At 56.9% G+C, this 68,841-nt stretch overlaps 2 protein-coding genes and 1 long non-coding RNA gene across 4 annotated transcripts; all 3 read right to left on the bottom strand.

Annotated features, from left to right (window-relative positions):
• Positions 1-17,210: 17,210 nt before the first annotated feature.
• On the bottom strand, positions 17,211-20,398 carry LOC109318476. The gene is made up of 2 exons (XR_002103259.1): positions 17,525-20,398; positions 17,211-17,437 (listed from the first exon to the last, which is right to left on the bottom strand). It is a non-coding gene; the product is annotated as an uncharacterized LOC109318476 (long non-coding RNA).
• Positions 20,399-21,296: 898 nt separating this feature from the next.
• On the bottom strand, positions 21,297-23,342 carry SMIM12 (small integral membrane protein 12). Its single transcript, XM_019547769.1, has 2 exons — positions 22,947-23,342; positions 21,297-21,657 (listed from the first exon to the last, which is right to left on the bottom strand). The coding sequence occupies exon 1, from the start codon at positions 23,270-23,272 to the stop codon at positions 22,994-22,996; it is 279 nt and encodes a 92-aa protein (XP_019403314.1). The 5' UTR covers positions 23,273-23,342; the 3' UTR covers positions 21,297-21,657; positions 22,947-22,993.
• A 2,448-nt stretch (positions 23,343-25,790) lies between these two features.
• On the bottom strand, positions 25,791-68,066 carry DLGAP3 (DLG associated protein 3). Of its 2 annotated transcripts, none has more exons than XM_019547762.1 (11): positions 67,978-68,066; positions 47,945-49,001; positions 42,415-42,620; positions 40,588-40,702; positions 38,458-38,692; positions 37,285-37,625; positions 36,626-36,711; positions 34,058-34,482; positions 32,971-33,062; positions 32,266-32,409; positions 25,791-30,324 (listed from the first exon to the last, which is right to left on the bottom strand). In XM_019547762.1, exons 2-11 carry the CDS (start codon positions 48,941-48,943, stop codon positions 30,106-30,108), a joined length of 2,862 nt encoding a protein of 953 aa, XP_019403307.1. In that variant the 5' UTR covers positions 48,944-49,001; positions 67,978-68,066; the 3' UTR covers positions 25,791-30,105. The 2 variants fall into 2 exon arrangements, with proteins under 2 accessions (XP_019403307.1, XP_019403308.1); XM_019547763.1 differs by having other exon boundaries at positions 40,588-40,654.
• Between the last annotated feature and the right edge of the window lie 775 nt (positions 68,067-68,841).

Here is a 68,841-nt window from a genome sequence, read left to right as displayed (position 1 = left end):
GGGTGGAGCAGCAAGGCACAGGTGTTCACAGCTGAGAGGTCTGCACTGCAACAGCATTAAAGTCACTTCACCCTCTGGAGGCAGGGGAAGAAGGAATTGGATGTCTCCTCTTCCACACAGGTCCTCTCCTGCTGTAGCAAAATGTCACCATGGAGGGGGAAGAACAAACCTGTTGTTCCTGTTCTTAAAGCTCAGGCTACAGTAAGCTGTCCCTGGTATCCCAAAGCTGTGAAACCACAAGGATGTGACCCAACATCCTTCTTTCTGTTTGTTCGTGTCACTGGTTTTCTGGGGGACTTTTGTTCATTCCAGAGACCAACCAAAGCACTGCAGATGCCTGTCCCAGCATAACCAAAGTACACGGACTCTGCTGTGAGCGGGTGGCAGACCGGAGTTGCTCTCCAGGATTTTGGTTTCCTTTGTATTTCTCTCTTGGCAGACTTCCAACTTGCATCTCGTCAAATAAAATGGTGACCCAAATACCTTGTGCTTTACAGACTGGTTCCTTGTCCCCTGCCCCAAGTCCCAATTTGTATCTAGTTGCGTGGTTCTGGGAGCCGGCATCCCTTGGCAAGAAGGTTTAAAGGGCTTTGCTCAAGACAAGTTAAGCCAGAACCAGTGTGGTTTTTAAAATCAAGTGTTCCTATAAAAATTGGCTTGGGAGGGATTCAAAATGACCTGTAGTCTAAGTGTTTGGGGTGTCTTTTTGTTGTTTTTGTTTTTTCCTCCCTTGCTCCAGACAGGATGGTTTCTGCTTTCACAAATCTGAGATGGGTGTTTGTTATAATTGCCACTTAAACTCCTGAGATGCATCCTTGCCTCGCTCTACGTCAGGGCTTCCCAACCTCTTCCTCAGCGTGACCCTATTTAAACACTGGGAGCTTTTTGCATCCCAAGATGCTGTAGATGAGATCAATGAGGAAGGATGCATCAAATTCCTGCTTTCATGTTTCGCGTTCCTTTTGTTTCTTGTTCTCATCCTTGTCCATTAGCTTTATTGCTAGAGCTTGAGGCAAAACTTTTATTTATTTTTTAGAGAAAAGCATCCATATTGGATGTCTCCATCAGGTAAAATGTATGCCAGCCAGCCAGTATCAAGAGTGATTTTTACATCCCCTTCCTATAACATACAAGTGCCTCGTGTCAAAGCTGCAGCTGCCACGCGTGGGGAAATAACTGCCATGCATGAGAGTTGCGTGTCTATAAATGGGAAGGGTGTTCATCATAACTGGCTGATGCTGTCAAGTGTCTTTTGGGACCCCATTTTTTTTATCATTGCAAATAGAGGAGCTGAGTACATGGGGCCCTGGTTCCCCTTGGGCTGTCACCTGAAATGCATAAAACTTTCCACATGTCCATGTTTTGGCACTGCCCCCTGCTCCCCACTGCAAAAATAAGTCTGTGCCTATGGTTGCAACCCCCAAGGGGGTCACAACCCCAAGATTAGGAACAGCTGTTCTAGGTGATCTGTTCCAGTGTAGCATGGCAGCCTCGCTGGCTCTCACATCCCGGTTGCATGACTGAGCTACGTGGCTGTGCCAGGGTCTTTTCTGCCCACTCAGGACAGAGGGGAAGGAAGTCTGACCTAATCCCATTGAGTGCCCTGAGTTACAGTCAGAGCATTAATGATCTTGTGCTGGTTGCTGATGTCATTCATGATATGATCTTCACCTTTTGGACTTTTCTTTCTTGTTTGACTTGCCCAGTGCATAGGCCACCCAAAAATAAACTCCTTTGGTGCTCTAGAGCCATGGTAGCGTGCTTGAGCAATCTCTCTGCAGCCCTTATTCATCGGGGCAGTCTCGTTATACAGCCCTGAGTCGCACAGCCTCCATCCTTGCACAGTAGTGACTGTCCCTGATGTTGTACTACTTGAAGCAGATGTGGGATCTTAGAAATGAAGCAAAATTTCTCTAGGAAAAGGGTGCTGGGATTGTCCAGCTGTTGACTTCCCTCTGCATGCAGGCTAGCCTTACATCTTCCTAATAAACTGCCTGCCTCTCACATAGGGAATATGGGCTTGGAGATGGCGATAAAGGACCATGCGGGCCATAGACCTAGTTGCTGCTACATAATAGGTGGAAATGAGCTCCTGATAAGCTGAAACTCCTATATTGTTTACTGTTCCTATAACCAGAAAGCTTAAAATACTCCAGCAAAGCACGTTCCCTTCCCTAACGCTGTTGCATTCTTAAAAATAACTCTTGGAGTAGACAAAAACGCGCCCCCTCCCAGCTGTGTGAATGGGCCCAGTATCGCTGCAATCAGCTGTGGAAGGAAAGAGATGGAGGGAGGAACATGTAGAGAGCTTTTGGGTTTAACCCTTCAGATTCGGATGCATTTCCCAGTTCCTCCCCTCCTCCAGCCCCCGGTCCTTCTGTCCCAGCAGTTGGATATTGGCCACCCTCTTGTACAGCAGCACAAGTGTGGGGGGCTCTGCAGGCCAGGAATACCCTGAGCAGCGTGGAAAGCAGGGGGCTGGCATGAGAAATCAGGGTGGCTCTTCATTGAATCGCTCTGCCAATGTGGGGTGAGCAGCTGTGAGCTGCAGTCCCCCTCCCTGCACAGCCATGCTGGCATTTCAGGGCTGGGGTAGTAGCAGAAAGCCCTTTTCTTGGGGCTCTGTTGTTACAGGTGGAAGAGAACGGGCTGGTTTTTCAAAGGGCCACCTATACTGAGCAGCTCTGCCTTGACCCTGCTGCTTCCTCCCTTTCATCCTCACAGCCCCGTGCCCCCTCGGCCATAGCAGAGTGCTGTGCAGAGCTGGTGTGAGCCCCTGGCTAGGCCTTGCCCTGGGAACCTATGCCCACCATAGTGCCCAGAGGGAGGCAGGCATCTCTTGTGTGAGGTGGAAAACTAGTGCTTTCTGATGCCGTCAGGACAGAGCACCTCTGTGCTTCGGTTCCCATAGACCCAAGTTGTTGGGGTTTTTTAAATATATCTATATCTATCTATCCATATATACACACACACACACGCACACACACATATACCTTCTGGTCACCGCTCATTACCTACTTAACCGACCAGGGAACACCCTCGCACCCATCACAATATACACACCCGCAGAATTGCGCTGCCACACACCCATCTGCAAGGTTTCATCTTCCTCCAACCCTGTCTTTTAGTCTGATCCCCGAATACGGAGTTTAAAACTCAGTTTATTCACGGTTGCTTTTGCCGGAGGACTTGCTGCTGCGGTCGCTGCTGCTGTCCTCGTTGCTGTCTTCTGATCCGGTTGTCTTCCTGTAGCTCCGAGTGCTGGAGCACCAGGCGTTGGCAGAGGGAGGCTACACCAGGCTTGGTGGCTTCGGTGTTTCTGCCTTCCCCACAAAAGGGCAGCTGGTCTCACGGTTCCTGCACGGAGCTGAGAGCAGCGGTCAGGTCCCAGCTCTGCGGCAGACTCCCTGGGACTGCTGGGGTAGGTGTCGAATCCCCCCGTGCCTCCGTTCCCCAAGCGTCCGCGCCTTCTCCCACCCTCCTCTCTGGTCCCTCGAGGCTGCCCCTTCTCTGGGGTAACGACCCCTCGCTGTGGTTGTACAGAGCCTGGCCTGAAGCATCCCTGCTGTCAGCTGCTGTAGCAGGGCAAAGCCCCTGGGCGCCCGTGGAGAGTAGATGGGACTGGAGCCAGACTCTGCAGCCTCAGCAGGGCACCAGCCCTCACTAGGTGCTTTCTTAAACCACCTCAGCAGTGTCATGAGAGGAGTCGGGTCATGCTGACAGGAGAGGAAATGCTCGAGTGAAAGGTAACAATGCAGGCCCCTCCGCCCGCCGGGGCCCTTGGCAGCCCTGCTGCTTAGTCTGCGCTTTATTATTTGGGTTGCTCGGTGTTTTTGCTCCTGGAACTAATATTTTCATTGGCAGGGCCAGAGCATCACGCTCTGCCCCGGCCCGCCAGCCAGCAAGGTGGAAAACAAGACAGCAAAGAGCCCCTTGCCTGGAACCTGCAGACGTCCCTGTCCCGACCTGCGCGCTCCCTGGGCCGCGGCTGCAATAATAACGGCCTCAGCAGTGCTATTGTTTGTCTGTTATGACAAGGCTGCCCTGCGCTGCCCCAGGCATGGCCAGGGGCTTGCACAGCTGGAGGAAGCAGCCTTCATTGCACTCCAAGAACAACACACAGGAGTTAATTCGCGCAGCGGACTGTTTCCAGGGGTTGGGTCGGGAGCCAAGGAGGCAATGAGGGCTCTGGCCCTTTTCGGCTGGTGTCACATGCGTGTGTGTTTTCCTAGAAGGAGGGTGGGTGGCTCCTGTGCAAATAAAAGTTTTCAGCTGATAAGGTGATGGGAAAGAAATCACTCACTATTCCCCTTCACACGGGCCAGGTTGCAGAGGGTGGGGGAGAATCTGCCAGTGAAGCACGGCGTGGGTCTGAGTCAGCAGGCAGGCTTCCCAGAGAAGGTGGTGGCCGAGAGGCAGGACTGCTGCTGGGCATCCATGGAAGCAGGCAGGGGTGGGCAGCACTGTCTCAAGTCATATAGCAGATGCAGGTAGCGGTAAGGTGAGCAGCAATCCCCACAGGGATCTAAGAGACCAAGGGCAATAGGGAAACAGAGGAACTGCGGGGGAGAAGAACCCACTGACTCACCAAGTAAATCCAGGAGAGATGCACACAATAGGTCTGGCCTGCGCTGGTCTTTCAGAGCCAGGTCCCCTGCACGTGGAAACCTGACCCCAGGTCCCTGTTGCAGCACGCTGCATGCTAAAGCGTTCCTTTAGTAGAGAAGGCTGAATATGTAGCCTGTTGGAGAGAGCAGACAGGTGAGAAGTCCTTGGTTTGAGGCCCAGCTGGAGGGCTGGTTCTGCTCTTAGCCAGTGAGGAGATCCCAGGAGGCAGGGACCAGATCCAGGTCTCCCTCCCCTGACCCATGCCCTAAACATTATGCTACAGAGGCACTTCACGTGACAGCTCCTGCTGGCCTCAGGGCTCTTGTATTTAGAGCTGGTCCGGAGTCAAGCTTTAACCATCTTTGTTGCCTTGCCTATAGCCTGCCGCTTAGGGCACTGTGCTAGGAAGCAGGCCGGACAGGTGCAAAGCCCTTTGGGTGAAAAGCAGCTGGCTTCTTGAGCCTGTGCCGTGGTCCCTCAGAAACTAGACAAAAAGAGGAGCTCCTTTTGCAGGCTCAGTTTCAAGTGGTGAATCCCCGTTCCACCATCACCTGCCCACAAGCCTGAGTTGGTGACCACGTCTGAAGGAGTGGTGGGCTTCCAGACATGTGCCCCCTTCCATCTTTCCTATTTGCTGGTGTCAACACCATTCACCTGCTGCCTGTTATGAATCCCAGCCCCAGGGGCCCATGTTTAACCTCTGAAGTCCAGGGAAGCAGTCCAGTAAGCCCCTCGCTTGGGCTTTGGGAGCTGGTCAGTGCCCTTTGAGGCATGGGAGGGCATGCCTATACCCCGTTTGGGGATGAGACCTCCAGCCCTGCCTTTGGCCTGGCCTGGCAATGATCTCAAAGGACTTCCCCCTACCTCTACCACTATGACAAGAGCCTGGCCTTGCAGAGAACATCCAAGCCAAGTGTCCACGGGCCAGTTGCTGCCCTCCCCTGAGCAGAAGCTGCTGATGGCTGGTCTGACATTGGCAGTCAGAAAAGTGCACAGCAGCCTTGCTTGAGGGGCAACTCCTAATCAACCTCTAAAGCTCCAAACTGGACTCAGGTGGTGTGTAGGCCCCTAAGGCCCTCCAGGTAATATCAGTTAGGACCTCATATGTGTGTATGGAAATCAGAGCAGGGCCCGCAATGGTCTGATGCACTGCACTGCTGGGGCACAAGTGCCTTATGGCCACTCTACGTGGAAGGATTGCAGGGAAGGTTGCAGCCGGAAACCGGGCTATGCCACGCTGCTGGCCACCAAGGAAGGCATATTTGACTATAAGACACCTCCATTTCCAGCCTGTTCTCTGCTGGTGGCTCTCCACTGGCCCCTATTCCTTCACACCTGACTTTTACTGGTTTCTGTTGCCACGTGACACAAGATCACATAGAAATACCTGTGAGGTGACAGCCACAGCACAGTCTTCTGAGATCAGATTCCCGAAGGGAGCCCAGCCAAGATGAAGTGGGGGTGGTCTACCTTTTTCCAAGCACTTGGAGAAAAGTCAAGGCCAACCTCCCCCCACTACTGCACCTCAGCTTCCCCATCACATAGCTGGCGATGCTAGCTAACAAAGCAACTGGAGATCCTCCAGCCCCAGCCAGTGAACCTGTTTGTGCTGCCAAACACCGTTACACTGATGTTGAGAAAAAGCCACATCTGACCGTTCACTACTTAGAGCTCAGACCCTCATGGCTGCTATAATTATAATTAAACACAGTAACTGCCACATTAACAGTAATCCCATGACCCTTCTCGAGGGGGTGTGGATCAAACAATGAATCATGTTCAAAAGGCACATCCTATGCAGAAAAAAGATGCTGGCCTCGAATCCACAGAGCATCCCCCCCAGCGCTTACTTTGCAAGCAAAGTTTGGACTCATGAACAATCACAGGCTTTCTCCCCATTACAGCTGGTGAGTTTTGTTTCCCTTCTGAGCCCTTCTGCAAGCTAGATTGTCCCTGTTCCTGAGTTTTCAGCAGTGATAAGGCAAGCCTTTGTGCGATAGCCTGGGGTGGGCCACTGGAATGAGTTCCTCCCCTAGACTGTCCATTCTTTTCTGCGATCAGGAAATGGGCTTCTTGATAACACCACCCAGAAAATACCAAACAAAGCATGTGGTGCAGGATAAGCACTGTCAGAAATTCCCTCTGGGATGCCACGGGCCCAGGTCGGCCACTCCAGCTCAGCCGCCACCTCCAGACAACCAGCCCATGCCCTCGGCGGGGAGGCAGCAGTGGTGGAAGAGCCGTGGCAGAGTGGCTGGGATGGAGCAGAAATTGGGCAGGAGTCTATGTCCATCTCTGCTTCAAACCTTCTCTGTGACCGTAAGCAAAGCATGACCCCACTTGGTTTCTCCATCTGTAACTACCGGGCATTTAGCCGTCTCCGCAGCTTTTCCCAAGCTGAGGGAGGGCACTTTGTGGCTCAAAGATTGTTGGACGTCCCTGTCAGTTCGTCCAATAAAAGAGATTATCCAACAAACCCTGCTGCTCTCCTGTTCCCTGGGCCATCACAGGGACAACGCCACCACGGCCCATCTGTAAAGCCAATCTAATAACACCTGTCTCTTTCACAGGGCTTACAGAGTATGCTGGATGACTGTCTGTGCTGCACTGAACTCACTGCCAAGGCTCCTTGGGATGAAGAAGCAATGGTCACAAACTGACAGAGAGCAGATTTAGGCTAGATATCAGGAAAAAACTTCTTCACGGCAAGGATGCCCAAAATTTAGAATGGGCTTCCAAGGGAGGTGGTGCTCTGCCCTGCCCTGGGGGTCTTTAAGAGAAAGCTGGACAGGCTCTTTCCTGCCTAGGCAGGGGGTCAGACTCGGTGATGTGTTGAGGTCCCTTCCGACCTCAGCATCTATGAAGATGGCTTTATGCCATCCCAGTCACAGGCCAGAGCAGCTTCAGTAGACCAAGTGGCTTGTCTAAAGCCAACCCTTGGATGGGAGCCCTTGGAGAGCAGCTTTACAGCTGGCTTCTACAGCTCCTGCTACAGGCAACTGCTGCCCTGCCTGGAAGCCAGGTAAGAAGCTCCCTTTTGCACCATTGTTGTGCTTTCACCTGCCGAAAGGGTCAGGGGAGGGATGAGGGTCTCCCCCTTCGAGGGGGTTGTACTGTACTCTTTGGCTAACCCTCATGGCAAGCGCCTTGGTCAGGGGTTGTCATTATTGTACCTAGCACACTGGGACTGAGTTGGAGGTGCCTCCCAGAGCTGCCCTAGTACGGCCCACTATTGCAATGCACCCGTGAATTCAATGACTGGAGGCAAACCCCATGCATAGATGCCCGGCAGGTCCGCATGTCGTTCAGGCATTCCCTGCAAATTCCCAGCTCTCCCACTGCCTTCAGACACATCAGGCTCCTTACCCTAAGACCCCTACATGGAGGTAATGGTACAACTTTTCTCCCACGCTTTTTCTACCTTATTCGGGTTGCAAGCTCTGCGGGGCAAGGACGTGCTTTCTCTTACCACAGCACCTGGCACCACAGTCTAGCTGAGGTTGCCTTCTTTCAGGGACCGCCACCCATGTCCCTACGGGAGGGTCCTGGAGCAGGATGGCTGTGATCACTTCCCCAGTATGGGGTGGACTTGCTGGGGAAGCTGAAGGGAGAATTGCTGCAGGGTGTGAAAGGAAGGCTCCCTAAGCCCTCGCTAGCCCTTCAAGTCTTGACTCCTTCTGCGAGCCCCCCAGTAGAGTCCTACAGGACCCTGCTTCATCCCTAGCAAAGTATTTTCCCTATAGGCTTCTCCGCCTGCCCACAGCTCATTTCTAACGGTGATCTCGGGTGCAATAGCATTCCCCATGCCACAGCTGCCCTCCCCGCCCGTCTTTGCTATCCGGACCCGCTCTGAGGCTGCTATTTCCTATGCTCCCCCTATTGCTCCCTGCAGCACAGCAATGCGACTTTATTTTTTGCCAGCTAAATAAACAGATAAGCAAGGATATTTCAGTGCCAGCGGGTCCTGGACTGTACAGTGGCTCCCAGGCTCTGGGACAAATGGCCACAAGGGGATTAGAAAGAGCTGAGAGGACTGGAGGGAGGAAAAAGAAATGCACAGATTTTTTTTAAACCAGCGCAGCGGGAGCTTGAGGAACTCTAGGACAGGATGGCCTGATGGGAACAGAAACACTTGTCTGCTCGGTGCAGGAGACAACGGCTTGCAGAGGCTGCTGGGAACGGATGGGCTTCTACCCAGAGGGGTCAGCAGTCAGTGGGGCTGGGGTTCACAAAGTAACCCACGGCTCTGCAGCTGCATGCACACACACTTGCGTATGTGAATATGAGAGTGGGCGAGCAAGGAGAATGAGAGAACGTGTGTGTGAGAGACAGAGAGTGTGCGCAAGCATGTTTGCAGTTGCAGATGTGGGACTATGAGAGACAATATGCGTGCGCATGCGTGTGTGTGTGTGTCAGAGAGAAACAGAGCATGTGCATATGTTTGCAGGTGCAGGTGTGCATAAGAGAGCCAATGTGTGCATGCCTGTGTACGTGTGTTTCTGTATATGAGACAGAGGCAGAGAAAGAAAATGCGTGTGTTTGAGAAAGAAAATGCGTGTGTTTGCAGTTGCAGGTGTGTGAATATGAGAGACAATGTGCACATGTGTGTCTGTGTGCATATGTGTCAGAGAGAGAGAGTGCGTGTTTGTGGGTGCGGGTGCATGCATATGAGAGACAATGTGTGTGTGCATGCATGTGTGTGTAAATGCCTCAAGAGTATCCATTTCCCTGGGGTAGGGGGTGTAGGTGTGTGTGTCTGTCTATAGATCTTAAGTATATGTGTAAGTGCCTCAGTGCCTATTTCCGTGTGCATGCGTGCATGCGCGTGTCTGTTTTGATGGGAGTGAGCACCTCATTAGAAGCATTTATTTCTTTCCTTCTGTGTGTCTTTGGGTGCCTGCAGGTGGCGGGGGGGGAAGGGGGCACCCAAGGGACACAGCCCCTCTCGCTGTCTCCAAGGCATATCCCTCACCTGTGCGAGTGAGCTGACACCAGTCCCACTGCACCAGGATTGGGGCGGCAGCATGAACAAAGTGCCTTTGCAGAAGCAGGCAGGAGTCGGAGCTGTCAAGTTAAGGGCTGGCTCCGCTGCACACCTCCCCGCCCCTCCCTTCCCCAGGCCTGGCAAGCTGGAGCCACAGGCTGACGGCAGCACTTCCTCTGCGGCTCTGGGGATGCTCTGGCCTGCCCTTTCTCAGAGGAAGAGCCCTCGAGCCTTGGCCTGGCTGGGCTCTGCTGCACACTGGGCCTCCAGCACAAGGGTGGGGGATTGGGGTGGGATTCCCTAAGGGATGCTCCAAAGGCCTGGCTCAGTGAGCTCCTGCCTAGGCAGTGCCCATGCTCTGAGACATAAGAGCCTCGTGGCTCAGTGTGTGGCTGCTGCATGCCAGCCCAAGTGCCCTCCAGTGAATCCCCAACCTAAGGTGGGTCCCTGGCATGGCTGGCTCTGTCCAGCCTGTAGGACCTGGCGCCCCATCGCTGTCCCCAGCCCTGCACCCAGCCGGACCTCAGCAGCAGCTCTGGTCCCAATGGGATGGGCCAAGGGGAGGTCTGGGTTTGCTCCCTGTCCTGCCCCTAAACCTTGGGAGGCAGGGGGCTGTGCTGCAGAGCCAAGGGCCTTTGATATACCTAGAGCCCAGGCCTGGCTGGCATATAAGTGAGTTGTGCACCTGCCTGTGGGAACCCCTCAGACCTCTCAGGGCCCGATCCTGCCCAGGTAGGTACTGCTCAGGCTCACAGATGTCAACCATGGGAGTGCAAGACCCCTTGTTGTCCCCAACCTTGCTGCTCCCATGCCATCAACCTGCTTGTCCCACTGCAGCCCACAGGCTGTGGGTGCAAGAGCCTTCTCCTCCACAGCCATTGACTGCTCAGAAAGTGCCCTACCACCCCCCCCTTCCCATCCCCTAGAGCTTGTTTTATTGGGACCCGGGGCACTCCCAAACTGCAATCATGGGGGGGAGCGGGCTGAGAAGCTCCTCTGAGCGTCAGCCCCACAATCCTGTGACCCTGCTATATATACCACTGGTGCCAGAGCAGCATCTGTCCCCGTGGATTCAGCTGGTCTCCTCACTGAGCCCAAAGGCAGGTAAGACCTGAAGGCACATGGAGCCAAGCCAGGAGCCTGGCAGAGCTTTGCCCGGTTGCCGGGCCATGGGAAGGACGAGAAGGGCCAGGGAGGGGAGGGAGGCCGGCAGGTAAGCCATGTCCCCAGCCCCTCCAACAGGCAGGGCCCTGTGGCTGGCAGGACACCAGCATGGTTATTTTTAGTCATTCCCGTTATAAGGAGCTTCCAAATCAGGTTACTCGCAGGAAAAACCCGGCTGGAATCTACAAGGAGCAGCCAAAGGAGGAGGGGAAGGTGGGGGGAGCAGGAGGCCTGGCCTGCCCCGCCACACTCGGCTTTGTTCAAGAACAATTGCCCTGGGCTGGAGCAGCACACGGCTCCCCGGAGCTACCGGACCCCCTGTACCAGCTCTGGGCTGGGCCAGATGTACCAAGCTGCCACCCTTGCAAAGGAGGGGATGCGGGTTCGGGACACAGCCTGGAAGTTGGCCGGAAAGGATAGCAGACACCCACAGGGTGCTCCATCAGCCTGGGAGCATGGGCTGCAAACACAGCACTGCAGGGTGCTCTTGCAAACAGGGCCCTGCGTAGGCCAGCTGCCCTGCCCCGAAGGAGGCACCAGTCCGCCAAGTCTTCCTGTCTGGCGGGCTCCCCAGGGCTATGCCGTCAGCGAGTGGCTTGTTTCCTTTTCCTCTATTGCCGTGACCCCTGCCGGGCTCGCCGCCCCAGGGCAGGTGGCATGACCCAGCAGGGGCAGGTAGCAGGCAGGGGGTAGGCCAGCCCCAACACTCACAATGGCCCCTGCAGTACCACGAGGCCCACTCAGACCTCATGCTGGAGCCCAGACCAGCCCTTCCCTAGAAATCCCAGCCTTGCCCACCTCCCACAAGCTGGTGGAGGGGGGAGGCTTTTACACCCTATTCCAACTAGGTGGTAAACTGAGGCACAGGAGGCTAGGACCCACACCCTGCTTGGACTCCATTCTGCTCTCTGAGCCAGGACTGAAAACCAGGACCCTGATCTCTCCCCTCCTCCCTCCAGACCTGAGCACCCAGCCCCCTGATCCCACCAACCAACCAACCCAGACCCTGAGCACCCCCCACCCACCCAGCCCCATCTCACCATGACGAGTCAAGCACCATTAACGTCACTCTGAGTCCCTGCCGCGTCCGCACACACAGGTCCTTGGAGGCCTCGGCTTGCCCTGTCTCTCTTGCTCCCCCTCCCCAGGTCCCAGTGGCCCCTCCAAGACGCCAGCACCTGCCCACGTGGAGACGGGACCCGGGCAAGCTGTGCCCACCCCACAGGCCTCCTATTGTGCTTGGAGCAATAACAAGCCCGCGTCACCGGAGCGGGATCCCAGGCACGATCGGCTCCCCTGCCAACAATTCAGAAGAGAGGAAAGCAAGCCCCAAACAATCCCTCCCCCCCAGCCCGCTCCCCACCGGCGGGGGGGTTATATATAGCGCTCTGCGCTAGCCCAGACAATGCCAGGGCCCTTCTCGGCCCATTGGGCTGGCCCGGCCCTCCTGACGAATGTGTGAGAACGCCGAGGCCGGAAGAAGTGGCTCAATAGCCTCTGCAACTTCCCGCATCCTGATATTGTCAGTCACCTCCAGACACTTCCTCAGAGCGAGGAATGCTTGGGGGGGCAGGGGATGGAGGCTCACAGCACCCCAAGGTATCACATCTGCCCCCAAAATCACCCCCTAGCCCCCCCAACAGCTCCATTATACTGAAGGCTGCAGATAGCAGGAAGGTAGCACAAGGCATTGCTGTGTAGGGCTCAGACAGGGGTGTCGGGACTGCTGACCTTGGGAGGGGAGCAGGGCTGGTTTGGACGAGGTAGTAAAAGGGAGTAGGAGTGGGTCAGCGAGAGCGGGGGGGGCGGGCATTAGGGCTCGTGGGAGCTCAGAGAGAAGCGATGCCCAAAATCAGATCAGAAGGAAGGAACCCAGTTCTGCTGGGGTCAGCCCCCAGCTCCGGGAAGGAGCATGCGAATAGAGCCAGGGGCCAGGACCCAGGACTCCTGGGTCCCAAACAAGTAACTCATCCCAGGCTAGGCACCTGTCTCCAGGTGCAGCTCTCTGCGAGGGAGAGAACTACCTGCCTCATGGATGCCACACGGCATCCATGCACGATCCCAGCCAGGTTGGCAGCAGGCTCCTCCCTGACCCCAAGACTTAAGAGAATGATCCCCGGGGTTGAAACGGATCCACACAGGGATGATACGGAGGAAACCGTGGGAGAGCGCAAGTGAAGGACACGGGCACCTGCCAGATACCTGCCACGAAGTGTTTGAAGATGCATCTTAAAACTCTCCTTGAATAAAAGCCCCAAGGTCTAGCTCCAGCCTCACCTACGCCCTGCCCAGCCTTGCTCCATCAGTTAGCAGAGGGTTGGGCTCCAGGGGTGTAGGAGGGCCCTACCCAGGCCAGACCCCACCCCAGAGTACCAAACATCTTAAATACGGCATCGCTCCTCTCCATGGCTGGGACAGAGGGGCAGCAAGATGCAGGCATGCCTGGGCCATGGGGACTGTAACAGGCAAAAGGGTCTTGCAGAGAAAGGGAAGGAGGAGGCTGGGAAAAGATTCCCACAAGCTCATGGCAAAGGGCAGATCAGAGCCTGGGAACCAGATACGCCTCCCCGCAGCTCAAAGGGAAGAGAGGCCGAGGAGCGAGCAGTTCCCCTGGGGACGTGTAGGACATGCTGCTTTGCTGCAGTTCCTTTGGCTTAGGTGCTGCCTGGGCCGTGGGCACTGGGGGTGCCTTGCACGGGGCCTGCAGCTCAGCAAAGGAGCCCGCCAAGCCACCAGCAGCTTGGGGGCATGAGTGGGTTTAGTGCCCAGGAAAGAGGCTGCACCCCGGCCATGCCTTGGGGTCTGTAGGGGAGTGGATGGAGCGGGGTATTGAGGCCCTGGCCCAACTCGCTGCCTACCGCAGAGCAGCAGCAGGGCTGATCTAATGCAGGTCCCTGGAACAGCCCCTCTGGTGAATCTTGTTCTTCCCCTGCACAATGGGCTGAGGCAGCACTAGAGACAAGGCCTTGGCCTGCTCCATCCCCAGCAGGTAGGCTGTCTGTGCTGGCGGACCCACCGGGGGCTACTTCCCAAGCACTTCCCAAGCCTGCTCAGCTGTGCAGTGCCCCAGCCAGAGAGACCAGAGCCCTGGGTGCAGGGGCAGGGGCAGGGACAACTGCAGGCCTGGCTGGAAAGAAAGGCTACGTGCTGCTTCTTCTGCCTGTTAGCAGCTCCTTTGCTGTGCAAAGCAATGCAGGCTGTTGTTCACACCAAGCCTGCATCTACCCAGAGCCCCAGGCTGCTCAGCACCACACTGCAGCCAGGCCCCTTGCCATCAGCTGCATCCTGCATGTGGGGAAGAGATCTCCAGTCCTATTGCTGGCCAGGGGCCTGGCTATGATCTCACAGGACTTCCCCCACCATATGTGTGCTATGACCAAAGCCTGGCCTTGCAGGGGTGCAGGCAACATCTGAGCCAGGTGTGCCCGGGCCAGCTGATGCCTTCATCTCAGCAACAGCTGCTGACAGTCAGGGAGAAAGGGGGCTGCGCCCAACCTAGCAGCAAAGAGCACATGGCTATAAGGAGCCCAGAGGCAGATGTCTGATGTCCCTGGTTGTCTCTGCAGAGGGATGAAGTGCCACTCCATCAGAGGAGGGGGCCTCGTATGCCCTGCTGGGACCAGGCTGCGTCACCCAGCACTATCAGCACCAGCTCCACTATTCACTCCCCTCCACCCTGCCTCCAAAAACAGCTGCCTGATCCAAGCACCCCCATCCAGCCACCTGCATCTGAGGCGTGTGGATTGAACGCTCAGCAGAAACAGCAAACTAGGGGCAATGAACAAAGTCCAGGAAGAGTGGGCATTTCTCAAGGGACTAATCCTACAGGCACAGAAAAGGACCATCCCGGTACTTATAAAAGGGGGCAAACAAGCAAAGAAACCCTCTTGCTGAAGCAGGGGAATCCAAGAGAGCCTGGAGGCAAAAAAAGATGCCTACAGGCTGTGGAAGCAGGGGGCTGCCACCAAGGAGAGTGCACCTGCTTGGCTCGAGCTTGCAGGGAAGCACTGAGGAAAGCCAATGTGGAAATGGAGCTTAGGCTGGCAGCAAAAGTTAAGGATAACAAAAAGTCATTAAGGAAGCAAAAAGAAGGCGCAGGGTAACTTAGGGCCCCTTCAGGATGAACTAGGGCAACTGGTAACAGATAGGATGGCCAAAGCGGAGCTTCTAAATGATTTCTTTGCATCTGTGTTCCTGGACACGAATACAAATACGCATCCCATTGGGACCTTAGGTGAGCCCAGTATAGATACCAACCCACCCAGTTTGTGCTGACCTAGTAAAGGGGCACCTGGAGGAGTTGAATGTATTTAAGTCAACAGGTCCTGATGATCTGCATCCTAGGGTACTTTGGGAATTGGCTGAGGTCATAGCGGAGCCGCTGGCACAACTGTTTGAGCACTCATGTTGCTCAGGACAGGTCCTGGAAGATTGGAAATGGGCCAGCGTGGTCCCTATTTTCAAGAAGGGGAGGAAGGAGGAACCGGGTAACTACAGGCTGGTTAGTCTCACCTCTATCCATGGCAAGACCTTTGAGAAAATTGTTAAGGATCACACCTGTGGGGGACCAACGGGTAAAATGATGCTAAGGGGCAATCAGCATGGGTTCATAGCAGGCAGATCCTGCCTGACTAACCTGGTTGCATTTTATGACCAGGTCACAAAATGCTTGGATGAAGGAATAGAGGTAGATGCTATTTACTTAGATTTTAATAAGGCTTTTGACACAGCGTCACACCCAATTCTTATAAATAAGCAGTTGCAATGTAGATTATTACACAGTCCAGTGGGTAGAAAATTGGGTCATAGGACGCACCCAGAGAGTGGTGGTGGACAGGTTGGTTTCTGCCTGGAGAACTGTAGGCAGCAGAGTCCCGCAAGGCCTGTCCTGGGACCTGTACTATTCACTATCTTCACTAGTGACTTGGACGAGGGAGTAGAAAGCACCCTGTCCAAGTTTTCTAACACCAAACTATGTGGGGAGGGACACAAACTAGACGGCAGGGATCGAATTCAGGCTGATTTGGACAGGTTGGGAAAATGGGCCAAACACAACAGGATGCAGTTTAACAAGGATAAGTGTCATGTGTTGCACCTGGGGAGGAAGAAACATCAACACTCCTACAGCCGGGGAGGCACTGCTCTAAGTAGCAACTGCGGACAGGGATCTTGGAGATGTCCAAAATGAACATGAGTCACCAGTGTAACGTGGTAGTAAGTAAAGCTACCCACACCCTTTCTTGCATAAGTAGGTGCATCATGAACAGGTGCAGGGAGGTGATGCTTCCCCTCTATGCGGCGTTGGTGAAGCCGCAGCTGGAGAGCTGCGTCCAGTTTTGGGCACCGCACTTCAGAAGGGATGTGGATGGCTTGGAGAGGGTTCAGAGGAGGGCCACTCATCTGGTTAAAGGCCTACAGAAAAAACCTTATGTGGACCGATCGGGAGACCTGAACCTCTTCAGCCTCCGCAAGAGGAGGTGGAGAGGTGATCTCATGCCCGCCTACAAACTCATCCATGGGAGGCAGCGAGAAATAGGGGATGCAGTGTTTACCAGGGCGCCCATCGACGTAACTAGAAATAATGGCCACAAACTGGAAGAAAGCAAATTCAGACTGGACATCAGGAAAAAATTCTTTACAATGAGGGTTGCTAAAATATGGACTATGCTTCTAAGGGAGATGGTGTTTTTCCCTTCCCCGGAGGTGTTTAAAAGGAGATTGGACACCTGGCTGAGGTCATCTGACCCCAGCACTCATTCCTGCCCAGGGCAGGGGGTCAGATTCAATGATCTAATAGGTCCCTTCCAACCCTACATCTACGAAACTATAGAAGTGCAAGCAGGTGCTTTAGCAAGGGGGCAGTTTCATGGCCAAGCACACGCCACATATACAGAGTGAAGGGCACTGGGTGTGGGGGCAGAAACAGGTTTGCCAACTGCCCCAATAAACAACCCCACAGGCTGCTACCGTCGGGGCCACCAGCCCCAGCTTACCCGCCTGCTGCTCTCGGCCACGGCACTGACCGAAGGGGAGTGAGGTGGGGCAAGTGACTGCCCCCAGCTGCACCTCAGGGCCTTGTCTTGGTGGCTTACTGAAACTGTAGTAAGCATTAGCATGCCACGTTAAAAGCCAGAACCCACTCTGTGCAGTCTTTCAGTAATTATTACTACAAATCTCCCAACCCACAAGCCTCACAGGGAGTTCTGCTAAGCCTGGACTCTGGCACCCAGGGTGGATGGAGGCCCGGGGAGCCAAGCCTGACAGAAGTGCTGGATCCTACGATCAGAGCCAGTTTGAGACTCTGGTGCAGTCCTAGGGCTGGGCCCAACAATCAGCAGCCCCAGACCTGGGATCACAAATTGCTCCTTTTATCTCTTTAGAGCAGTCAGATGATAGCAGAATGTGGGCTAGTTAATGCGACACTCCTCCCACAAAACGTCCTAACTTTGCCATATGAGCACACGTAGTACATTTTACTGCTTGAACACACAGACTCATGTCATAAGTGCACTTAACATGTGCAAAGTGTAACATCCGACAAAGCCTTCAGCTTTCCCCTCTGTAAGGCTGATGTAATTAGCCTGCCCTGCCTTTGTGGAAGTCCTGGAAAGACGCGCTGCAAAGTGGAGCCGAGCTCAGGGACTCCAGCAGACCCCTGCTGCTACAGCTGACCTACAGCACCTGTGGTGAGAGGAAGCCACTCGCGCATCTCAGTGGGGAACACGCTGCATCCCAGCCCCGGGCCTCGCAACCAGCCCAGCTGCTTACCCCACAGCTGCTGGCACTTCAGTTTGCCAGGGCAAGGTCCCAGGATCCTGTCCTCGGGTGCACTGAGACCTGGGACAAGGCAGGGGTCAGCACCAAGCCAGCACAGGCCCGCTGTGCCACTTGAGCCAGTTTCTCAGGCAGGCAGGTAGTGGACTTCGCCACAGGACTCAGCAGCAGCTCTGCAAAGCAAGCTGAAAAGGTTTGCTGTGGGTTACAGAGAAGAGGCCTCTCAAGCCTTATCAGCCCCAGCCCCAGCAACATGTGCAGGACAGCAGCCAGGCTGATAAATAATGCAGGCGGCTGCCATCAGAGGAGCAAAAAGCCCCTCACAGCCATTGCCTCCTTATGCCCATGTCTCTGATGCTCATGAAGGGACAAAGCTAGCCATTGCAGTAACATTTCAACCAGCCCAGGGGTGGCTGCACTTCAACAGCAACAGGACTTGATCCCAACAGCAACAGGAGATCCTTTCTGCGACGGGCTTCCCCCGAGAGACAGGGAAACTCCTACCACCAGAAGCTGGAAGGGAACCAGGCTGCAGCTCACACTCCCCTTTCCACCCCTGGTATTTCGGGCTGCTGCTTCAGGGCTGCCATGCAGATCTGAGGCCTCAGCCGTGGCCTCTGCTGCTGGAAACGTCCTCTGAAGCCCTTCCAAAAGGGCCTAGCAGCCTGGCCCAGCTGCCCTAACGGAGCAGTGTGATGACAGCATAACCGATTGTCCACATAGCAGCCCTGCAGTGGAGGAGGGAGGCAGGTGGAAAGGCAAGATCCAGCAAATGTAGAGCAAAAAAATCCAGCTCATTCGACCCCCATTTCCCTTTTTATTTCCCATTAGTCACTGCCCAGCGCTCACTTCCCCTCCCCCGAGTGGGTTCGCTGAATAATCTCCCCCAGACAATCCCCAATTGTTCAGGGCATTGTTGGGATTCAATGGGAGGAAGGGTGTTTTTGAAAGGGGAGCTCAGGAGAGTCATCTCTGTCACAGCCGTCCTGGGGCCAAGTCACTTCTCTACTCTGTGCCTCAGTTTCCCCATGTAACATGCAGGTGATACCTGCCTGGCCCACGAACCGCTTGAACAGATTGCTGCATTAACGCACGTGGGGTGCAGCCGAGGCAGAATGGCTGCACAGTGCCCCAAGAGCACCGCGCCGTTTGGTCCTGAACCGCACATGCAATCTGATCAGAGACGCTCAATGTTTGGATACGGGACTATAAGACTTCCCAGTACTGATCTATTGTTGAAGCTTCAGAGAAAGTCTGAGAAGCAACACAATGGCCCCTCTGCACAAATACTCAGGGGGTGACTGCAAGACAATGGGGGAAGAGGCCAATAGCGAGGATCCTGTCTCCAACAAGATGCAAGTCTGAGTAGCCAATGCTGGGAAACAACAGGCTCTCAGCAGTTTAGAGAACCCCTCGGTCTTCAGGAAACAGAGCGAACAAAAGGAGCCTGGGGTGCTGAAAGACGTTTTTTTCCTGCTTCAGGGTTTCGGGAGAAATGCTCTGAGGCTTACAGGAACCACCTCTGCTAGCCAGACGGCAGAGATCCCAGGGCAGAGGGTCTACAGCAGTGTTTAACCAACTGGGAGCTCCCTGCTTAAGGCAGTAAGATGCCCAAGGAGCTAAGCAGGCACGTAGTCTGTTTTAGGACAAGTGGTTCTCTGTAGTGCTTTGGTTGTCACGAATATAACTGCTACTGTAAGGAGGCGATTAGTCACTTGGTGTCACTGCCAGGGGACAAGGAAAGGGCACCCCCATCCCCTTCATCTCTTCAGGGGGCAGGACCACAGGGCCAGGGCATATGTCAATCCTGGAGCCCTGGTCTGAGAAGGAGCAGCCAGTGATGACAACTGCCTCTGGCCCCAAGTTGGGAGTCCCCCAGAGAGACTAGGACACAGGACCTGAGCCTCAGCAGGCACCAGTTAGCCTCATGCCCTCCATTTCAGCACAAGGAGAAGGCCCAAAGGCTGTAGATCAGGCCCCTTGCTGGGCTGGGCCCAGGGCAAACTGCTCCCATTAAAGACAAGCCTGGAGAGTTAGCTCCCCCACAGACCAGGGGATGGCAGGGGCCACGAGGCAACAGCAGAGAGAAGCCTGAGGAAACGCAGGGCCCAGCAAGGTGCCACGCAGCTCTGCCATGGCAGGCACCCCCATCATCTGAGGGCTTGAGCTGCTTACACAGGAGGTGCTGGCGGCGCAGCAGGGCACGAAGAGACGCGAGCCTTGCACCCACAAAAAGCTGCGGGTCCAAAGCCAGGAGCAGGATTTGCAGTCCCCGCTCTGTGCTACCAATGGCTTGCTGCACAACTATGGGTACATTACTGTTGCGCCCTGTGCCTCAGTCTCCCTTCCTCCATTAAAACCTGGGAGGGGGCAGGGGATGGGAGGGCTCATAAAGCACCCAGACTTGAGTGCTGAAGGCCAAAGCGCTATTACAGCCCCATGCGGGAGCAATGCACAAGCAAGTGCAGCAGATAAACACAGCCAGCGAGGGCTGCTAATAAAGCTGTCAAGCACAGGCTCCATGCTCTGGCTGGCTGCTCCCTCAGCCATTACCACAGAACATCTGTGGGAACCGGGGTGACCTCTCACCCCACGGCGCTCAAGGAAATGGGGCTGGCGCAAGGCAGAGCGCTGAACTGGCTGCTGACCTTGGGGCCTCACGTGCTGCGGGACAGCACGGCTGCCTCCAGCCAGGCGGGAGGATGGCCAGGCCAGCATTAAGGGAAGGCTCCAGGAGCAAGGAAACATTAGCAGCTGTACCACGGCCAGCTCGCAGCCCCTGGGGCATTCGGTGACTTGGTCTCAACAGCTATCAGAAGCCACAGTTCTGCCAGTCTGGACCCACGTGCAGCCGTTAGCAAGAGCAGGGTCATGTCCTACTACAGCTTATACCCCAAGCTGGTCAAGCAAAAGGAAGCTCATCCCAAACCCAGCCCATTCCCTTCCCTCTCTTGCAGCTCATGACCCATTTCTCCTCACCCCCAGCTCCCATCTGGTACTTTTCCTCTTGTAAAGACAAGAGGCCGGTGATGCACCCTCTTTCCCATGGATGAGGGAAACTGAGGCACTGAGAGGCAAAATGCCTGGCTAAGGTCAACCAGCAGGTCCATGGTGGAGCGGGGAAGTGAACCCAGGTCTGAATCCCAGCCCAAAGTCACGTGCTGGAGAAGAAGTCAAGGTCCAGAGAGACAGAGATAAGATAAGGCTGCAGCAGAGGAGCCTCCCCTCTGCCCACAACAGCCAGGCTCACGCGCAGATGTTTTAAGCCAAGTCCACAGCTGGTGCCAGCCCCCAGCACCCAAGGGAGGCCACACCAGATTCCACATCCTTTGCTGGGAGTGTCCTCAGAGGGCCAGATCCCCTCCTCCTCCTCCCAGGCAGATCGCATCATCGCAGCCCTTGACACTGAGAGCTTCCTCCCAGGACAGCTCGAGGCTCTCCCCTTTGGAGTGGCTGGTGCCAAGGCTTCTGCTCACAGCCAGCCTCCAGCAAGCACTTCAGGGAGTTCCTTCAAAACACCACAGCAAGCACATGCTTCAGACCCCAGAGGGTTGTAGTGCCAGCTGCGTTCTTAGGTTGAGCTTCGAGCAGACTCTGTGCCCCAGCCCACAAGCACCATCCACCGGGAAACAGTCCTGCCTCAGCCACCTCGCTGCTCCTCCAAATGGACCAGGCTCCAGGGAACAGCCTTCCCCAGCCATACGTCTACTGGAGAGCCACCCACACGTGCAGCCCTGTGCCTGATCCAAACACACACACACCGACCCATTTTCCACATGCATACCCTTTAATTTCAGCGGGAGATGCAGGCCTCAGCACTTCTGCCAACTAGGCCAGCAGTCAAGGCAGATCCTCCTGGGCAGAGAAACTGAGCGGCGTCTCTTCTGCTGGAGGAGTGAGATCCTTGAGTTGTGAGGCTGAATCCATGCGGTGTGGCTATTACAGGCCCTCTGCAAGGGCGATGGGGGTCCACCAGCCTTGGAGTAAAACGTCCCGTGTCCCAGCTGTTGAGCAGAGATTGTGCGCAGACCAGAAGGGAATGACCTCCCTCTCCAGACGCAGCTGCATTTCTGCATACAGGGAGCCTGGGGATGACAGGCAAAAGGCTCAAAGCCTCAATCCTGGACCTGGAAAAAAGGGAAGGCTGCAGTTCCTAGCTGTTGTGCAGAAAGGCAGCACTCTGTGCTTCTTCCTAAACCAGCCCTTTACTGCGGCCGCTGACCCCTCTCCTTCGGAAAAGGATGCCCCTCACCGCCACTTGATGGCAGCCCTGCCTCAGCATCCCCTGCAAGCGCCCTGGCAGGGCCAGAGGGTTGGTGCCTGGATTTCAAGCATTTGCACTCCCTGGATTTGGGTTCGACTGCTCCAAGCTACCCCAGGGGGGTCAGCTTGGCAGGGTAGGACCCCCCATCCCAATCATACAAAACAGCTTCCCTGCTGTTGGGAAGATGTTCCCCTCCCAGATAAGAAAGGGACGGAGAAAGGGCTGAGGCTGACCACTGTTCAAAGCAGCTGCTGGTTGTGGGGAGGGGGTGGGAAAAACAGTTCCTGGGAAAGCCCGATACCCAACTAGGCCACAATCTTCAGGGTATCCCCTCACAGCACCACGGCCTTCAGCCGAACAGCGAGGCCCAGACATGCTCAGGATGTTTGGGGCAAGACACAAGAAGAGCCCGAACCCCCAGGCCAGGCTTGCATGCAGCCATCCTCCCCTGAGCCACCCCAAAGCCCCGAGCCTGGTGACAACAAGCCCTGGAGGAGGGAGACAGCTGAGTCACGTTCCTCCGCCAAGGACATTCACTGGGGGCAGCGTCACTTCCAGGCCACCCCCACCCACTGCGCCCTTGACCGGGAGGACGAATTTAAGCCCGGCCCTTGCAGCCAGGCTCTCCGTGCAGCAACCCCTGGACCCACGGCCGGACGAAGCAGACACAGAGACCCACCGGGCCCTCCTCCCCCTCGCCGCGGTGTCTCGCAGGCCGACCCCCCGCCCAGTCGTTGCCTCCCACATGCAACACAGGAGACGTGGGTGGGAAGGGACCTCGGAAGCTCACATCTAGCGCACCCCCCTGCGCAGAGCAGGACCAGCCCCATCTACATCATCCCAGCCAAGGGCCTTGTTTAGGTGGGTCTTAAAAGCCTCCACAAAGAGAGATCCCACCGCCTCTCTGGGTCGCCTAAAAACTCGTCCTAATATCCAACAACGAGCCCATTGCTCCTTCCGTCACCTGCCGCCACTGAGAGCAGCCCTGCACCCTCCTCTTTCAAGCCCTGCAGGGAGCTGAAGGCTGCTATCGACCCCCCACCCCAAATCTTATCCCCTTCAGATTAAATAAGCGCAAGAGCCGTGTGCCCAGCGTCGCTCCTCCCCAGCCCGGGCGGGGGGGAGGGGGCAGGGCTATCCCCAGGCTCTCACAGGAGTTCAGTCCGGCTCGGCCCCTCCTGGCAGCGGCGCGGGCGGGCCTAGGCGCCCCCCGGGCGGTTGCGGTCGAGCACGGCGCGCGGGGCGAACTCGAGCCGGTCCTTGAGGCTGCGGACGCACGTGGGGTCGTGGGCCGGCATCTCGCGCAGCGCCCGCTCCTCCCGCCGCTCCGCGATGCTGCGCTCGTCGTCGGCGGCCGGCGGCTGCGGCCCGCGCAGCAGCTGCTCCACGTGGTAGCCCACGGCGCCCACCACGAGGGCCACGGGGAACGTCACGTAGGGCGCATAGGTGCGCAGCGTGGCCCACAGCAGCGGCCACATGGCGGCGGGCGGGGGGCACCCACGTGCGGCTCCGCACCCCCCGCGCTTCCGGGTGCGCCCCGCTGATTGGATTGGCCGCCGCCGCCGCCGAGGACACGCCGGGCAAGAGCGGCCGAAGCGGGCAGCGCCTCACGCCGCGCGCCCCCTGCCGGGCAGCGCGGGCGGCTCAGGCCTGGAGGGCCGTAGCGGCACGGCCTGGGGGCTCCAGGGGGGTGGGGCACGGGCAGGGATCCTGGTGCCCTAGGGTTCAAAAAGTCCCCAGTTTTCGGTTAAAATAAAGAGATTCTCTGAGGTTTAAATAAAACACCCAGAGAGAAAGAGAGAGTGTGTGTGTGTGTAAAAGCCCAAAAAGCTCCAATGAACATTTCCCCATGATTTAAATGAAACGCCACATATATATATATATTTGTGTGCATATATATGTATGTATACACACACACATATATATGTAGATAGATAGCTATTGTATATATATGTGAATGGATAATTTCTGAGGCAGCTAAGTCCCTCTCAGGGAGTTTTAACCACCTTTTGCCTTTGCTGCTAGTGTCCTCACTCACTCACTGGCAAGTTCCAGTGAGCGATATAAAGTAAATAAGAAGATGTATTTGCATGCTTAGTTGCATATTTTTTTAAGTGTACGACGGTTTTTCAGAAAATACAGTGATTTTGAGCTTCCAGTATGATAACTTCATATTTAAGACTTGGCAACGCTGGTGGTTAGTGCCCTGAGTGGGCCGGGCAGGACTTGAGGGGGCTTCAAATCTGATTTTCGCTGGGTTCAAAGCACATCAGATCTTCCATGCGATTCCAATAGATCTCAGCACGGATCTCAAAGAGGACAGATCTCAAATAGATCAGATAGATCTCAAAGAGACTGGATCCAACCTGCTGTGGCCTTCCTGAGCTCCCTGAGAAGAGCTCCAGTATATTCCCCATAGTCAAGAGGGGAGCGAAAGTGAGGACCTGGTGTTGCCCAGGTCATAGTGCTATCACCTCATTCATGAATGGCCTTATCCATGGTGGAGAAGTCGGGCTGGCAGGGACCTCCAGAGATCACAGCTAGCCCAACCCCTGCCCCAGGCAGGATCAGGCCTGTCCAAACCATCCTACACAATTTATCTTCTACACACTCTACATAAGATGACCGTGACACAACACAGATATAACCCGAACCTGCTGCAGGGAAAGCAAGGGGAACCACAGCAGCCCACGCCCTGCTTCTATAAAAGGTTGTCAAGAGACCCCAGGGTAGATGACCTTATTAATTCCAGTCTGAGTCTAGAAAGGTTGAGAAGCACTGCAATGGGCACTCTGGGGCATCAGCCCCTGCAGGGACACATGCACACAAGGGTGCCCCTACTCCGCTCCCTCTCTCTGTCTCTGATACCTGCTGAGATGCTTCCTTCTTCCTTCCCTCTGTGAGGGAGTCTGCAAAGCCTGACACCTCCATCCACTCCCCTTGGAATGGGATTTCCTACCCCTCTCCTTGCTCAGGGCGCAGGTGGAAATAAACCAGCCAAAAACGGCCTCCCTGGGGGGTGGGGAAGCCATCTGGACTGCTGCTAGTCGCAAGTTTGAGCCACACTGCGCTGGGGCTTGGCCCAAAGCAAAGCTGCAGAAGGCAGGCGGCTGGGAGAAGGACAGGCAGGCAGACACTGACTGCTCCAGGACAGGTCCTTGACTCCTTTTCTGGCCCTCCCAGTGCTGCTGAGGCGGTGGGAGCATCCCACACCAGCTCCTCTCCAGCCAGGTGCCAGTGCCAGGCTCAGTGCATCAAAGCTCTGCTCTGGGCAGCCTGGCAGCACTGCCTGCAAACAGCCAAGCACCCTAGGAGACAACACAGGGGGACTGTCCCTGCAGGGAGCTGACGTGAGGAGGGGTCTCCAGACGGGTCCAGAACCTTCCTCTGACTCCACTACTAGCAAAGACAGCTCTTTAGACGGCCCCATGCAGTCAGGGCTACTAGACAGCCCAGGGAGAGCTACCCAGTCAGGGTTAACGCCAGACCTTCAAAGGGCTGTAATCATGGAGATACCCCCACGCGAGGAATGTGCAGGCAAGAGCCAAGCCCCAGGCTACGCACACGCCTTGTTGCCCCTCATCCAGCTCTCCCCCTGGGGAGGTGGGTGAAGGGGAGGTGGGTATAAGCACCAGTTCTGTCGATCCCCTTGCACCCTGACCCGCAGGGCCACTGCCGCTCCAGACCTGTTCTCAGCCTTCCAACCCAGCTCGGCCCAGGGAGTGACTCGGACATGTTGGCAGGGCCCCACTTCCAGACTCAGCCAGAATATCCTGGGCCCAGCCCAGCTGCTTTGAGAAGCTGACTGGTAAGCACTGGATTCAACCCAGACCCCGACCTTGCAGTCCCCTCGGCCAGGAGAGGCACGGGTGATTCTGCACCTTCCCCGACATAGCCAACAGCTGCTTTGCTCCCGCCGGACTGCAACACGCCCCTGACCCCTGCCGTGCCCCGAAATCAGACGATCAATGAGACACAGGATGCAGAGCTCAAAGGTGAGAGTAGCGCCGGCTGCCTCCCCTGTTGACGAGGAGCCTCATGCCGGGCCTGGAGTAATCAAAGAGTCGTCTTTATTACATTACGGTTAAGTTTGTTACAATAAAAATGGAACCACATGGCACGGTCACTGTACAGTATTGTCGTATAGAACTGACAGGTGGAAGGGCTTCCTCTTCCAGGCACATTGCTAAGAACTAAGTTGGATGGAGGCAGGGAAGAGGTGAAGCGCTCTGTTGACTGCCTGTTGCTTTCCTGGCTGGGATCGTAACAGTGGCGTTGAAAGGGACTGGCTGCTGCACACAGAATTGGCTGCCTTGGCTCTCCCTGGCAGGTGGATCTTACGCCGAACTATTCGATAAACTTCTCCCTCGCCCGTCCCTGCAGTGACGTTAACTGAGTCGTTGGAGGCCACAATATGGCTCTTTAACAGCCAGACAGGTAGATAACAGCCCGCAGGGAGGTTTGAGCGCCAGACCCTTCTTTCTTGGCAGCATTACATGCACCCCCCCAACCCCCCCCCCACCCCTGGCTGGACAAGCCACTAGAGCCGCGATCGCCCCCACCTCTCTGCACGTCCCACCGGCGCCACATGCTGCATGGAGGTATCCCAGCGGGCCTCAGGCAGCAAGTCCTGTTGGACCGAAGTGCATTATTTGTGTTACAGTGGTTCCCCCCCCACCCCCCAGTAGTGCTAGGTGCTGCACACTCCTGAAAAGCCAGTTCCTGCCCCATGAACACCCAGCCTAGGTGACACTGCTGCTTCCCTTGCTGCAGGAGCCGGGGGCTTTTATCCCCTGCCGCTGCTGGCAGCAGGGCCCCTCCAGGATAGTTCGGCAGGAAGGAAGCTGGGGCTTGTATAATCAGGGGGGTGAGGAAAAGAGGGACAAAAGTCCCCCCCAAAATGTTTCACAGTGCAGGGAGCTCCCCAGTTTGAAGCAGGGGCGACATGAGAAGGCAGCACTGAGTTTTCCCCTGGAGCCCTCATTGTGGATGTAGCAGACCCGCTGTCCCAGGGCAGATCACCTCCTGCATGAGGGGGCCGGGGGGCACGATCGCTTCTCCCCCGCTGCAGAGCCAGCCTTGAAGGCGCTGCCTCTGATGGCACAGCCTGGGCCTCATGTGGGGTGGGAAGGGTCAGGGACGGGGACCGACGAGAAGCACCATGAGCAGGCTCCTGAGATCACTTTGATCTCCAGACCCAGCCTGCTACTGAGTCCCTCTGGGTTTGTGCCTTGTCTCCCACAAGCCTTCGCTTAGCAGGGCTGATCGGCCCGTACCCGCCCTGCGGAGAAGGTGCCCAGGCAGCCCTGGAGCCCTGCCCATGAGGAGGCCATGGTGCAAGGGCTGACCAAGCTCCCCCATGCTCTGCTCCTCCACCCTGGGCAGCGTGACACACTGCCTGGGGCAAGGGCATTGCTAGCAGAGCCCTGCAAGCTACCGCAGCAACTGTGCCAAGAGGGCCATCTCCTTTACGGCACCGCACATGAAAGTGCCACCTCTGCCAGGCCCTGGAGGATGGGGCCCGTCCATGCTGCCCACATCCACCCCTCATGAGCAGGCTTTCACCTGGGCAAGAGCAGACCCTTGCCTCAAGCCTGTCTCCTGTGATGGGGAGCTGAGAGGTTACAGCCCCTTGGCTCAGGACAGTGCTGTTACCCAGAGCCATTAAGGGAGCAGGTACGAGTGCTGTATAAATGCCCACAGCCATGATCAGTGGGCTGAACCCACCAGGGGCCTGTGTGCTCCACTGTCCTTCCCCAAAGCCCCTTATTTAGATTGGCAAAAGGCAGGAGCCAGGTGCTACTGGTTCAGGATGGCAGCATTTCCCCCACCATACAGCCCGGCATGGAGAACCACAGCCAGGCAGGTTGCAGGCCTGCAGACGGGATGCTTCTGCCACAGCAACCTCCAGCACCCTCTGCCATGGCCTTGCTTTCCCGCGTCATGCTCCCAGGGACCGAGAGGGGAAGGCGGGGACCAAGAGTCACTGCCTACAGGCATTATGACCCGGTAGAGCCTGGAGGTCCAAGCCTGCAAGCCTTCCCCGGTCTTACTCAAGCAGAGCTGAGTGAGGTCCTGGGGATTGACTGCTGGGCTCGGTGTGTGCCAACGCAGCGGTCGGTAGAGGGCATCATTGCACTGCTCGGTAAGGCATGTGGCTGGCAACAAGGGTCCCTGCCTGGGGAGCTGGGGGAGCTGGGGTAAGCCCCCGGAGTAGGAGCGAGCAGGTGAAACGTGAGCTCCGCGGCGGACGGGCAGAGCGAAGTGGAGGCACTGGCCATGCCAGCAGGCCGGGCAGCCCACCAGTGGCTGTGCAGGGGTGATCCTGAGGGAAGGAGGGCAAGAAACTGGGCTTGGCTGGAGTTCAAACTGCTCCCTCCCAGGGCATGGCAAATAGTCCCTGTGGGTTGCAGTCAGTTCAAGGCTTCATTCAATGCTGGGCACCCAGGGCCCAGCAAGCTCAGCACCATCACAGCCTGGCTGGATGAGCCCTCCCACGTGCCTTGAAATGAGGAGCATGAGGATCACGTGTGTGGCCAAGAGGTGGTGCCCACAGGACTGGGAGATTTTGTCAGGCCCTGCTCCACCTTGCTACCTCCCCAGGCTTCTCCCCACTCGGTGCTGGGGGAAGGACAGGGCACACCGGACCCCTGAGGTTGAAAACCCTGGGAACAGATTCACTCTCACAGGCACCCATCGAGCACCCCCTCTGCCTTGCAAACAGGCCAGTCCTGCTTCCAGCCCCATCACCATCAAGGGCTTTCCCCCGGTCCCCTTCTGTGCAGCTGGCAGGTCAGGGGGACCGGCCCACGCTCTGCAACAACGGCCCACCACAGCTACAGGACCCAGCTCAGGCAGCGCACCTTCCCGTGGTTTGGCAATGGCACGCTCGCCCCTCTCTCCCCCCGCCCAGCCCCTGGGTGCGGACAGGCCCTGACCCCTGCAGGAGACAGGCCACAGCCAGCACTCAGTAACCCCGGGCTGCTCCCCTGGAAAGTCTGGCCTGGATCTATGGAAAGTCTAAAGTGAAGCGCTAAAAACAGCAGGAGAAACCCAGAACCAAAACCAACCTCAGAGGCATCAGCTTCTGGCAGCCATGCCCAGACTCTCCTCCTCCTCCTCCTCTCCTCTCCATAGAGTTGTCTTTGGAGGGGAGGGGGCATTGTCTTCTCCCTCCTCCCAAACCTTGCCCTCCTGAGAAAATCTAGTCAAGCCAGCGACCAGAGGAGATCAAAGACGTGTGGAACATAAAGTGACTAGTTAAGTTTGACCTTCTCCTTGCCTCCTGCAGCCAGCGGGCACATCCCAGCTGCAGTCCTGGTCGCCGTTTTCACAGGAAGAGAAAGAAAGAAAGAAAGCAAGAAAGAAAGAAGAAAAAGGAAGGAAGGAAGAAGAGCCTATTCCTAGTGATGAAAGATGTGAGAAGAAAGCAGGGGGCTGGTTTTCTGCTGTCTCGGATTTCCTGCTGATCTGATTCCAGTCTCACCAGCAGGAACACAGCGGCGGTTGTGTGTCTGCTTTGTTTTATTCCTTGGATTATATTTATATATGTATATGGGGCAACGAGCCCTCCCCGAGGTGTCCAAGCGAGAGGCAGGGGTGGGAACAAACCGGGGCTGCCCCTTGTGCTCGCCACGTCCTGGCGCCTCCCGCCAGCCTGAGAAGCTGGCCCGCTGGCCCGCAGGGAAGGGTGGCTTTGGCACAGGCTCCGGTGTGGCATGGAGCACAGCGGCGCTTCCCTTGCAAGACGCTGCATTTGCACTGAGTTAAGGTTGAGGCTGTGGGGAAGAGGATGCTGGCGGCACCTGCCCACAGCTGCCCCATCTTGGGGGCGGGGGGGCCCTTCTTTTCCTTTAATGGAAAAAGTGGGACAAGAAGGGGCTGTGAGGAAGGGGCTGGTGCGGAGTGGGGTGGTAAGCTCTGAAAGGAGGCGACAGGCCTCCCAAGAGAGGATGGACAGAAGGGAACTGGCTGGAGAGAGGGCAGAAGGGAAGTGAGAGGAGGAAGAGCTCCAAAGAGGCCCCAAGGAAGGCAGAGGAGGTTTCAGGGGGCAAGGGAGGAAGGAAAGGCCTGCCCTGCGCGGGGAGGCTGGGAGAGGCATGCGGGCAGGTGGAGGGAATGGGACAGGACCAGGGGTGTGTTCATTCGCCGTCGGATCCATGAATCGTATAAGACAGAGACTAGAGAAGCTGTGAGTGGGCCGGGAGCTGCCCCGAGGGGGCGGGGGGACCCCCCACGGCCCGGGCCCTGGCGATCACAGTGAGCTATGGACTCTCTCTGTACAGTCCAGGTAGAAAAGCCAGGGCTCCCTTCACAGCCTGGTCTGGGCCTCCGGGATGTAGATCTCGATACTGTCTGCGCTCTCCGTGGCCGAGTTCTGGCGGAAGGAGGCGGCTCGTTTGGCTGCCAGGAGCCTCTTCCTGGCTTCCTGCCTCTGCCGGTCCACGGAGTCCAGGGAGCGCTCCTTCACCGGGTGCACCTTGGAGCGCGGGGGCTTCTTTGGTATGGGGGGAGGGACCTTCTTCTCCTCCTGCACAGACAAAGAGAGAGGTTAGAAACATTCAGGGCGACAGCAGGAAGGGCCTGCCGCTGAGGCGGGTCATCTGGACCAAGGAAAAGAGTGGCTGGGACTGCATGGGGAAGCTGGGTGTGCTCACCTATTCGCATGCGCTCGTGTCCATGCGCAGAAGACTGTGTGATTTAGTTGGGGATGGTCCTGCTTTGAGCAGGGGGTTGGCTCGATGACCTCCTGAGGGCCCTTCCAACCCTCATTTTCTATGACTCTATGACCGCACACATGTGCACACATCTGTGAGTGCACATTCATATGAGCATGTCTCTATGTGCATGGGTGAGCTCAGCTAAATGTGGATGCTTGCACATCTGTACACCTTAGCCTGCACACATCATATGCACAAGCCTCTGCATAGGCAGGTGAGCTCAGCTAGACATAGAGGCACACTTGCACATCTGGACATTGGGCATACACACACCTCCCAAGGCTGGTGGCACCCAGACAGGTGTGTGCATGTCTGCACACACAGCTGTGAGCTCACACACTGCAGAAGAGTCTATAGAGAGAACATGGGGCAGGTCCTGTGCCAGCTCACACCCATCACTGATCACTCCCACAGGGTTGATAGTAGCTGGGGTCTAGCCCGGCACCTGCCGCACCTGACTGAAATGCTCTGCTCTTGCACCAAGCACTAGGGCCGCCTTGCCCACCCAAGACAGGGATGGCAATGAAGCTCGACCTTGAGAGCATTCCCCTGGGGAATGCATCAGCCTGGAGGGCAGCAGAACCACGAGGGGTTGAGGTAAGTGGATTTTACTCTGCCGGGGCCTGCACACAGGGCAAGCATCTCTGCGGGTGTGTGCCTGCCCCTTTGGAGATAACAGCAAGCAGGAGACACTCTGCAGAGCCACTTAAAACACAGCGGAGAGAAGAGGCCTCTTCCTTCGGGTTCTTTCTTCCTTAAGCATTCACAACAATGCCCCTCGGTTGTGCCCAGCATATCTCAGCGGTCGCAGCTCCAGAGCAGACGCGTGCAGGGAGAGAGCAGCCGGCAGCCACGATCACAAATCTCTCCACGCACCCACGGTCTCCCCTTTCATGCTCATGAAATGCAAGAGATGCGCTCTAGGGCGGGACATGCATAAGAGCAGCTTCCAGCTGAGCACTGCAGTGCTCCGTCTCAGGCTGCCAAGGGGGAGGCACTTTGCAGAACAGCTCCTCCGGGGCTGCGCCAGCTCCGGCTGCAGGCAGGGCTCGGGGCAGGCAGGCATGGTCTCTCCCTCTCTCACTCGCCATCTGGCTCTGCCCTAAGCCTGGATAGCCACACCAGATCCCAGCACCCAACCCCCCTCCAAAACAAATGTATTGGGAGGTGGAAGGAGGGAGGAGTTTGATCTCTGCTGAGACCTACACCCACATCCAAGGCTCATCACAGCCTGGCCCCTTCTCCCTGTAGGGCAGCAGAGACCTCTGCAAAGCCCCTGCAGAGTTTACACCCACTCACCACTGCACTGGATCTGCAATAGTCAGAGCTCACCCGCCTGAATATGGAAACAGCTGAGATGTCCTAGGACCACATGGTTCCCCTCAGCTCCGCACGGGTTCCAGCCAGACCCACTTCTGTTGGGGATGGGATAGGAGCTGACCCTCTTTCCCTGTTGGGGATGGGAGCTGACCCTCTTTCCCTGCTGCTCTGCATTTGCTGGATCCAACACACATTGGAGACTGGAGGCAAAGGTGGGCAGGCCCTCTAAACCCAACTGGGCAGATTCAGTTCCCTCCTCTTCTCTCCCAGCAAACCTTCCGGCCTTCTGCCAAGAGAGGAAGGAACCAGCCTCCACCAGTCCTCTGTGTCCTCCGTAAACAGGTCGTGGCAATGTGAAAGAACAGCCCTGGACCCCCCAGCTGCACCCGGCCAACCCCAGCCGACAGGCACTTACAGCCCTGTCTCCCTACCTTGGCCTCAATGATCTTCCACCCGTTGGCCTTGAGCTGCAGAAGTTCTGCAAACTTCATGCTGACGTCCTCAATGGAGAGCTGCAGGAGGTCCCAGAATCCAGCCAGGTCTTGGAAGGTGGGCACAGGGAACGCGTTAGGGTCCTTGCAGAAGGGGAGAAAGGGGATGCATCACTAGACAGGCAGATTATTTCCACACATCCCAGAGGACACAGAAGGCTCACAGACTTTCCATCACTTTGCTGCCCAAGGCAAGCTGCTAAGCACTAGCGCTGGGCTGTCTGACCTTTACCGACTGCATTAAAACGTGCCCCTTTGGCTCCCTGTGGCTGACATAAAATGCTTCAAGCAAACCAGGCCGGGTCTTTACTCTAGAGTCCAAAGCAGTCACCAGCATGGGGAAGCATTTGGAAATTGCTATTGCTTCCTAATTAAAACGGGGCAGCCTGTTTATTTCCAGCCGTGCCCAAATCACTGCCAGAAAGAACGGTTCATTTCCTAGACTTGTGGGATTCCTAGCCCGGTTTTCCCCACCTTAAGGGAGGAGACTTGTGATGGAGTGTGCCTTCAAATGGGACCAGCTGGAAATAAAGCCAGGTGAGGTATGCCCACCTCCAGCTGCTGCGTTGCTCGTGCCCCTTGGAGCTCCGCCGTGCCACCAGGCCCTGCCATCTGCTAGGTGGGCGAGGGGGAAGATGCACTCACCATGTTCTGCTGGCAAAGTCGGTAGAACTGCTGCACCTTCTGGGACATCAGGAGCTGGGCACTGCCCACCGCACTCCGGATCTTCTCCAGAACTGGCAGGACACCCAGAGAGAACTCAAGTTAGGGCTCTTGTTTGGGAGTAGACTGGAAGAGCTGAGGCATTATTGACCAGCCATCAGCTCCACCCTTCGAGCTATCTGGGTGTGCTGGAGGGGAGCAGCTCAGACCAACCCCAACCTCCCAGACAGCTAGGCTTGCCCCTCCCTGGAAGACCCTCAAAGTGATAGACCCCTGTTCTCTACTGCTCAACATGCAACAAGGAGAGAGAGAGCAGGGGGACTATGTGTGTATGGGGATGCACAGACAGGAAAACCCCATCTTCCATCTGGGCAAGGGTCTGTTGGCTCTTAACAAGCGCAAGAGCCTTAGGAGAGCACCCTTGCTCTCCCAGTGGAGGTGGTGACAGCTGATCACTTGGGTCACTGGAATCCAGATCAGATCAAGCCCTTGGAGAACTGGCTTCCAGGGGGGACCCTACAATGGCCAGACAAGCTGCAAAGGGGCTGTCTCAGCTCCAAGGCCTCCCAGGGAGGCACACCCACTCACACCAGCCAGCCCTCAGGCCTGTGCAGAGGGGGGTTCCTGCCCTGTATCTCCTGTGAGCTGCTGGCCAGCACCAGGGCTTTGTCCTCTGCAGAGAGGATGGCTGGACATCAGGCAGCCAGGATTCCTTGGGTGCCATTGGCAGGTGCCACACCAGTGCCGCGGCTTGGACCTGGCAGCAAAGGGCAAGGAGGCAAGAAGGAGACTAATGAAGCCCAACTGCATGCCCTTCTCCACCCCATCACCCCTAGCAGGGCCAGAGCCCAACCCCCTGATCCCTCTGTGAGCTGGCTGGCACTAAGCACACATGGGCTGTGGGCTCAGCTCCCGCGGGGAACATACCAGGCGCATCCGGCTGCATAGCTTTGCTGGTGCTTCCAGGACAGCCCCAGCTGGGTGATGCCGGCCCAGCCAAGACTGGCCCCACAGCCTGGGGGAAATCCTTGGATACTGCCCACCCCCCCCCCACCTCGCCGGGACTCACTCTCCTCTGGTAGGTCGTAGTCCTCAGCCTCCCGCTCCATCTGCTGGCACCAGCCCTCCATCTTCTCCACCTCCGCCTGCAGCAGCTTAATGAACCACTCTCCGTCCCGGTGGCAGGGGGAAGCTCTGCCGGAGTCGGGGAGGCTGCGGGAGCCCCTGTCGATCCAGGAGTCCCGCCGGGGCACCTCCACAGTGTCGTACTGCATCTGGTAGTCCTCGCGGTAGGCCCACTGGCCCTGAGTGTGCACTGTCTTGTACACCGCGTACTGCCGGGTGGACTCAGGCTCCGACGAGTGCCGCTGGAAGGGCCGTCCAAACTGCAACGCTTTGTCCTCCGTGGCCACGGCGAGGCCGGCAAAGCCCTCCAGCTCCAGGTCCGCCTGCACGCCGGCCGTCACGCTGTTGGAGCGCTTGAACCGGGCCCGCCTGCAGATGGGGAGGAGAAGGGGTGATGGAGACAGGCTCCTGTCCCCCAGGGGTGGGTGCAACACCGCCGGGAAAGGTGCATTCAGCATCCTGCAGGGCACTGGCAGAGCATGGAGGGCCGGCACGGCTGGGGGGCCAGGCTGAGGGGCATCGTAAAACTGGGTGTGCAGTGGGAGGTAGGGCTGCTGGCCTGGGCAAACCATCAGCTTCAGCCCAACAGCGGCGCTTCCCTTGCGAGACGCTGCATTTGCACGGAGTTAAGGTTGAGGCTGTGGGGAAAGGATGCTGGCGGCCCCGAGTCTCACCCGCCACCGACCCCAGGCACTGCCTGGCCCTGGGCAGAAGCTGCCCCTTTGCCATTAGACCTGCCCGCCGCGTTCAGACAGGGCTCCCCTCCCCTCCCGGACGCAGAGCGAGGGGCCATGTTGACTCCTTTTACAGCATGTCGGGGAGCAGAGGGAAGCTGAGCTCGGAGGCTCACAAGCTGTTTAGCTCCTGCGCCGTCCGTGGGGACTGCTCGCTAACAGCCGCTTCCTCATGTTCCCTCATTTAAATGCCTTCTCTCTGGCTTGCGCTCGCTAGCCCGTTTCTATGGAAACCAGCAATGGACGGATGCTGAAGAACTGGGGAGAGGGACGTGCGCTCGGCCCCCTTGTTAAGCCACAAGCAGGAACATTTGCAAAGTTCACCTCGGATGCCTCTCAGCGGCGGGGCCACGGCAGGGAGGAGGGAGCCAGCGGACATCGGGGTGGGGGCAATCAAGGGGAGCACCCAAAGCCACCTCCCTCCGTAGGGTCCCTCCCTGTGACACAAGGGGCTCGGGGCAATGCTGAGCAGGCCCCCCAAGGGTCTTCGATCCAAAGAGCCTAGGTGAATCGTGGCCCTCAACGGCCTGGCAGTCACCTGCAGGAGACAGAGGCTCAAATCCCTCCATCTCCCGAAGGCACGTGAACCCACATGTCCCAGAAAAGTGCCCCAACCATTTGGCTGCAAGGTCTGAGACAGGGGATTTAACTCCCACTGTGGAGGCTGCTCCACGTTATGGAAAGCATATACCCATTCACCGAGCTGGGGGATAAGAGAGGGAGGGATGGTTTGGGTGCTGAGCTAGGAGGCAGCACGTCTGAGTTCCAGGCCCGGCCCAAACAGGCCTTGTTTGCCCCAGACAAAATGCTGTTGCTTCAGTGAGGGAAAAAAAAAAAGCCATACTGGTTTGATCCAAACTGAGTTTTTTCATCCTCTGAACCAAAAATTCAATTCTTTCCTCCATGCAGCTGGAGCCTCTGCAACCTCTTGGGCTCTTAGACTGAGCTGCCAAGGCTTGGCCCATCTCATCATGAAACCTGCAGCCTGGACAGCCTCGCTCAGCCTCCAGCCTGGCAGCAATGGTCTAGACAGGACCGAACCCCTGGCTGTAGGCTTTTATCACCGAGTGATTCAAAACGCTGGAGTTAGGGAAGAACCAAATCTGCAGAACCCAAATCCAGGTCCGGATCGGGACACAGTGAGGACCAGGCAGCACAGTCCAATGGGTAGGTACCCACTACGATTGCAAAAGTTAAGTCAGACGGCTGTGAACCCCTCAGCACCAGCTTAGCCTGCAGGTTATAATATGTTTCGCGAGAGCGCGTTGTTATAGGACGTAGCTCATGTAGTTAGCCTGCTGCACAGGGAGCCATTTGGTGACCGGTGTGAGATGAGTCGGGGCGGTCTCAGCCCGGCTCACAGTGGACAAGCATCCCCAGCACTACCCTCAGCCTCCAAAACAATCCTCATGCTGACTGGCAGCTGACAAGCCCTGGGCTGTTCCTGAATTACCTGCTTGCCCTTCTGACGCCATCAGATCAAACCCAACACGCATGCCAGGGGGCCGGGAGGGGATGGAGGGGCTTGCCAAGCTGCTGCCTGCACTGCCCGTCACTTTATGAGCCAGCAGAGAGACAGCTGTGCTTGGCCGTTGATGCGGGAAGCTAGCACGCACTGTGCATTGCAGGCTCTTGGGATGCTCGGGAGAAGAGGCACACTATGAATATTTAGTCTGGAGGAGGCATTGTGTGAAAACAATTGCGCCCGTGCGGCGGATTTGCTCAGCCCTGTCTCCTGCAGGGAAGGGAGGATAAAAGCTGCATTTAACCGGTGGTACCTTTTGTCTTCTTCCACCTGCACTCCAATGGAGTGGAATTCCCTTTGGCTCCGGCTTTCTGTGTCAGAGTCAGATATGGTCTCCACCTGCAGTGGGGATCAGAGGGAAAGCTTGTCGGGAAAGGATCTGTGCGAAGCCTCGGGCACATTAGACTCGTGCATCTGAATTTCCCTCCGCCAACACAGCAGTGCCGTGCTGGGAAAGCCACAGAAAAAAATGGCCTGAAGACAGCAACGGCCAGATCGCTCCAGGAGAACTGAACTGTGCTGGGCCCTGTTGGTCCAGGGAGAGGTTTAGGAGCAGGGCACTGCATGGAGGGAGTTTATGCCACCACTGCCTGTTCTGTTGAAAAGGCCTTTTCACACATCTGTCCCAGCCAGAGCTTGCAGCCCCCTGCCCAGCCAGCCACGATGCCCTTTGCAACAGCTCCTGGCAACCGTGACGGTGAGATGTGGGTACAGCAGACCCAAATCTGCGGAGAGTTGGGGCCAGGAGACAGGCAGTTGCCCTGTCCTGGGGCCCTCACCCAGACCTAGGGCACCGGAGACCCCAAAATGTGCTGCATGCTCTGAGAGGTGGGCGATGGCTTGGCTCCAAGTAGGCTTAGGCTCGGACTGCTCCTTGGGCTCTCCAAAGAGCTGAGGCAGAGCAACACCTACCTGAACCCCAATGGATGGGCGCCATTTCCGCTGCCGTGCCAAGCTCCTTAGTTCTTCCCGGCCAGGGATGGCCTTGATAATGAGTGTGGAGGGCTTGGGGGAAGCCCTGGGCTGGACGGGAGGCAGGTCTAAGGAGATGGCCGTCACCTTGGAGCTCTCCAAGCTCTCCATGGAATTGCAGCGAGCCGCAGCCTCCTTGGACCACGAGGGGCTCCGGGCGACCTCGGTGGGCAGGTAGGTCTCATGGGTGGACTCAGTGCTGCTCTGTGCCGTGACGGAGATGATAGGCGTGGCTTTGTTTCCTGGAGGGATGGGAGGTGGAGCTTTTCTGTAACTGAAGGCTGTTGTGGGAGAGGCGCATGATAAAGTTGCATGAAAAAAGGAGACACATTCTCATTTCCGACCGCGCGCGAATGCTGCCAAGAAAACCCACCTCTTCCTCCATCTGCCCCGTGGGGCTCCAGCAAAGGCACTAGGCCCACTGTCCAGACCCCATGAGCATGGCTAAGCTCAGTTACACCCATTGAGGACCTGTCCCCCATGCCCACTTGCCCTCGGCCCGTGTGCAAGTCAGTGCCCACAAATACCGGTAGGCTAATTGTGAGCATGTGCTGAAGGTCATGCTGGGCCAGTTTGCTTTCACACGGGCTCTTGGGCCAGTTCATTCCCATGGTCCCTCTGCTTTATCCTCAAATGGGAGGGAAGATCAATGCGCTCTTGTGCTGGCCACGCCATTGCCATGGCAGCCAGCATGAGCAAACACAGGAGAGCAAAAAAAGGGGACGGGAGAGAGACAGAAAGAGAAAAAACAGGAAGGTTCAAAGAGGACAGGAAGGGAGACTACTAAAATAAAATGAGGAGAGATGGACAAAGTGGCTGGGGCACGGGTCAGTGTCTGTCCAGACTTTCTAGGCTTTCCAACTGATGTACTACAAAGGGGTTGGCCAAGCCCTCAGACAGTCCAGGAGTCATATAACAAGGTGGTAGCATGGGACTTTGGTAGACAGATGTTTGGCAGGGAAGTGGGAAACAGGGTCCCTCTGTGGGAAAGGAGATGGGGGTGTAGGATCCCTAGGTCCTGGCAGTGAAACCAACACCCAGTTCCCTCAAACCCATGCAACAGAGCAAAAAGGGCCCAAGAGCTGAGCCCCGGGGCAGCAGGCCGGTACTCACAGGTGCTGGGCTTCAGGATGCTGCTGGTGATGGCAGGCCCGGCGGGGGCCGACATGGAGAAGAGCGAAAGGCAGTCGTCATCCTGGGAGCAGCCAGCCTGGATGGCCCGCAGGTAGCTGTGGCTCCGCATGCGGAAACAGCCGGGCAGGTCCAGAGCCTCCACAGCCTGCGACTCCACCTCGCCAAAGACAGACTCGCAGACGGCCTCGAACTGGTGGTTCAGCTCGTCGTTGATCTGGTGGGAGAGGTCGGGCGGTGAGAACGGAGGAGACGGGGCAGCTCTGACAGGGACCAGCTCCCAGCTCTGTCCTTCCACCCCACATCGAACTGCACCAGGGAATGAGCCAAACCGGGCCGCGGAGGAGGAATGGAAATGGTTGAGGGAGGTGAATGTCCCTACCCCCAGCCCACTCGTATCCCTGGCCCTTTGGTTCTGCCAAGAGGCACCATCTCTCCCAGGAGAAACGGCCCCTTGAGTTTAGCAAAGGGACAGGGCAGCTCCCTGAGCTCCCTAGCCGACACCACAGCTAAGGGACAGCAAGTCTCGGGGTCCCTGGCAGCACTCAGCTGCCTCCCTGGGTGAGGGGGTGGGTCTTGGAAACTTCAGCTGTGCCAGTGATGCTTTCCAGCGGATGCCATGTTGGTGAGAGGGGCTGTCCTGAGAATTAGGCCAGAGGGATGCTAGCACAACTGGGATCTCTCAGCCTGCCTCTGCCACCATTTCTCAGGACAGCCCAGCATGGAGGGCTCAGAGAAGAGCTCCAAGATCCCCTAGCCAACTGAGATGGCCACCCACATGCTTTTGGGGTGTGGAAGTCTGTCCACTAGGAGCTGGACCAGACCCATCTAACATGAGGCACAGATATTGCTACAAAGCCAAGCTGCTTGCAACCACCAGGATGGATTTGAGCCAACGAGCCAGACAAAAAAGCCACCCAGTCCTATTATCAGGCTACCGGTCCCTGCCACAACTTCCCTGCTATTCACGGCAGCTGCCTCTTCGGGGTCATGAGAATATGTGGAAAAGTGTGGGGCTCAGCTTGGCAGAGGAGCCAGAGACTGAACAGGCCACGCATACTGGGATCCCCCTCCTCTCCTGGAGGAACCAAGACTTGAGGGGCAGTGAAACAAGAATATGATAGGAGCTTGCCGGGCCACTGTCCGTGCTGTACCCATCCTAAGGAGACATCAGCTAGGCATCGGTCCTCAATGCAGACAAGGGGGTAGGAATCACCTGCCGAGCGGAGGAGGCCTCTGCTACCCACAGAGCATCCTAAAACAACACAGCACAGCCCTGCACGGCCTGAGCTAGAAGCATCAGGGTCAGGGCCGGCCCAGGCAGGGCTGTGGGGGGCAGGTCTCTGCAAGGCACAGGCACTGCTCTGCAAAGCAGGCGAGGGAATACTGATGGGGAGGTGCTTCCAGCAAAGGCCCTGCAGGACCAGGGCAAGGGCACGGGGAAGGAGCAAGGTGAGGGGGAGGGAGCTAAGCCCCATCATGCTTAGGAGCAGCAAGGAGAGGCTGCAGGTCTGTGCTGCCACCTGTGCAACGAGGGAGAGGGCGGCACAGGGCAGGTGTCTGTGCTGCACCGGTCAGGACATCCCGGGTGCTCTCTCAGGGCCACGCTGAACCCAACCCTTTCCCCCATGTTCTGACCGCTGCTGTTATTCTCCCGGGCTCTGCCCCTACACTGAGCTGGCCGATCCCAGCTGAGTCAGCCCCAGCAGCATCAGCCCCCAGGTCCCAGCCCTGAGCTCCTGTCCCACCTCTCATGGCCTTAGGAACTGCTGCACCCCCATCCTCAGCATCTGAGCCCCAGGGACCCAAGCAGCAGAGGCCTGATCTTTTAACCCACCTGCCAGTCTCTGGGCTGGTCACAACTTCATCTCCATCTCCCCTCCAGCCTCCCTGGCATCCTCAGCACCCATGTGCCAATCTCCCCTCCACTCCAGCCCCTCACGGAGGTGCCTGTAGGGGTGCTGAGCGGGGGTCTTAGGTAAACCCAGCCATGGCTGTGGGTGCTGAGCACCTTCCTCCACCCTCCTCCCACCATGCGAACCCAGCATCTTCGGCAGCTAAGGATGCCAGGCAGCATGGAGCCAAGGGCAGCAAAGGGCCCTGCTGCCTTACCTGGCCAGTGGTGAAGGAGCGTCCGTAGCCCTGCCCCCGAGGGTGCACTCTGGGCGGCGTGCAGCAGCTGGGACAGTTACAGATATATGAATCAGAATAGTGCCTACTTGCAAACCTAATGAGACACAGTGGGAACAAAAGGGGTCGCACCAGAAGCAACACATTCCAGCAGAGCACCTGGAAGCACACCAGCCACGGGGCTTCTGCCTGCAGCCGCTGCAGCCACTGGGTCCTGGCAGCCTGCTCCACCCTTCCCACCATGCATGCACTGCCCCGGGGAACTGCGGAGCAAGAAGGACAGTCCTCATGCCTGCTGGGCAGGCACACAGCCATCCTGGCCAGGCTGAGCCCCAAGCTGCTCAGCGAGCAGTGGCCTAACCCCTCCCCTGTCTGGTTTGGCAGGGAACATGTGTGAGATGCACAGCTGGCTGGGTCTGGAAAGCATTGCAAGTGGCCAATGGCAGGTAGGGATGCAGGGCAGTAGCGTGGGGTTGGCAGACAGCGTGCCAGGGACACTGGGAGAGAGGAGCAACAGATTAACCCACAGGCATGCTCTTACCTGTGCTTCCAGCACTGGAGAGCACATTGGCCATGCCAAACCCATGAAATCCCCTCCACCAGTCCCTTTTCCCAGTCCCATTCCCATAGTGGGGATAAACTGCACCAAAGCAAACCCCTCTGTGCCAGGCTATGCTGGGCTTTCTCTAGGGATGGGCATGCAAAGATCCCAAAGTAGACAAGACCTCCCCCTCAAAGACTCTAAGATACAGACATCCCCTCAGCCCCAACCGGTTTCTTTCAACTTGGGGCTTTGGCCCACCACCCCAGCGTCTCAGGCCTGCACGCACAGACTGCTCACACAACTGGGCTCCCAGGGTGCAGCTCTGCAAGTGACTCCCTGCATGGATCCCTGACTGCAGGACACGTTCCCCAATTCCAAATGCGCTGCGATCGTTGCACAAGCAGCCTCCGTGTCAGCTGCCCCCGCGCACATGCACCTTTACCACGGCCGCGTGTGCAGGTCATGCAAACGCCCAGGTGTTGTGAGCAAGCAGCTCTGAGCAGTGGGACCTCTGAAACCCGCCGGTCATTTTCACAGTGTGTTTCTAGCAGCCTTCCAACATCATCCCCAACATTAAGCCTACTCGCCTGGGGAAGGGAAATGAACGGTTTTAATTGCCTGTAAAAATAAACAGAGGCTGCAAGCCCTCCGTGCCGGCGGCTTTCTCCTGCGACGTGTATGTGCATCACAAGGGAGCATCGGAGTCGCCACCGTGTTGCACGTAATAAATAACAGTCACAGAAGCACACAGGTAGTTAGCTGCGTTAGCCTGAAGCCAGGCGGAAGGCAGGGCAGGGTGGCACCTTGGAGACTAGCTGGTTCAGAGAGGCATGAGCTTTCCCAGGTGATGACCTACTTTGTCAGCTGCTAGGAACGAATGCACAAACCAAGGATTTTGGAAAGCTGGCACCTGTCCGGTTCCACATCCAAGCCCTTCTAAGCCAGCCCAGTGCAAGAAGGGGGCAGCGGGCGATGTTCTCCCTTGACACCTGCAGGTCTATACCTGAACTAAGGAGGTGCAGCCATCCCTGGGACAGGCTTTGCAAAGCCAGCTCTCTGCTGAGGGCTACCCCTTGGAAGAGGAACAGTGCATTTCAGCCCCTGCCCCTTGGCTCCATTTCAAGCCTGCCAAAGCCGAGCAGCCTCAGAGCACTTGCCCCTCCCATCTCAACACCCTGCCTAAATCCCTCTGCTTCCCAACCCTGCAGCAAGCCCCAGATCCAAACAGGTCCAGAGAGGCCGAAGCCCCCAATGCCCTCCCTTACTTGGTCCTGGCCTGGTCGGCGCTGGAGGAACGGCGGTAACTATCCCGCCGGGACGCTGCCTTGGGAGACACCTTGGCACTGGCATCCGAGTCACCGCTGTCGTCGTCCCCCATGGCCTTAATGTAGCTGCCGCTGCGCATGCGCCGGCAGGGGATCTCGCCGTCCTTCCCCGGAGTCGGGTACCCGCCCCACTCATCCTGCGGCACCTGGAGGGAGAACCAGGAGAGGGGCCTGTCAGGAGCCTGGGCTGCCAGAGCAGACGTGGGGTGCAGCAGACTCAGCCGTTCGTGCCAGGACTGCAGTATCCAGGGTCGGACACAGGGGAGAACCTAAGCGAGCGCTGCCTTGAAGAGCAGCTCCCAAACTAAGGGGCATGACCCCAAATAGGGTCAGTCCTAACAAGTAGGGTCACAAGCCCGACAAGCATCCCATTATCCGACCCGAGCTTGGACCAGAAGAGGGGTCACCCATGGTGGTGAAGGGTCGCAAGCCCCATCGTGGGGTCGTAGGCCAGAAAGGGTGGGACCCAGAACCCAGACAGCCCAAAGGAACAGGATGGCCCAGCCACCTCAAGGTGCATCCCCTCCGTGCCATTACAGGTAGGTCCCATCTGTTCCCCACAGGCTGCACATGCCCCTAGCTATCAGTGCTGCTCTAGGGGTGAGGGAACCGTCAGCCACGGGAAGAAGCCATCCCTTCCTCATCATCTCTGTCAGACGTAGACAGTCCCCTACTTAGGGCTGGAGGAGCTGGGAGAAGCCTCTAAACCTAGCCAACCCTTTGAGACACTGCACCTCAGCCCCTGATACCCTGGCCCCTCTCCTGAGCATCCGTCAGATGGAGGCTCCCTCTCGGCTCTGGAGGAACTCTAATGGGGCAGCTATTGCCGGGGGGGAGCTCTGGGATGGCGCCTGGTACAGACTTCAGGCCCAGGCTCTTTCCCAAGCACAGCCTGCCTGAGCAAGATGAAGGCTGTCGTAGAGACTATTCATTCACTGTCTCCTTCCCCCAGGGAAGAGAGGAGCTCATTAGTCTGTCATTAGAAAGGGAAACCTCACATGTACTGCACAGGCACATCCCTCTCCTCGCAGTCCCGGTCAAGCCCACCCATAGCCCCAGGCGCTGGAGCAGAGACGGGGCTCTGAGGCTGCTAAATACCTTGCACCCTGCGGTGTGCGGGTGCTGCTTTGATGCCCCCAGGAGTGCTGCTGCCTTCTGACAGGCCCCTCCGGCCAGCAGGGCAGCCGAAGTAGCCGGCCAGACCCAGGCCAAGAAATGTCACGTGCGCGCACGTGCACGCACACACACACACACACGTGCCACCTCATGCTGGCAGACTCCGGTGTTCATTCTTACACAGGTTCATGCATTCATCACTCAGGCGCGCACACCACCCCCGTCACTTTCCTTCTCGCACACCTGTGGACATGCACGTGCAATCCCTCCCTCACACACGTGTTCACATACACACATACTCTTTCCCCCTCACACACATATGTGGACCCACCCACATGTACACACACATGCACGCATGGACACACACATGTGGACTCACACACACAATCCCATGCATGTATGCACATGTGGACCCTCCCTCCACTGCATGCGTGCACATGCACATGCACACACCAGCCCTCTCCCACTCGCACGCTGTCCTTCTCCCACGCTGTTCCTGGCCCAGCTTAGCGGTGCAGTCTGGAAGGGGTTGCCCCAGCCGGCTGGCACGGGCGGCTCCCAGCCGTGACCATGCAGGGGACAGGAGCCTGGTGATGAGCTCATTAGACAGGCAGGTTATTCACAATTTTCCAGTTTGAGCTAAGGAGGTGTGAAACAAATAGCAGCATGGCGCACTGAAGTGCTAGGGGGCAGGCGAAGGGTTCACAGCTTGCACACTCAGGGTCTAGTCCTCAATCACAGCTCATGGAGCAGTGACAGGTCTTCCCCAGGAGCTAACCCAGCAGTGACAGGCAAGCAGGGTGCAGGGGCTCTGTTATCCCAGGGCTGGTTCCCCCTTGGCCTCTGGGCCCCTGGACTCAGTTTCTTAGAGGCAGGTAAGCACAGATGGACATGGATGGAGCCTGGCTTGCCTTCAGGCAGAAGAAAAGGCTTTATTGCAAGGGGGAAAGCAGGTCCTATCATTTGCACTTCAGGAGCTGGGGAGCTCTGCAAGGGCCTGTGAGGTGCATGTTAAAGAGCAAGGCAGGCACCGGGGGAGGAATCCTGACAGGCTGCAGCAGGAACCGGAGGCTGGAGGTAGCCCCGAGACTGGACGCAGCTGCAGTAGCTGAGCTGGCCAAGCCACCATCTGCGATGCCTGCCTGGAAAAGAAGCTGGTGAAGGAGCGGGGCAGAGTTTCAGGGGCCTTGCTAACCTGCAGCGAGCGGACACGGCCTGGCAGCAGCCTCAGCGTGTTCCCTGGTGCCCGTGGGACGGAGGCTGCTGAAACCTGCCCACAAATCGGTTGCTCACAAAGATGAAGAGAGCTGGCTGGAGCCAGCAAGAGCACGGGAGCAAAGTCCCTCTGAGCTTGGGGGCTGTAGTGCTAGGCACTGTACATACAGAGGCCAGAGTTGCATAAAGCAACGCACAGCTGGATTCTGCTCAGCGGCACTCCAGTTCCCATGATATTAGGCTGGCCCAAGCAGAAGGGTGCAGCAGAGAGGACACAGACCCACACGTCCTGCAGGGTGAGCTTGGGCCGGGGGTCCCTGTGCAGCTCGTGGGTCTGACGTCATCAAGGGCTCAGTGAAGCCAGGGTCCTTGGGGCTCCATCCTGCTGTCACCCTGATAACGCCTCCTCGATTTACACCAGACAAACAGAATCAGGCCTCAGCTTGGAAGCTGTGGGGCCAGGGCTGTGACACCTGAAGCAGGAGGAGCCTTGAGCTGTCTATGCCTGGAGAGGGGCGCTGTCTGTCTGCAGGCTCCTCGGGGAGAGGACAGGGCGTGATGAAGGCAGTAGCCAGGCTCCTTGAGCCTTTGCCCTGCTTGGGGACATCGCTCCTTCCTGCAACGAGCTCACAGCTACGTGCGACTCACTGCAGGGCTGGCTGCTCCGAGGAATTGGAGAGCTCAGCCTGGGTCCTTCGGCAATGAACGGAGGATGTTTTTGCACAAGCTGCCTCTCTCCCTTCTGCCTCCGCTGCTCTGTTAGCTCCTCATTAGAGCTGGGACCCCACTGATCAGGCCTCCATTTGCCTCCGAAAGCCAAGGCCCCTCATTGTTTATTCGGCCGTTATTAGGAGCGAGCGGGAGCCGAGCTGTGCGGCGCTGGGGACTCCGGCCTCTGGAAGCCCCCCGCCGCCAAGAACACAATCCTCTCTTCCTTTAATAAAAGCCTCGCGCTTTGTGTCTTTGGAGGATGAGGCTATTATAGCACTGGCATTTCTCTCATCGCACACATCAAGGCGCCAGCCGCCATGCATTGTGGGCAGGCGGGGAAGAGCAAAGCAAAAGGGAAAGACAGCTGTGGCCTCCTCTGCTCCCATCTCCGGAGACCGGCAGCTGGGCTTGCCCTACAACTGAGGGCACCTCTGCGATCCCCCCCACCACCCCAAGTGCCCAAGGGGCCGTCATCCTGGAGCCCACGCTGCTCCCAAAAGCAATACAGGTCCTTGGTGCAAGCCTCAGTCTTCCAGCTAATGCAGGGATGGGGCCTTGCTGGGTGGGGAGGGGAGCGCCAAGCGTTTCTGGAGATGCAGAAGTGGACCCAGCATCAGTGGCTCCCTTCTCTCCAAGCCGCTCCTCCAGGAAAAGCTTGGGCTGGTGTTGCCAGATGTTCCAAAAGAGGGCTCCAAAACCCAGAGTCAGAGCAGCGCGGCTCAGGGCCTTTCCCATATGTGTGACGGCAGAGACGGGCTGCAGTAGAAAGAAGAGCACTTTCCTTTGAAAGACGAGTGCTCATTAAAAGCAGCCAGCGCTGGCCAGCCAGCCAGCTGCCCACGCAGTGCATCCCCCCGGGGAGCTCTCGGCAGGAGGGGCTGGTAGGCTTGAGCTTCTGTACCACCACTGAACACAGCAGCATGTCCCTACCCTGGTCTTCCTGTCCATCATGGCACGGCCCGGATCCCAGGCTCTCTGCCTCCTAGCCCCACGGCATTAGAGGGCACTGGGCTGCTGCTTCTACCCTCGGAGGCTCCCCATCTTCTCCCCCTCCCCGGTCATCCATGGTGGCTCTACTGGCATAGGTGCTTCACTTCCCATCCTCAGCTCGAATGGGGAAGCATGCTGCTGACTATTAAGATATCATAGCACCGAGAAGTATCCTTCTCATTCGAGTTGAGGACAGCAAGTGGGACACATACAGTACTAAAGAAGTGCCCAGCGGCTCCAATCGTAAGATCAGAGCCCTGCAGAGACACAGTGAGACCTCACCCAGGCAGAGAGAGGGAGGGATGATGGAAGCTGCAACCCAGCCCTAACCTTTGTGGGCCGCCTACCCCACAGTGGCATCCCTTCCTCCCAGCCTTCTGCTGCTCTCCGGGCACTGCCACCTGCCTTCAGAGAAAACTGCAGTTGATAAGGCTGCGGGGGCAGTGGGTGTGAGAGCCGGGATCAGGGGGACCGGCTCCAGCTGAGGCTGCTAAGGGCTTTGGAGTTCGCTTGGGGCACAACCCAAAGCAGCAGATAATGGTGTAGCAGGCTGGGGAGGAAGGGCCTCAGAGCAGGGGGCTCCCAGGCAGACAGTGCTTGCAGGGTGTGGAAATGGCAGGTATGATGCCTTGGGAAATCTGACCCTGAGGGTGCCAGGGAGCAGCGCTAGCACGGGCCTGCTTCAGACACCTGCCAGTGGCCTAGACAGGCCCCACTTCTGGGCGGTTCTATTTTTGGCAAGTCTGTCTGTGTGAACTGGGAATGAATCCCTTTCCCACTCTGTGCCTCAGTTTCCCAGTCTGTACAATGGAACTAAGCAGCCTATAGTGACCCAGGCAAGATGCTATGAGGGCCTGCAGGGGTCACGGGCACCCTGAGATGACAAAAGGCAAAAGCCTACATGTGGCCCCACTCTGCAGCACCCTCATACTCATCCCCACGCGGCGGTCCTTGCCTAATCCCCCAAAGCCTATTCGCGATGCCTTGAAAACCCTCAGATGGGGGACTGCCCATCCAAGAACTGGCAAGAGAAGGGTGGGGGGGTAGCCCTGAGGTTGTGCCAGGTCAGCAATAAGTTCCCCTCTGCCACACAATCCAAGAGAAAGGACCAAGCAGAGGAGATGACTCCAGTTGTCTTTCTTTCACTTCCCCGGCACAAATAGGAGTCCTCGGCTGGGCTCTGCAGAGGGCACCGAAGCCCCTCAGGGAAGGCTGGGACACGGGTCAGCTCCAGCGCTTTCTCACGCTGTCCTGACCACCGCACCTTGTTCCCACCTGCTTGCCAGCCGTGGTGCTGGGCAAGGCTGCCCTTGCCCCTAGCAGTGCCCACAGGGGATGAGAGGATCTCCAGGCGGACTAGATGTGATCCCAGGATCTAGAGCCACCAGGCTCCTTGCACTGTCCCACCCCGGGCTCCTGCCCCAAGAACGCTCCTTACCTGGAGGTACTGATAGGCTCGGTCTTTGGCCTTGGCCTCCTGCAGCATCAAGGTTTTCTCCTGGCTGCCTCCTGAGCTGGGGTACGCCTCCCGGGCCTGGCTGACCGTCATGGTGTGCCAGGCGCTCCTCTTCAGCGTCTGGCCATCCAGCGACATGGACATCCCGGCACAGGCCAGGCACTTGCCCTCCCCACCGCTCTTGAGACTCTTCAAGGTCAAGTCTCTGAAGGCACTTTCGGGCGCGTCCACACAGTACTGGGTGCCCTGGTCCACGGCGTGCCGGCCTGACACCATGTAGCTGCTGTCGCTGTCCAGGTTGTCGTCGGAGCTCCACCAGCCCATCATCTTGGTGCGGTGGCGAGAGTCCAGCTTGCGGTCCTTGCTCTTGCTCCGCTTGCCGTGGCGGGACTGGTGATGGTGGTGATGGTGGTAGCCGTCCCCTCGGCCCTCCATCTTGGTGCCGTTGTACTCCCGCTTGGCCGGGGCCTCCAGCGAGTGGGACTTGGCAAAGAGCTTCTGGACGGAGTGGACCAGGTGGCGGATGCGGCTGGGGCTCTCGCTCCGCTGCTCCGTGGTGCTGGCCCGCTGGTACTGCAGGGTGTGGAAGCCGTCGTGGTGCAGCGGCAGCTGCTTCTCGAACTGGTCCAGCAGGGTCGGGGGGAGGCGGTTGATCTTGCTGGAGGGGTGGGTCGCAGCCATGCACTCATCACACGAGTCGTACTGCTGCGGCGTGTGGTGCATCCTAGGGAAGGTGCTGCTGCTGCTGGCTGACAGCGGTTCGGTCAGGCTCATCGGCCCGCCCGGGCACTCGGGGCTCCGAGAGGGGCAGTAATGCTGGTCCAAGGAACAAGGCTCGCTGGGGCTGAGGAGATATGACGGCCTGCCTTCCTGGCCGTGGCGGATGAAGTCCATGGGCTGCTCGCAGTCCTCTGGGATGCAGTGGCAAGGATGCCCCGTGGAGTGCTGTGACTGGCTACGCTCCCCATGGTAGCCCTTCATGGTGTCAGAGCCCTACGCGTAGCCACCGCATTCTGCAGGGTTGTCCCTGCCGGGTCACCTGCAAAGACAGGACAGGTACATTAATCGCCTCCCGAGCCCTCATCACGCATCCAGGCCTTGGGCCCACGGTTCCAAACCCCCAAGCTTCTGCCTCATTCCCCAGCCACGACAGAGAGCCAAAGGGGACCTTTTCAGACCTGCATAGCTATATGGACCAAACGTATGGTCCAGATGTTCCCCATAATAGCCAATCAGCAGAGCTCTGCTGGCTTTGAGGGAGGATCTGGACATTGCATCTCAGGATTCAGCCGCGTTTGCAAATCAAGTCTGAAGGGGCTGCAACATTGCAGGTGCCAAACGCGGCGCCTCTAGCCAAACAGGCTGAGATCCCCGGCCTCCAGGTCTTGCCTCCCTGTGGAGCTGGGTAGAGGACAGCAACTCCATGACAGGAAGGGATTTGGCTTCATTCAGAGCAAGAACCTGAAGCATCGAAAACTCTCCTACAAAGCAAAATGCTGGGAGGGGAAGAACCCGTGGTTTGAACCGATCAAAATGGCTCGTTGCAACATAACCCAACTGCTCGGGTTTTGACCTGGGTTTCTCAAATGGAGCTCAGCATCACGCTGCCCTGCCAGACTGGAAGCATCAGCGCAAATGGCCGTTGCAAGTAGAAAACCCCGAAGCTTGCACAGTCCCGAAATGTTGGAGCTGGAATTTGCAAGACGGGCAGAACTTTGCGGCTGCTTTCTCCCCTCTCCCCGCCCCGGGTCCCCAGCAGGCAACCGCACAAAGCCTTTCCGATGGCAACGGAGCGGCCTTTTCCGAGGGAAAATGGTTCTGGCAAAATGTTTTCCCCCCCCCACCAGCTCCACTCACGTGGCTGCTAATGAGCTGCAATAAGGAGCTGTAGGGAAGAGAGAGGCTCCGCTGCGATAGGAGATCTCAATCCCTCCCCGGCCTCCCTGCAGCACTTCAATCAAGCCGTCCAAATGGCCCTTCTTCAATGTTCGGGTGGAGGTTACGGAGGTATTTATAGCAGCTACCTCATACCCTCAGGAGCCGATCGGCTCCTACCATTTATCAAAGCACCTGCCGTTCTCCATTCAAGCCAAGCGAAATAATAGGAAGAAAGAAACTGAGCAAAGAAAGTTAAACTGGATCCAGGGCATTTTATGCCACGGTAGGTTTGGAGGGAACAGCCTGGCTCTTCTCTCTAACAGGCTTCCCCCTCGGGCCATGGGGGTGCTGGCATTTATCTCACGTTGCCCTTTCCTGACTCTTTGCTTAAGCATCGCCAGGGCCTCATGTCAGTCAGAGATCCCAGCCCTTGCTGGAGACTGGCCCCAAACTGTGCCCTAGAACAACCCGTGGAGCACTTGGCCCCCGGCCACTTAGAAGTAGGACGACCCTGTGTTATCCCAAGGGACCAGCGACTCTTCACACCGCTCCTGGCCTTTGGCGGGTCTGTCAGCCCCAGGGGCTGCAGGTGAGAAAACCATTTCTCAGTTTCTCATAAATGAGGGAGTCCCAGCAGCAGCCAATGACAGGGCCTGGAGAGGAGATGAGATGCTTTTGTTCCTGCCATCCTGAGCAGGGTTAGACCTGGTCAGTGCTGGGGCAGGAGACCAGAGGGATGCTGGTAGCCAGGAGAGGGAGTCGTGTCACCCTGCTCCATCCTCCAAAATCAGAAAGGGCCTCAGCTAAAAAGGACAGTCCACTGTGTATCCCAAATCACCAACCCTGCTGTGAAAGCCCCAGTGCCTATGGGTGCCTCCCATAGCGCCGCCCCTCACTGGGGATGCTGAAACATGCAGCCACGGTCTTGTCCCTTTGCAGTCTCTAAAGATCCCAAGTCATTTTCCCAACAGCAGTGTGAAGCCCAGTGGCCTGGCCAAATGGAGTCATTATAATCAACCACCTGACCTCTTCCGTACTTTGCCAAGCAGGTATGAGATCCGCCTTCACTTCCCATCCCAAACTGATGAGCAACACTGCAGCCATTCAACAGCTGTCACCTTCCACCCTAGAGGTAGCCAGCCACATGCCCCTGGCCTGGGAGAACAGTACCTGTAGGTATAACCCATGAAGTGCTTTGGGAGGACAGGTGCTGCAGGGCTGGGTGTTTTTATCCGCTGCCTCTCAACTGGAAGGAGCCAAAAGAATTCTTCAAATTAAAAGCCATCGTCTCGGCTGGAATGTGACATGGGTTTATTGTTATTAATGGCCATAATAATGCTGTACTCTGAGCCAGGCCAGGTTCTTTGGGTAGATGTGACATCTTTTATTAGACCAATTGGGAAAACAGTCTCTGCAAGCTTTCGGGCACAAGCACCTGGCATAGGGAGTCTCTGCTCTTGTTCTGGGATCCCAAGGAATGATAGACGCTAAAAGTGCAACAGGAGGGCAGTGAAAATGTAAATAGGTGGGAATTAGGAGAACAAAAGGTAGAGAAGGGAGGGAAGGGGACATGTCAAAGGTAAGCAAGGGAGCCTGCTGCAGTTCAGTTCTCCAGCTACTCAGTTGGTCCAATAAAAGATAGCACATCTACCCTAAGAACCTCACCTGCCTCTGTCCTTAGACCAACACGGCTGCAACCAAAAACCTTACTCGGAGCCAGCCACTCACCACAGCAGATCTCAAAGCAGTTCATGTGGGGAGGGAGAGCAGTGTCATCACCCCTGTGCTGCAGGAAGGGAATCAGAGGGGCAAAGTGACTTGGCCAAGGCTGGCCCGCAGGCCAGAACGGAGTCCAGGTCTCCGGAGCCCAGACCCGTTCCAGCCCCAGACTAGAGAAGTGCACAGCAGCTTGCAGGGAGGTGCAGTCTGGAGGATGGAGAGCAAGGTTAGCCACCCAGAGGCCCTCGGTCCTAATGCTGGCTGGCTGCAGGGACACAAGCAAGTCATACCACTGCTTTGCCTTACTTTCCCTGTCTTTAACTAGGGAGCATTCACTGCCTCCCAGGAGGGGCTAAGGTCAGCGTGGTAGTCTGAAAGGGCGCCATCAGTGCTAAGTGCTGTGGAAGCTACATAGAAAAAGGGGGATTTAGGGAAGAAGAAATTACCTCCCTGGAGAATGGGCAGGACATGAGACTGCCCAACCGTATCATTGCAGGGATCCTCAGTGAGCACAAGCAGCCAGGGAGACTCAGTCCCACCCCAGCACACACCCCAACACTCAGGTTGGGGCTTTACTTTCTGGTTCAGCTTTGCTTGGAGGTCTCACGTGCCAAAATCAACCCAGACCCAAACTGCTTAGTCGGCGACCACAGCCCAGGCAGGAAGCACAAGAGCACTGCAAGGCCCATGACAGTCAGCCCATGTCTTTCCATCCCATCAGAGCACTGGCAGCAAACAGGGCCTTGAGATGCAGGCACCGAACTGGGTCTCCACGGGCTGGCTCCATCTATCAGGTCTGCTACCAGCTTGACCTTGAGCAAAACCCTTCGGAGGACCCGCTGTGACCCCTGTGAGAAGTGTGCCGATGCCTGGCGTGCAGGAAGGTATTTCTCAACCCTCTGAAATCCTTCCCAATCAGGGAAGGGAGAGGAGGGGGGAACTTGCTTTTCAAGCCTCTATAGTAGTGTCAGCTTTAGGGCTGTTTTCTATTTTCCCACCCTTTTTCTCTGCCCTATTCTGAGTCTTTGTAGCAGCACGTGAGAAAAATAAAAAAGCCATCTCCACAGACACAAGAAACAAGGTCAGACTATTCCCCCGGCACCGTTCTCTGGGTTTAGTTCACGTGGGAGCCTAGAAAACACAAGTTGTGGTTTAATAATTATTAATGCAGACTAAATCAGGAAGGAAAAAGGTAAGCAAGGGGAAAGCCACAATGGCAACATGCATCCTCGACAGACAGACAGACAGACAGTAGCTTCCCCAAGAGCAGGCAGGCAAGCCGGGTGTATCCTATCATATCAGTAGCTTAAGAATAAGCAGCTCGTCAGCAGGCCAGAGTGCCTGGTGCTGCCATAAAGTATGAGTAGGACAAATAAATTCAGTGGCACTAAGGACGTTTTTTTTTACAGCTGCCTTTTTAAAGCAACCGGAAGTGTCTTGCCTCGGCGGTTTCATGTGGCCATAAAAATCAAATTTAATACATGCAGGCACTTGGCAAAGTTCCTCACACACAGCTGTGCCATTGCCCTTCAAACCTGACCCACAGCTCCCCAGCCATCCCAGTCCTGGGCTCCTTCTGCTCATCAGCACCAGCTCCTCAGCCCTGACCCACAGCCTCCCTGCGATCTGAGCCCTGGGCTCTTCCCACATCACTGCCAATGGCTCGTATCACCCAGGGCTCCCACAGACACAGGCCCTTCTCTCTTGACATGCAGAGTCCTATACCAACTCCCGTTGCCCCCCATTTCAACAGCAGTGCACGAGAGCTTGAAAGGGCTGGGCAGCAAATGGGACAGTCCCAAACCAGCCAGCCCACCCGGTAACTCAGCATTTGAGTTACCAAAGCTCAGGATGCAGGAAAGCGTCCGGTATGAGCCAAGATTGGGAACATCCACCGGTAGCGAGACACTAAGAAGGCTTAATCTGTGTAGTCCATCCTGGGGCAGGTGAAAAGATGGCTTGTTTGTGGTTGGCAAGCACACCGCCTCCCCACACAGACACCCACCATGAGGTGGTTTTTGAGAGTGGAAAAAGGCAGACCAAGGTCCAGACACCAGGAAAATAAGACAATAAATAAGATCTCCATGCTTGGATTGGAGACTGTGGAGTCTCCATCCTCCAAGGTTGCAGACAAAGCCTTGGCTGGGATGATCTAGTTGGGGCTGGTCCTGCTTTGAGCAAGGGGTTGGACTTTGTGACCTCCTAAGGTCCCTTCCACCTTGGAAAGTGGCTGATGACTTATCTGCCCCATCAAGCTGAGCAGGGATCTCGGGTAAGGCTCTGTGTCAAATGGGACACTCAGCATGGCCCCCTCCCGCTTTAAAGAGCTGTGAGAAGCGGCTGGGAGAACACACAGGGGGAAAAAGCTGAAAGCAGCTGATAGCTAGGACGCGGCAAAGAGGGAGGGATGGCGAACTGGGCTGCCACGGACGGGGAAGCGAGGCACTCACAGACTGCCTGCCACAGCCGCTCATCGTGGCACAGGATTCCCCGCGAGATGCAGGCGCAAGAAGGCGGCAGCTCTGCGCTGGAGAGCACAACGCTGCTGCTCGTGTCCTGCAGTCGCAGCCCAAAGCCCAAGCATGATGCAAACAGCCTGGGGCTCGGGCGGCAGAGCGCACACGAGACTGCGTGCTTTTGACTTCATTAGAATCCGTCAAAGGGCTGGCTTTGTTATGACTATAAATGAGGAAATTACTTATTCTCCAGCGTAGCTTGGCTAATTAACAGACGCCATTAGCGATCTTGTTAGCATATTTAGCAAGGGTGCCTTGGGCAACCTGTCTTCGAGATCATACGTTAGGAAAGGTAAACTGCACGTGAGACCAAGGTAATTGCACAAGTGATGGCTCTGTACAGAGACAGGGAGAGGTGGCTGAAAGCATCTATCTTCCCCTGTTGGCTGCGGGCACTTCTTTGATCCATTTGCTGTGGCCAGGAAGCCTCCATCCCTGGTAACCTGCAGCAGGGCTTTGAGTCTGGTATGGGTCACACACAGCACGTGAGAAGAAGAGCCCAGTGATGCTGTGGCCACCTGCAGTCACAGCCACCCCCAGTTCAATCCAAGCCCAGCTTGGAAGTGGGGTGGGGTGGGAAAAACAGACTTTAGTCCATCTGACAAAAGCCTGCAGGATGGATTTCAGCAGAGCTCTGGGCACTTGCAGGAAAGGGAGAGAGCAGGAGCGAGGCGCATCTGCAGAGCAGTGCATTGGGGAGCTCTGGGCTGGGGTGGCAGGGTGAGACTGCGGCTCCGCACAGCGCCCGCATGGCCCCACGATGCCTAGCCCCCACGGGATGCCCTCTCCACGGCTCTTCTCTTGCAAGGAATCCCCCAGCCTTAGACCATCAACTCAGGTCCACCTCCTGGCTGGATGACGAGGCCTGGCAGAGTGACAGAAAGGCCAAGGGGGAGACGGCCCTTTACAGTGCCCAGTAAAAGGCTTCAATCCTACTGACACGGGTGCCGTCACCCCAGGGACAGAGCAGGCCTGCGCGGAGCCGGGGAGAGGGGACAGGGCCGCCAGCAGCCCACGTGGCCTCAGGCACAGAATGACAACCCCTAGGAACGAGTCTCCTCTAACAAGCTCCTTTCCTTCCCTTTCTTCCTCTCCACAAGGCTGGATGTTCGGTCGCGCTCGCCTGCTTCCCTCCCTGGCAATCTGACTCCTGCTCTAACGAGGCTCCTTAATTGCTCCATCTGAAGCTTAGCCCAGTACAATGGAAGACAGCTCTCTTCCTGGCGGAAGCTGCTGAAGAACGAGTCCATGCCCAGCTGCCGGAGCCTCGTGGCATGGGCAGGGCTCTCTCGTGTCACCCCACCGAGCTGGACAGGTGCAGGCCCCTCAGTCCTGTAGACAGGGCAAACCCAGCATTAACAAATCCAAGTTATTTATTTATTAAAATGGCCACAATCCTGGCTCCCCAGCCCTGCTGATGTGAGCAAGAGCCGAGCATGAGGCACTGCAGAGACAGAGCGGGCAATTAAAAGCAGAGAGCTGCTCAGTGGATCATGAGCGGGCCGCAACGGGCCCTGCCTGGGCTCTGGCGACAGGAGATGCCAGCTTAGCAGAGAGAGGGACCAGGGAGAAGACCGCAGGTACAGGGAGAGGTCGGAGCGATGTTCAAAAGGGGCAGCTAGCCTGGAGCAAAACCACAGGGCTGAACCCAAAGCCTGGGTCCAACATCATCCTTGGCAGGAGCTCCCAGCACCAGCCCAGCCTGTGACTACCTAAAGAAGGGGCTGTGCCAGTAGCTCAGCCACTGGGTTGGCAGCCTGGGGAAAGCTCTGGGCAGGGACTTATGAGCGTCCATTCCTGGATCTGCCCAGGATGCCCGGCCCCATTACAATAGCCTACAACCCCCGCAAACTCTCCTGGCTGGCAAGCGGCTATGGCTCATGCCATGAATTCTGAGGGGCATTTAGACCTGGATTCATAGCTCAGCCCCATCTCTCACTCCAAACAATAAATCCACCTAGGGTGCTAAGAGCAGCCTCTTCCCCAGAGCAACGGGTGATTTGCAGACTTCATCACAGTGTCTGCACTTACACACGGCCAACGGCGAGCAGCAAAATCTCATACCCTTGGAATAAACTGAGCCCCGCAGGGAATGGGACACAACCTACCATGGCACAGAGGAAGGTACCCTCCCCCCAGGTATGAACATGAGCAGGGGGTCCAGCTGGCAAAGGGTAAAGTGGCTGGACCAGTGTGGCCGGCGTGATGAATTTAAAGAGAAGCTTATAAAAACTGGAATGAGAAATGAGATGGAAAGCCTTGCGGAGACCTGCAGTGAGCATGGCAGGGCATTGCCTGCCTGGGCTGTGCAGGAGACAATGGTATGTCTTCATTAGGATACGCAGAGTGGAGCAGCCAGGAAGAACAAGAGCTTACAGGACAGGTCTGGCAGCTGCTGCCATGGGGAGATGAGCGTGAAGGCTCCCTGCTTGGGCAAGTCCCAGCCAGAGCGACGACATTCAAAACCCAGGCCTTGAATGGGGGACTAGCTGGTCCTCTCTGCCCATCCCTGGCACAAGTGCCCCTTCTGCAAGGAGACAGACACCGTTGAACAGCGGACTTAGCCAAGACATGACTCACTGCCCCACCAGCATCCAGATGCCACCAACCAAGGAGGCCGCTTGGTCCCTCTCTCCCCCCCCGACCCCCACTGCCTCCCCTGCCGGGTCAGAGATCTGGCCACAGAGATGGGGTTTCTCAGACTCCTCCACTGGTTCCTGCCCATGGGGATGGCTCCCGTGCCCGGTGCCACCTGCTCTTCCCCACTAGACAAGGGGAAGCATGGAGATGGAGATGTTATCATGGCTGCTTGATTTTCTGGCCAGCACTCAGCAGGGGCAGCATCCAGTTTTAACCCTTTCACAGCTGATAAACTAGTAGCAGTTTTTGGCCAAGCCATGAAAAGCTAACGTCTAGCCAGCAGCAGCTATGAGAAAGCTGACAGTAGCTTTGCTGGAAGCAACCAGAAGCTGGCTGAAGGCGAGCAAGCGGGTCCATGCAGTCAGGATTCAACCATGACACTAGGAAAATCCATTTCTTCTTCATGCTGCCCTGCCAAGACAAGGTATGCGTCTTCCTTGGCGCGCGTGGTGTGCTAGAAATAACAGCATATGTGTGGAAACATCAGAAAATGAGACTGGCAGGGCCCTCAAGAGAGCATGACATCCAACCAACTGCTCCAGCAGGGTCAGCCCAGTCTGTACCAGCCCAGTCAGATATTCATCTGTCCTGCAAACTCCCAGTGACAGGGACTCTGCCCTCGCACTAGAGCATCTGTTCCTCACTTAACCAGCCTCCGAGCTAGACAGCTCTTTCTAGCAGCTGACCAAGTCTCCGTTGCTGCAATTTCAGCCCATTACACCTTGTCCCGTCCCCTGTGGACACAGAGAACAAGCAATCATCATCCTCTGTGTAACAACTCTTTTTGTATTGAAGACTCTTATCAAACCCCCGCTCAGACTTCTCCCCTCCAGACTGGATAATCCCAGATCTTCCTGCCAGCCAGACACATGCACAGCCTGCCCTGGATTTATGTTAGGGAAGATGTGTCAAAGAAACCTCCCTGGCACTCAGGCTGGGAGGCAGCATGGTTTACGATAGCCCTTGCTCCCTGCAGAAATTCATTTCCAGGCTGGGTCCAGCACTCCACCTCCCCACAGAGAAGAGTTTCACAAGAGAAACCTCATTGGAAAATGTCACCATCTAGCACTTAGAGCAAGAGATAGGAAGGCAGGATGTCTGGGTCCTTCCACGCTGGCTCTGCCTCTTTCCCTTCAGGAGGGGAAGGCACTGACCTCCTTCAACCGAGCTGGCTTTGGAGAGAGGATACTATCAAACAGTCACCAAACCTGAACACCAAAAATATGGCAATTCTAGTTTGTGCGGCAGGAATCCTACACTTACCTGCTGTCTGGCACCAGAGCCTCTTGAGCATGTGTCATAAGCCCCATACTGCAGTCACCTGCACAACGAACTTGCCACACCAGGCAGCAGCATTCCTGCCTAAAGTGTGCTGCGTCGTTTGAACAGCCCCTGAACTGGAAGTGGCACAGCTGCACTCACACAGTGCCGAGGGCGGGCTAACGAGCATCGCTGAGAGTCTGGGCTAATGACTCCATGGACAAGCTAACTAGTTTGCATGCAGCCCTGCTCCAGCATAGCTCAGGAGGCAGCTTGGCATGCAGAAGGGCACTGATGCTTGGCACGGCGAGTTGGTGGCATCGGCACACTTTGCAAGTATGAAAGCTCTAGATTTGGGCTATAGAAGCAGCAGGGCTCCGGTTGCATATTCGCTCCCCAAGTTTGTGCAGCACGGAGGATAAAGGCAGCTAGACCAGGAGGGAAAGCGCTCACTGCGACGCAGGGGGGACAGGTTAGGGACTGGACTTCAAGCCGCGGCAAGGGGGACAAGTTCTGCTCTGTTTCTGACCCATCGCTCCTCTCTCCCTCCTGCGTTTGTACAGCATCTGGCACAGCAAGGGCCTGGGGTTCCCCAGCGCTGCTGCAAAGCAGCCAGTCCGTTGCTGTAGACAGCCGTGCTCCCCCTCGCATCAGGCAGTGCAGTGCAGTGCTCTGCACGCTGAGCCGAGGCTGGGGGTGGCAGCCGGTTGCGAGCCTCGGTGGGGCGAGAGCGTGGGAGCAGAGGTATCAACGCCTGGCGTGGAGGGAGGAAAGCCACCCTGCTGATTTAAATATTGCGACTGCATCGGCAGGTGCGAGTCAAAATAGCGGAGCAGCCCATGATTACGTGCTGCCCGGGCTTTTGTGCCGGGGAATGAGATGAATTAAACAAAGCCAGGCTCGGGGCCTGCGAGAGCAAGGCAGCTCTGTAATTTTCTCATAAAGCGCTGTCAGCACCGGGGAAGAAGAGCCCTGAGGAAGCCTTGTAATGAAGCCAGGCAGCGCGTGGGCAGGAGGTGGGGGCAGGCAGCACCACGGTCCCCAGCCCCCATCCGGAGCACTGGGAGGGCTGGGGTGTGCAGTAGTGCCCCCCGGGGCCTTCCTCACCCACCCTGGGATCTGCCACAGCCAGGACAGGACGGGATAAGCAAATGGCCAGCTCAAGGCTGGGGGTGGAAAGGTCTCAGACCAGCCTCGAAGGATGGGGGGAGAAGTGGGAGGAGAGGCAAGGGAGGGATGGGCAGATCTGTCCCCAGGGAGGGTTGCAAGCTGGGGATGGGATGGAGGAGTCAAGAAAGAGAGAGAAGAGAGACAGAGAGAGAGATGGGGGTGCAGCAGGACAGCCCGGGGTGTCCCTGCCAGGCACAGCACCACGAGCATTGGCTCTGCCCCTGAGGAGCAAGGCATGGAAGAAAAGTGGGGAGGGGACTTTCAGTACTGGGCTAGAGGAGACAAGGGAAGATTTCCCTTCCTCAGCGCTGCAGAGGGTGGGTGGAGGAGCATCAGGACGGGGTACAGAGCAGGGCAATGGGCTCTTGCTAGGGAGAGGGTGGTGGGACAGCAGGGAACGGAGGTGAGGGGACAATGACAGCCCAGCAGCATAGCCCCCTAACATTGCAGCAGGGATACCTGGGATACTAGCAGGGACCCAGCCTGCTGGATAGGGTCTGACGGTCACCCAGCAAACCAAAACAGATCAGTGGGAAGGGAATGCCCCCTGGCTGATCTCCACCCTCTCAGATACCCTGCATGGCATAGCCCCTACCCACCACAATGCAGCACAACCCCCTGCATGCCAGCAATCCCTGTGTGCCCCACCCCGTGAGCCTGCACCCAGCCACCCGCCTGCTAGTGCCGTGGGAGCCAGGGCTAGCCCCAGAGCCACCCCCTGAGCACCCAGGGAAACAGAGTGAGTGCAAGGGATCTGGCTTGACCCCCCCCACCCCCAGCCCTGCCCACCACAGCACGCACACCCCCCAAGCCGGCCTGGCAGCGCCATGCATCACGGCCACTGCTCAGCACAGCAGCCTTGGCAGGATTTACAGAGCACATGAGCTCTGCTGCATGGCAGTGATGCCTCAATTACTGCAAGCTGTGTGCAAGCCCAGCCAGCATCAGCGCCCAGCCTGGGCGTCACATGCACGGCACCAGGGCAGCCTGGGGACCAGCCTCACTGGGGCTGGCTGAACAGTGGCAGGAGAGGCCCAGGTGCCAGCAAGCCACGAGTGAGGCCACTGCGTGGATCACAGCCCACAGGTCAGAGCTGGAACCCCAGTTTCAGTGAAAAGAGTGGCCGCGGGCCCCCCAGAGACCAGGATCCAGGCTCCTCTCATGCCCAGTGGGCACTCAGGGGCAAAAGCAGCATCGCTGCAGAGGCTAAGGCGGGAACTAGAGTCGCGGTGCTGCACTTTCCTGGGGAGATAAGGGTCATTTCAAGGACTAGTGCTCAGAGAGGAGCCGGCAGGACCGATAGGAGAGCGATGCTGCTAATGGAAAGCTGCTGGGGACAGCATGCGGGTGCTGATAACGGGGATCATCACCTCCCTCCCTGCCAGCGGCTGCTGCTTCTCATGGTAATACCACCTTCCACAAAGCCTCTCCAGCCAGGCGTGTCAGCGCCAGCCCCGGCTCACAGCAGCCCCTGCCAGGCATGGCCCTCTCAGGAGCCTGCAGCAGGTGGGGACGGAGCTGGCTGTATCTGGACAGCTCAAGGGCAGAGAAATCCAGCAACAAGTGGAAACAGCAAGGGACTGGTCCAACCAGGAGCCAAGGGGGACGACAGGCAAGTGAACTGGGAACACAGAGACAACTGCTGACCTCCTCCAGAAAGCAGGTTGCGGTCCAGCAAGCGCGCCAAGGAGACCTCTACAACCTCCTCCCAGCCTCGCGGACCACTAGCTGCTCAGAGGACTTGGTCCCATCACTTCCTAAAAGGGCCTAAATTTGGACCAAGTCCCCACAATCTGAGCTGCTTCTTTGGTGTGCAGCTGTGGCTGGAGATCCTATCGCGTCCCCAGCTCAGGGTAGAAACTGCCCCCTCATCTTGCAGAGCCAGACAATGGTCCATGATTTGGGAGGCCCTGGGTTGCCATCCCAGCTCTGATCCCCTGGCAGGAGCCTCCCCATGAATCCAGCCCCTGGTTCCTGTCATTCCTCCTTGCGAGGGTGGGGTGGGATTTAAGGCTCATTTCTGGACGCCTCATCGCTAGTAGGCCAGAGATGCGAGGGGAGGACATGAATCTGCTCCCCAAGCTTGGGTGAAGCTCAAGAGGGGCCTGTTTTGCTTGCCTAGCATCGAGAGGCAGGCCAAGATCATGACCAAGTGCTTCAACAAGGAGCTGCTCTGGACTTCCAGGAGCACGGGCTGCGGCGTGCCATCACCCAGTGCTGTTCTCGCTTCCCCTGCACATGGGGGCTCCTCTCAGCCACCAGCCCTCCTTGCCCACTGGCTGAGTCACCGCCCCGAGCGCTCCAGAGAGCCCCGTGCTTTCTTGACTCACAGATCAAATGGGGCCCCATGGCACATGGCCCAGCTGAGAGGCAGAGACTGCTTCAACTTCCCTGCACCCAACAACCTGGATGCGTGGGTCTGCCCAGGGGCATCTTTATCTCCTCCTCCAACTCATCATTTAATCTAGGTCCCTGCACTCAAACACATCCAGAGAGCTAGGGAGAGGGGCGGCCTCCAAGCAGAGATCCAGACCCCCATGCACAGACAAGCCCCAATGACCTCCCATGCTGCAGACCTCTCGTCCCCGACGAGTTACTCCAGGGGAAAGAGTGCTGGCTCTGAACCCACTCCCCCACATCACGGATCGATGGCACAGAGACCCATCTACTTCAATAGCAGGCATTCCCCAAAGACGGGCAGCTTATCACCGCTCTTCCACTGACTTCAGGCAAGCACCCCTCTGCCTCCACTACCTCAGCTCTCCTTGCAGGAGAGGGTGCCTGGTCCCATTCCCCACAGACTCCCGTGCACCAGGGTATTTCTGAGGCACCCTCAGACACATCTACCCTCTGTCATGTGCTTGATCCTCCTCCTGTATGGGTGCGCTGCTGTGTACTTCCCTCAAAGAAGGAGCTGAGAAACATGCCTGGCCTTGGAGCAGCCAGTAGGGAGGCATTTGATGGGCTGAGTTTCCATTGGGAGTTCAAGCCACAAGGCCAAGCCCAGCACAGATGAGATTTCCCCTCATTGTGGAAAGGCTTCCCCATGCCAGCCTTGGGCCCATCCAGCTTCAGGCAATATTTCAGATAGACCTTGGTCCTAAGGGGCCAGTTCAACCCCCCAGCCAGGGAGATGGAGTTCATTAGTGACTCTGGGTGAGGAACCTGCTGCAGATACTTGGGAAGTCAGGAGCTAGAGGCAGAGCTGAGATGGAAACACAGATCAGACGCATGGAAAACCTGGTCACACGCCCCAGACTCCAACGCTTCCAAAAGGAGAGCGAGGAACAACCCCACAATGGGCAGAGAAAGGGTGATCCGATACCTCCATCACCAGCCCCACCAAATTCCCACCCTCGACCCCAAAGAGAAAAAGGATTCCTAAGTCTCCAGCCAGCAGATGGACCACGCTGGTGCCCACGTTGCACTGGAAAAGTGGCACCCACACCCATCTCCCAGACAGCACGTGGAGCTGCAAATTCAATATCTCTGCAAAGGTAAAGGGGCTGTGGACAGGGCACTGGGCTGAGGCAAGAACAGCCCATCTGAATACAGAAAGGGAATGGGAGGAAAAGGAGAGCTGAACGAGGAAGAGCGGGAAGCAAAAGCTTACAGGTGAGGAAGACATCGGGCCAGAGGGTGGCTTAGCATAAGGGGCTGATGTGCTGACTTGGATGGGAAGGGGAGAATCGCCATGGGGGCGTCTCGTATTCAAGACGAGAAAGAGAGCAGATGTTGGGCGAGGCTAGGATGGAGGGAGGCGAGAGCAGAAGGCTGCCACAGCTCGGGAAGGAGCCAAAGGGGGAACAAGACAGCAAGACGGAGATGAGAACAGCTCCTCAGAAAATCAGATCTGAGCCAGAGCCGGGAAGCGGGCTTTGCCAGGGTGGGATCTTGGCGTTAGAGCTGTTGATACGAGCCGAATTTGTTACAGTAAACTGCAAAATAAAAAAGGGAAAAAATCAGCACGCCTTAATATTGTGCCATTTAACACCAGGGTAATTACCACCAGTGGGAACCTACCGCCCACACAATTATGTGCTAGGATAAACTGGAGGCACGTAATTACCATTACAAATAACTCACTTCTTGCCTTTATTACATCTGACGCCAGGAGAAACTCCCATCAGCAATTCCCCCACTACAAAGTTAGTTGCTTGCTTTTGCTTCCGCTGCATTTTCTCCCCGGCAGAGCGGGTCAGGCGGCATGAGAGAGGACTCATCATCAGCGAGCGCTGGGTTTCGAGGCTAGCAGATAAATGGCCCCTCCGCCGAGAGCCAAACGCACTAATTTGCTGTGGGGATGACAAACCACATGGTGCCTGGCAAGGGAGGCTTTTCTCTCTGGCAAGTCCCAGGTGAGTCACCGCTGCACACAGAACGGGGCTTCTCCTGGGGGCAGACTGGGGAGGCAACCAGGCACTAGAGCAGCCACTTAGGGTAGGGACTGGTTTCATGTGGATCGCAGGCTCCCCGTCTCTCCTTCTGGCTTCTGAATGGAGATGGGTTCATTTAATTATGCTTCATTTCCACCCAGTCCATCTGAGAGCACAAGGAAGTGGGCATGTGGAGGCTTCCTTGGCCTACATGAGCAAGGACTAAATACCCCAGGCCTGGAGGCCTCTTCTAGTCCTTTGGTCAAACATGGTGGACAAACCCATGCAAAGGCAGTGCTTGGGTCCATCTAGAAGCAGCCAAAAAGTCGGGGTGGATCAGATTTCCAGCTCCCACTTGCTCCCTAGGGCACCGGGAACTTGGCACAGGCCTGTTCCCTATTCCATGTGTAAGGGGGCAAAGGAATTAGGATCTAGGCTGGAGCTAAACGAACACCTGACCTTTCTGATCTACCCAGCCCAGCAGTGCCTATGTGCTGCAGCTCTGCAGGCAGAAGGGACCTGGCCTGGCCAGTGCTGTACCAGTACCAGCTCCCCCTCCAGGAAGAAGCACAGAGGAGCATCGGTGTGCAACTCCGAGCGTGTGTGACATGCTGCCGCGTACACCTCACATCTCCCCAGCAGCTGCTGCTCCGCTGGATGGGCACAGACTCCTACTCCCACCTGCTAAGGAGGCTGTTCCTTTAACTCATCTGGTAGAGGCACCTGCCACAGTATTGGCAGTCCCCAGGTTGGATCCATGTTGCTTACTGTTAAAGGTTATCACACGGGAAGAAAAGTCAGTGAGAGAAAGGAGAGGCTCCGGAAGACCAGGCCATGCAACACATCCTATTTCTCCAGGCTGCAGGGAGTTAAAATGGCCTGGGGGATGCCAAGGGGAACTCCCAGGGAAAGAAACTCAGGCAGATTTCTCCCTGATCTCTGGCCACCCTTCAAGCAAGGGGAGGCAGTAACTGCCCCCTGGGGTTCTGCAGAGCACACCCAGGCCACCACATCTGAGGTCCCTTCCAGCCCCTAACATCTGTGGATCTGTGAGTCTCATTCTCTTTGTTTCCACAGATGTGAGAAAGAGAAGAGGGTGAGGGAGAGGATGGGATTCACCCAAGAACACGCTGAGTCAATGGCTGAGCTGGGGGAAGACCCCAGGAGTCCTGGCTCCCAGTCTTCTGCTCTGACTAGACCCCAGTCCTTCCATTTGGGTAGACAAATCATTGCAGCATCTGGCTGGTGGGAGAGGGTGCAGTGTCCTGCTTCGCTCGACCCAGGTCCAGCTTGGAGAGGAGAGTGCCCTGTTCCCGGAGTGCCCATGGGAGCACTCTGCCAAATGCAACCAGACTCCAGCCCTGTCTGCAACAAGGCACCTCCCTGGGCACACAAGCAGAAGGCAGGCAAGCAGAGCCATGTACCCATTCAGTCAAGGGGTGGCCAGTGGTGGCACTGAGGGCAAGCAGGGAGCACTTGGGCCTTTGGTGAAGCTGCTCTGCCTTGCACCAGGGACCAGGGCAGCCTCTGCAAGGCACAGCTCCAAGAAGCTGCCTCCACTCCCCTCTCCTGGCCCTCAATCCCTGGACCGTGGCTGCGTCGGTGGCAGCCGACACCTGCACAGCAACCACTCAAGCACAGAGGGAAATGACCGTGCACAGGAAGAGGGCAATAAAGCATGTGCATGAGGCAGGGCAGAATGGCAGCACTGGCTGATTTATCACCGCGCTTCTTAACACCAGCTCAAACTTGTTCTCGGGCAGTTGGAGGGCATCAGACAGGGATCTCAGCAGCGTCAAGAGACACAACTTTCCCCAAATGCCTTTGCGGGGACTTGGCCCCAACCTGCCTGGTCTTCCAGCCCGCTCAGCTCTTGGCCACTCCATGATTGATGCCAGCTGGTGCCTGCCAGGGCAGGTGGGTATCAGTCGGGTGCAAAGAGGCTGGGACTTGCAGGCCCTCAGAGGACCTACAGGCTTGCTGTAGCTGAATCTCCACCTGCAACCACAGTACGTGTCTTTCAGGAGAGTGCTGCCCAGACTCCTGGGCTCTATTTCCAGTTCTACCATTGTCTGGCTGACCTAGAAACTCAGAGGTGAGCCCGAGCTGACCATAAGTCATCCCCACACCCAAGAAGCTGGTGCCTTGTCCTCAGACAGCCCCAGCCCAGAGACACAAAGAACATGATTGAACGGTCTTGTTATCTGGGGACAGTTTCCACGTGGGCTCCAGGGCACCCTGACATGCCCAGCCCCCCCAGCGCCCCTTGCTGTCCTTTGCAACTCCAGGCTTCCTTCCCTGGAAGAAGGGAAATAAGGCAGAGAGAGACACCAGACTCTGTACCCAACTCTTCCCCCAGCTCAGGAGCACTCCTGGACAAGTCACCTTCCTGATTCATGCCTCAGTTTCCCCATCCGTCATGCAGTGAAAAGTGAAGGAGACACGGGTGAGGGAGTCTCTGCTCCCCGCCTGCTGAGGGGTCCCCAACCAGTCTCTGCACAATATTCTCCTCCGCCTCCTCCCACCGTCTCCAGAAACCCTCTCTGCTTCTCTCCTGGCCTCTGCAGCTCCATCCCCACTTTGCCCCATGTCCCACATCTCCTCCTCTCTTGCACCAGCCTTGCAGCAAGTAGCACAGCAGCAGCCCATCAGCAGGACTCCTTGAGGCAAGAAGCACCATGTCAGACTCCATTGGGAGGGGTGAGGGAAGAACTGATCCATCTCAGTCAGGGCCAAAGGGTCCCAGCCTGAAAGACAAGCAAGCAATGGGCCCAGGTAATGGCAGGGAGACAGGGACAGTGGGTTGCCCAACCACCGAGTCTAGTGCCCATTAGGATAATTGCAGGGGAAGAAGGGGAAAGCTGAAAGAGATGCAGGACAGTGGGAAGGCAGGCTGGGCTCTGCAGGGCAGGGGCACCTAGACACAGGCCATGGACACGGGAAGAGCAAGGGAGGGCAGGCTGTGTGGGTGCAAGGAGTGACACTGCCAGCTCCTGTTCCTTAAGGGGCAGAGAAATGGCAGGAGGGCACCCAACCAAGGCATAAAAACCCAGGGCCCTGAGACACAGCTCATGCTTACCCCCAGCCAATGCTCTCCCCACCATCCAGGGCTCACCAGCCAGGGCTCCCTTAACAGTAAGGGCCAAGCTCGTGGCAGACAAGACAAGGGCGGTACCGCCGCCTTTTCCTCCATTGGCCACAAAGCACATCACACCCCAGACTGCAGGGAACCTACAGCCTGACCTCAAAGTAAAGGAGTAAACCTGAGTCTCTCTTGGGACTAGGCTACACCTCTGAGCCTCCGTGCAACTCCCTGCCCTCTGAACATAACCAGTGCTGCAAAAAAAAACTGAGAGGAGCCTGAGAGGAGCATTAAGAACCAGTTGACAACAGATGTTCTGAGTCCACCAGCAAGTCCAAGCAGCGTCGGCAAGAGCAGCAGCATTGACCCAGCGTCCTGGAGATGCGCCAGGTCGAGAGCTGGCCCGAGCCCAAGAATTCCCTTCATTGAGCTGTCACCACGTCCCAGCCTCCCAGCAGTACAAGGCCAGCACTATCACGACAGAGACAGAAGCCGAGATCTCTGCAGTTGGGGTGTTCATCTAGGACAGGCAAAACCCAGATCCAAGGGCATGCCCTGCCCCATTTGGGCCAGGGACTAAAACTAAACTAAACCAAAAGGAGGATGCCTGGCTGCTGTTTCAATGGGAGACCTATTACCATGAGCAGCAGCTCCACCCTGGATCCAAGACATCCTCTCCATGGAGGTGGAGTCAAAACAGATCTACTGTATTTGCAAAGACATCTTAGTTCCAGCAGCAAAAGCTTTGTTGGTAGGTCTACGAACAGCTCCGCTACTCAGCATCCTCTGCCTAATTGGTGCCCCCCTACCGTTCCCCCGGACTAGGCAGCACACTCCTCCTTTTTCCATGTCAAACCCACTACAGTCTGCTTCACTGTAACAAGGAAGCAAGGGAACGCAGCAGAAATGCACAGTTAAAGGGCTGCTTATCTCCAACCCGGAGACAGCCACATTTTGGCAGCAGGAGGGACAGGACTCCAAGCAGCGAATGACAGCAAAGTGCCTAGATGCTCCTGCATGCAGAGAAGAGGAATGTCAAGAGCATCCTTCCCAAAACTGGTCACACTTATGTTCACCTCTGCCCACCCCTCAGTAAAGCCTCCTTGCTGGCAGTCTCCATTCACACACAAGCATCCTCCAGGCTGTCTAATCTCTCCCAGGCTTGGCCTCTCTATCCAGGAGCGTTTTTGACACTATATCACCCAGATCTCTACAAAGATATGGTGAGATGTACTTCTGTGCTGTCACCCAGCTGGACAATTTCCAAGGCACGCAGTGACCCAGTCTGCTCCAGACCTTGCCAGTGGGACTGGCCTCCTGAATGGAGCCTAAAGGAAGCATTGCAAAGAACAAACACATGTCCATCTCACTCACCGCCCAGCTCCTACTGCGATCCAAGCCTCATGGTCCCAGGGGACTGTTCTCTTCTAGGGAGAGTCCTCCCTCGGGCAACACAGCACCATGGGTCTGGAAGGAAGAATGGCAGAGTGTGTGAAAAGCAGAAGATGGCGGTGGGTGATGTGCTTTGTTGGGAAAATGATTTTCATCGACTCCAAAGCAACCCCAAGCCTTCCAAAGTTTCTCTAGAAAGATTTATCCCATGCAGCAGAAGACAGGTGCGCATGCACACGCACACCAGGGGATGGGGCTTCTCCCCAGAAGCCTTACAGCCCTGGGAAGTGAGACAGACCTGCTGGCTTTGTTTGGAGCCAAGGCAGGCATCCTTCCAGGGAGGACAGGAACAACTGCCCAGGGATAAGACACATTGCATTTGCTGGGGGACCTGAGCCTTCAGAGGTCGAAAGGTGATGCTGAAGCTTTGAGGGGGGAGCTCACAAAGGGATCCGCTGTCCCAACTTTCTGAATCAGAGCCATAATGAGCCCATTACTTAAATGTCACCCAGCAAGACAGCCCCTCTGATGCCTCCTGGGGTCTTTCAGTATTCAATAGAGGCTCATGAAACACCATTGTTACCTTCCGTGGAGACGTATCATCTTTCACCTGGGCTTTCGGGGCTCTTGCAGACCTGCTGTGGTGAGAGACGTGGGCCCCGAATGCCAGCCTACACTTGGTTAAACCAGACCCACTTTGGGGCCCTGGGACCAGTCAAAAGGCGCAGTGGCGGCTCAACCTTTCAGCTCTGTGGGCCAGATGAGTGGTGCAGGGCCAGTCTGTGGGATAGATGGGATTCTGCAGGACAGGATTGGGCCTGTGGGTGCACAGGTAGGTCCCACACC

Source organism: Crocodylus porosus, unplaced genomic scaffold, assembly GCF_001723895.1.
Source record: "Crocodylus porosus isolate Cpor-Errol unplaced genomic scaffold, CroPor_comp1, whole genome shotgun sequence".
Taxonomy (NCBI): Eukaryota; Metazoa; Chordata; order Crocodylia; family Crocodylidae; genus Crocodylus; species Crocodylus porosus.
This window is presented reverse-complemented; position numbering and strand designations above follow the sequence as displayed.

What these genes read in the sequence shown, in the direction of transcription:
- SMIM12 (XM_019547769.1), bottom strand. Translation starts at nt 23,272, where the DNA reads ATGTGGCCGCTGCTGTGGGCCACGCTGCGCACCTATGCGCCCTACGTG.
- DLGAP3 (XM_019547762.1), bottom strand. Translation starts at nt 48,943, where the DNA reads ATGAAGGGCTACCATGGGGAGCGTAGCCAGTCACAGCACTCCACGGGG. An exon ending in CAGGTGGAAGAAGACAAAAG is followed by an intron (nt 34,483 to 36,625) that starts GTACCACCGGTT and finishes CCCCATCTGCAG; the next exon opens with GCGGGCCCGGTTCAAGCGCT. An exon ending in GGAAGATCATTGAGGCCAAG is followed by an intron (nt 30,325 to 32,265) that starts GTAGGGAGACAG and finishes TTGTCTGTGCAG; the next exon opens with GAGGAGAAGAAGGTCCCTCC.